Source organism: Lethenteron reissneri, chromosome 26 (genome assembly GCF_015708825.2).
Source record: "Lethenteron reissneri isolate LAM-NWPU_2019-01 chromosome 26, ASM1570882v1, whole genome shotgun sequence".
In the NCBI taxonomy this organism is placed as follows: Eukaryota; Metazoa; Chordata; class Hyperoartia; order Petromyzontiformes; family Petromyzontidae; genus Lethenteron; species Lethenteron reissneri.
In genome coordinates, this window is record NC_083804.1 from 315,127 (window position 1) to 387,215 (window position 72,089).

Sequence of the window (72,089 nt, forward strand, 5' to 3'; positions counted from 1 at the left end):
TTAAGGCATTACCTGGTTGATAACATCCTTCCAATGATTGTTCTATTTGTATCCATTTTCTCGGTTTAAGTTTTGTCTATGTTTATATATCTGGATGGCTTCATTAACAAACCTTTGATAGTAGCCCAAAGGTTTGCAGAGTACTTTGGTCTCGAAAACAACAATATCATGCGAGCCCACAACGTTATAACAATGGTCAGCTACGGCAGAGGTATTGGTTCTGCCATGTTTCAGATCTGCCTTGTGTTCGCGAACACGGTCCGAGGCATGTCGTTTCGTTTCCTCAATGTAACTGCTACCGCACGTACAACTCAGTTTGTGGACTCCAGGGTATTGCATGTCAGGAATTACCTTCTTCACAGATGGGATTAGATCACGGATTTTATGTACTGTATTGAATCGGACCTGGATCTTGTGTTTAAGATTTTGGAAATATTTTTGGTAACACCTGCTATGTATGGTAAAGTGATGGTTTTGATTGGATTCTCAGGAGATTGTTTCTCCATGGTTGGAGAAACAACTTTCCGAATAATGCGGTCCGAGTAACCATTCATCTTAAGGGCCTGGTGTACGTGTTCCAGTTCACTGGCTAGGTGGTGTTGGTCGGAGATGAAGTGGGCCCTATGGTGTAGTGTTTTGATGAGGGAATTCTTCTGTGCCGGATGGTGGTGGGAAGCAGGTTTCAGATAGGAATCTGTGTGGGTGGCTTTCCTGTAGACAGTGTCCCAATGAGCCGTCAGGTCTCTTCTCAAACAGAACATCCAGGAATGGTAGCTTACCATCCTTCTCCACTTCCATGGTTAATTTGATGGATGGGTGTATTGAATTGATGTTTGAGAAATTGGTTCAATGCTGACAGGCCATGTGGCCAAATGACGAAAGTATCATCTACGCATCTCTTCCACAAGGACGTAGGGTGGACTGTCTGGATGGCATGTTTCAACTTTCTCCATTAAAATATTCGCTATCACTGGTGATAAGGGGGAACCCATGGGGGTACCTTCATTATTGCTAAGGTGTCAGGTACAGGAACCTTGGTGAACAGAGAGACTACATCAAAGCTGTCAAGCAAATCATCTGGAGACAGTGAGGTGGCCTTGATTAGAGAGACCAAGTCAGCTGAGTTACGTACTGCTGAGGTATAGTCTTGCCCGTGAATGGAAGCAACATTATTAAAATGTTTCCAAAAAGTCAAGGTGCATACTTCATATATCTCACAAGGTTTAAAAACTGAGATTGATAACTGCAATGTCCACTGGGATGTTGACAGAAAGATAAGTTATTCAAATTTGTGGTGAAAGAAACACAATTGAAACAAATGCCATTTTTTTCTGTTGTCTTCAGGGAAATTACTTTTATGGGCACTTGAGATTGACAAACACTGTCTCGTCAGCAGCTGCAAAGGTTCACGTGCAAATAAAGACTGGTTGTATTTGAAGTCCCCACCTTGTGTATACTTTAATGATTCAGTCACTGTCCCAGATAATTCTTATGAGCATTTATTGTGATTTTTAAGTAACATAAGAATCAGTGTAAGGCATAGGAGATGCACTGCGCCAGGTGGTGTTGCAATGCCCTGACTGCAGGACCACGCGATTATAAATGACACGACCCTCTCTGTTACAGCTATCGTCATTGGGCTTTGGCGGAAGCTGCGGTACTTGCAGTGAGTCACGGTAAAGCTACGACCTCTGATTTATCCCTTAACAAAATGTCTTGCATTGTGTTTCACCAGCTCAACAAGATGTGCTCTGGCCTAATGAATGCAATAAATATCAAATGTTGCGTGGCCTTCAGAAGTATTCCGACATCAATGACCATGAGACATACAGCAATCTGTAGTTTTTGCTATCTGGTAAAATTGACTGCTGAACTTTGATAAAGAAATTAACACTGCATGAATTAACACAGCAACTTTACTGTATTACAAAAAGCCTGAGTGGCATTACATTTTGTATTGTAGCAGAAAGTTAAATATTATTTTTTCCCCTTGGATTTTCCTTTTGGGTTTTTGCTTTGCGATGCCTCTGTGGTCTTTTTGTTTCTATTCTTATTCTTCACATTGTGCGTTTCGTAATATCGCACTCCCACTTTCTTGGACTTCTGGGATCGATCCAGTTTCCGTCTCTATGGAAAAATAAATACGAATTCACACATTGTTACTGTTTGCACATCTAATACACATATACAATTGTCTGAGTGATGGATGTAATTTCAAATGATGATATCTATAAGCTAGAAAACAGATGTTTGTCAATTTTATTTGAGTCTCCTTCAATTGGGAAAACATCTAAAATTAAAACAAAATTTTGGGCCTTCCATAATTTTGGCAAACATTCGTTATTTATAATGTAGGCTTATGAAATTAACTGACATAAGTGAAAATAAAACTGTGACATGAAATTTAATTTTAACACTATGTATAAAAGTATCTCAAAACTTACAAAAAAACCACACTGAAATTAACACTCATCTCAAGAAGACACTTAATAAGTATGGAATACTAAATTTACCTTATAACAATTCTGCTTTCTTTGATCTCTTTATAAAACTAGACATATGCTTTTCAAGCACAGAGGCTGAGTACACAGTTTGTATCGGCCACTTGTTAGAAATAAACTCATTTTCAAACTATTGCACCTCCTACCAAAACTCACAACTTGAAGCTAAACAACCAGAATACGTGGGCTTTTTGCCCCATTTTTTTGCCAATATGGGGGGGGGGGTTATTTGCCAAAAATTGGATGAAAATGAACATTCACCGACTCACAAATCAGGCCCAAAGTGCCTCCAGTCAAATGATTTCTGGGTTATGTGCTTCGACATCAGCAATCGTATATAATGGCAGATGCCAGAAGCCAGTCCCATCCAAAAGATAACCAGAGGCCAATTCTCACAAAGTGGAACTCATTTCACAGCTCTGGAATTATGGACTACATCAATGTCCTATTGGGATTTGAACTGACAGCCTATCTTGTAAACATTTACCATTGTAAATGTTGTGGGTTTACTCTCCAACACACTGGTGCTGTACCAGTAATGAATTGGCATGTTTTATTTACATGACAAACCTTACTAAATGATTGTGTTGGGTGGTGGCAGGTTTGACTATACATTTATATTTACGCGATCTAACCCAAAAATCTCTATTATGGAAAAATGTGGCTATTTGTGGCCAGTGTGAGATTTGTTTTCCCTTGTTCTGTTGAAATGCAATTGCTTTCACTGAGGAATAAAAACCAGAGGCTCCTGACCTTCACATGTGAGCAATTGCAATGGCTTAAGTGCCACAGGCAATGAGCCTGATCAATATTGACACAACCCTAACTGAATATTAGGTCGCTTTAAAAACACCGAAGGCCACGTCTCGCCACCGAAATTTAGATGTGATGGGCCAAACCTGTTTGGAGGTCATCTTGTCCTGCCCCTCATCACTCCACCACTTCTCTGCATCATCATCTCCACCAGGCTTCCCTCTCCGCTTCTTCTTGGCGCTTCTCTCATCCTCCTCGTTGCCTTGAAAGTGAGAAATAAATGCTCAAGATGAACTCAGACTACAACCATAATCTCGACTTCGTTACTCATTAAACGGTGCCTTAGTATTCTTGGGTCTTTCGGTAAAGTCACGCAGATAGGTTCAAAGAAAATAACAATTGCAACCTATCTTCGTGACTTTACCGAAAGACCCAAGAATATGAATTCCTGCAGTCACGTAAGCTTTAAGTCAAGGTGCCTTAGTAGTATAAGCAAAAGCCAAAAAATATAAACACCCTTTATTCAAGAAAGATTAATTGGATTTTAAGATATTTTCAGGATACATTTGACAAATTCGTTTATCAACATGTGTGGAATGAAATTGGGAGTTCCTGGAGAAAACATGCATTAGCAAGCTAGTTTTTGGTTTCTTTGGCACGAGTAATATAAATGCATCCCAAAACACATTACTATTATGATATAACTACCACATACCATCGATCATACATGCAATGTTTAATCCATAAAATATTCATATTTATTTAATAACACATTTCATGATTGTGAAAATGCATTTAATTTATCACTGTGCTATAGAAATGTAGCACCAAGACAAAGCTGCAGACTAACGCCCATTACTTCTGATTCATGAGAGGTCAGCGGACTTAAGTTCATCTCCGTTGGCTGGGCACTCACCTTCGTTTGAAGGTCGCTTCAACTTTTGCTTTGGATCCTCCGTGTGCATGACCATCTTGGCACTGAGAGCCTTTGGTATCCTTCATTTTGGGTACACAGTGAAACATGTACCACCCTTGCAACACTTGCAACATTTAGAACCTGCTTGCAAATTATGGCAAGAACGGTCAACATACTTAAATCATACGAAGCTGTGATGTTCAACATACATTTATTGCATTAAAAAACTACACATCCTGAGGAAGTTACCAAGAGATACATGGGAAAAAAGGCCATCCTGTATTTATAATTTTCGGTTTTAATTTAAAACAGCTCAAGTAGGCAAATCACAATCACTGATCGCCTTTGTGTATGTCAAATGGAAGTTTTTTTTATGGAATGCCTCTTTATAATAAGTCTAAACTCAATTAAATTATTGTTTTACCCTATTCCTCTCTGGAATTCAGCAGACGAAGGAAGCTTAACACATTTAATGGTTTTGAAGTCATCAGAATATTTTAGCAACCGATATATGCACAAAACCTTCCCCCAACTACCTAGTCCACTCAGACCATAATGAGTTGTGATCAACACAGCACTTAGCTGATATATGAACACAGGACACCCACAATCTATTCCAGATATTATAAGGCCATCCAAGCAATATTCCGTCGGTATAAGCATATTTTGAAATATTTAAAGTTAAAATACATTGTGACATGTAACAATCATAATGTTCCAAAATACTAAATAATTTAAAACACTACTCAAACAGCAACAAGGGTGTGCTTATTGTTCTGGAAATGTATACTCGGAATTGGCCGTTGAATGTTGTGTTTTAAAATAATTGTTTTCTAATACAACCTTGCATTTTTGTTTCATTCATTTTGCCATGAATTGATTCTCACATTTTATTACAGCAACACTTAATGGACTGCTGTAATGAATCCATCTGTTTTTGGCCCTCACATGAAAGATGTATGCTTATCCACAGGCATGTTAAAGTTAAGTGTACTGTCACAAACCTGGTTCTGGGGTGTGACCTGCTCAGTGTGGACTGGGGAACACAAGCTGAAGCAATTACTCCAAGCGATAATTTGAGAGACTCAAATTTATAAACGTGGTAATTCCTACCAATTATTTTATTGTAAATGCTTACCATTATCTGTATGTCAGGTACTTACTGTTTCATACAATTCTTTCTAAACCTGCATATTACTTCCTTACTTGTGTAGTGGGTTCCACAGAGGCGTACACTCGAACTTGGAGGCAACACGTTTATTTCTTAACACAACGGGGTAACTATATTACCACTCGACGGATAATGATTTAGGGTGGTAACCACCACGAGTAACTACATAACCACTCGATAACTATACAATCGGACCAGGTCGGCTAACACGCTGCCTGGTCTACGATGTCGCGCGCGAAGCCCGAAGACTGAGGACTGAAGACAAAAGAGACGTAGCACGGCAGGTTGATTCCAGAAGACATCCGCGATTGCTCTCGGGCCATCCCTCTTGTGATGCCGAGCGTGGCCTTGCCCCGCCTCCGGCCACGCCCCTTCTGAAGGATCTGGAGCCAGCACCACGTGTCCCTCAAGCCCCCTTTTGGGCCCCTTTGCTACCCCGTGCCGGTCACGTGTCCTCTCGGGTTCACCCAGACGGTCAAGTCCTCACCCGACCTCGAAACCACTGTCACCCGAACTATGCCATCTAGGGGCCCTTCTGTTCCATACTCATTTCAGTGCTAGAGAGAAGCTCCACACCTCCAGTACCCCTCTTCTCTCGCTACTGGCGCTACACCACAGTGACTCTATACACGCCACTACTTGTATCATAATAAACATTCCCAGGGCTCAGTTGTAAAATTAATATTCTCCTGGCTTGCATAAGAGTGCTTGTTTTCCAACAAGTGCAACATTTTAATTTGAGAAGTAAAAAAAATGGTGCATTAACTCCTTGACAAGTGCAAATAAAATGGAAAAAATTACACTTCCATAATATACCTTGCAATTAAAAGTTTGGCTCAATTGAAGTAAACACTTTCAGCAAGCATGAAAACACACAAATAAAAGCACTTGCCAACACACACACAAGTGTGCACACTCAAACTGCCATGCCTAATACTGCTACTGCTGTAATCAAGGGAGACTGCTTACAGCAGTGGGCCTTTGATCCCTTTGATCTAATGGTTCAATTGTTGGCCACACGAGTATGCCAATTGGTGCCTCCAATTATTGCACACTGGGAGATGGTAGTACTGCAAACACCACCAGAAATTATAAGCTCATAAAACCACTTAATAGCTTTCAACACTAGTTGGGCACAAAACGTTAACTTGAATCCAGTTAAATACAATATAAATATGTTGTTATGCATGTACTGCACAAGAAAATGTTCAATTTTGTTAAGTTATAAATGTGTACGTTTACTACAAAACGTGTAGGCTAACCACAGAGTGGGTTGCTGAGGGTTTACTATACAGAACTCAGTAACATTTCACCAATTAAAATTCAAGCATCCCATGAAAGTATTAATTTCTGTTGGGTACCCTATACTAGCACCAACTCAGAGATAAAGGCAGCTTTGGCTTTAACATTTATAATGCGAACAATCACACACGGTCAGAATACAAATCTAAAGCTTATCCATTCAGAACAAGAATCCTGAGAAGGAATTGTACATACCTGATGGCAGAAAACCTCTTGGCCTGGGCTTGAGCCAGGAACTTTTTATATTTGTCAATCTTGGCATCAAGGTCTCTGATTACACTTTTAGTGGACTTGGCTTCCGGCTTCTCTCTGGCACAGGAGGCACTGTCTTCAGTTGCACCCTCCACGTCCTCCGGAAGTCCCACATTAGGAGGCCCGGCACCTTCATGCCGGTCAGAGTTCTGCTCATTGTCTGAAAGGCTGTCATCTGGTAAAGAGATTCATATGTTCAGCAGAACCAAACCCACCACATCTCACAAAAAGTTACTATCGGATTCGATCATTTGTTTTCAGAAATTCCATCGGCCCTTCCAAGTTGCAAGGCTTCCAGTTATTTTCTATGGAATATACAAGTTTAATAATTTAGTTGTACAGTAGTTTAAAGTTATAAACATATGCTCATGCATTAAAGTGCTCCTTAAATTAAAATACAGTAAGTTTTATTCAATGTTCCTTCATTATTGATAACATAATGGATATATATTGCAACATGAATGACTCAATGTGAAGTCAATGCTTGTGATGTGAAAACAGGATCAGCTCACCTCACAATCAATGGCTCATCACCAGTTAATTCGATGCATACCAATCAATCAACTCAAATGTTTTAAATTAAACAAAGTTTTTGTGATACTGCATTGGTCGAGATGCAAATGCATAAATACAAACTCAGCCCATGTGTTAATAACACTGTGGCCCTAAAAGGAAAAAGATAAATAGGAGACATTTTGGGAAATAGCCTTCTTCATAGAAAATATGCACTCCAAAGTCGTGGCACAAAACCATGACAATTGGACATGGTGAGTAAACCCAGGGGCATCAGTGTTTTTTTCAAATGAATGTTTTTCAATGTCAATACTTCATAGCAATGCATTGTGTGTATACCATGGCAAGACAAATACCTGAATGTTTCTATACTTGCCAACATTTAAACAACCTCGTTAGTCTGAAATGCAAAAAATAATTGCTTGGAATGTACAGTCATATGTTAATGGCAATATGTATTTGGAAGGCAGACAATACTATGAAGATTACATCAACTGGCGTGAGCCCCAAAGCAAGGTTTGCCAAGTACCAAATAAACCCGTCACCAATTCAAGTGCACTAGACGTAGGGGTAGATCAGCGTGTTGTAGAAGTGTGCTCTGCCAGTTGAACAGGTCCACATGGAGTCAAGGCGAAGCCTCACCCACCCACAGCTCATATAGCAGCCACCTTTGTCATCTTCATTCTCATCCTCGGATGGCAGCTCGATGGGTTCAAGAGGGAGTAGATCGTCTCCAGAAAACTCCAGTCCCACACTGATGACGCTGAAGTCCTGGTGGACGCTGGGGTGGACCACGCTGGCTGAGGCGTTGACCCCCTCTTCCTGTTCCTCCTCCTCCTCCTCAACCGCGACAGCATCTCCTTGCCCTGACACTTCCTGGCTAACAACGGGATTGCTCGCAACTTCTGTATCCTGCGTTTTTGTGTCTGCTCCAACCTCTGCTTCATTTTGGGCTTCCGTGTTGACTCCCTGTACACATTGCATGATCAAGATGTATTATCAATGTTGAGTATTTTTAAAATAACGTTGTTTCCATGTATAGGAAGCCTCAAATTGACATTTGCTTGACCTCACAAATTTAAACTCTTTTTCATAATTGTGTCTGTTATCGGAAATGTCTTAACGGAAGAATTTTTTTGACTAAGAAATTAGCTAATTAAAATCAAATCCGGTCAATTACCAGAAATTGCATATTTACCCTTATGTCATAAAAAACAAGTTATGGCAGTACGAATGCCTTTTCCTTGCTAACAGCTTCGGTTGTAGACCGGTAGTCTTCGGTTGCATAATGGAGGGGCCTATAAGGACCCTTCTCACTTAATGAACAGCACATCATATTTGTTTGACAAAAAAAAGTTAATCATTTATTTAGGGACATCATATTCCTGTTTTGATTTCAACTGAGTAACATTTTTATGAATGAGCCTGTGGTAATCATACTATCCACAAATGTTTACATTTTCAATGTTTGTGTTTCTTAATGAACAGAAAATAAACATCCCAAACGGTGCAACAAAACATCGTTTAGTCACCATGGCCAGATAAACCCTACCCTGTCCTCTGAGCCTTGTCAGAGCCGGGTTATACTTTGGGTCATGTAGCAGTGTAAACATCTATTTGGCATTTTGTTTGTATATTTATTAAGACTGCCCGTAATTTATTTCACACAGCACATATGGTCAGGCTTCCTAAATGCACTTCATGCAGGATATGGCACAATAATTTCTGAACAGCAAGCTTTGCTGCACACAAGTGTGAAGACGGTAATGTATTATGGAGATGGCTTTGTGGTTGAATGTTCTACAGAAAACTCCCCTTCACTCTCAAATATTTTTTGACTTGGCGCCTAATGATGTGATGGAAGATATTTTTTTTCACGTAATGTTTGTTCTCTTGCAAGATTTAAAGAAACTTGGACAAGATTTTACCAATGTGCATAGTTTTCACTATTGAACATTCACACACAATATTATTAACCTCAAGGGAAATAACAATCTAAGTGATCCTGTGATTAAGGCACTATTGGAAGGCTGTAAATTCAATGGATCCCACGATAAGCAGCAGGCTAAGCAGGTGGTAGGGTTTGCTGCTGCTGCTGTGGAGCCACTTACCTTCACACCCCCTGGGGCTGCTGGCGGCTTCACAAAGAATGGGATCCTACCCCTCTGGAAATCATTGAGCACCATCTTGGCCACGGTCTGGCAGTCTGGCTCCCCACCCTGACCAACACAATAAGGGGGGGGGGGGGGGGGGGGGGGGAGTGATGGGCACACGTTCAAGCAGCCGGCAGCGGCAACACCTTCCACCCATAAACTCCAAAACTTGCAGGGCACTAGAAGCAGAGGGTGGCCGTTAGATAGCCAGCCTGAAGACTTGATTGTTTGCAGAATTATACTTTTTATGTTTTTGGAAATTCATTTCTAAACACAAACATGGGTTACATAATGGTCAAGTCAAATGTAATTCAAGATTAATGAGCATGAAAACAGTAATTAACTCTCATTCACAACTATGAGCCAAGTGGCAACTCCACATTCCTATGACAAGATACTCATTTTATCAACCCCAGAGGGATGATGAGTCAATCCCCAACCATGATTAGAACTCGCAACCGTCCCATTGAGAGCAGCTCTCTCCTGCTGAGCCACATGACCAAATGTGTAACCTCATGGTGGCCTCAAATGAGAAATGTATTGATTATATTTGCTGGAAAAAAATTAGCCGAAAGCTATTTTGCAATAAAAAAGAAATTGAAATAAATTATGCAAAAACCGGAGCAATTTGAATATTTTTCTAGCACGACTAAGAGCATTTGTAAGTTTCTTTTTTTATGAAGTTGAGTTGTCCAAAAGCACTCCAACCTCTCGTCCACCTCATTATTTCAACAGTTTTATCCCAGTCCACCTTAAATAACTGACCTAGGTACACAATAATGTGTTGTCCAGTTGTGTCCCTACAACAAATATCTTAAATTTAGTTAACAGTACTTAATTGTTGTATTGCTCATGTGTCGTGAGCCAAACTTTTCAGCTTTCTTAATTTAGTTTATTATTTTATTAACTTCTTAAATTATTCAGTAATTCTGAATTCTTGAATAATGAATTTTGACAAACGAAATTTCTAACGTAAAAAGTGCTTCGATTAGCATATATCTACTACTAAATATTGGTCAGAAACAGAAATTTACAAAAAAAGTCGAAAAACTGAAAAATGCAGCAAGAAGCACGGAGGTGCATGCTTGAAATGGCAAGGAAAACCAGAAAGAGGAATGCACGGGTTACAGAACCTACGCAAGTTAGAGGCATCATATTGACTTAAGGAATAGGACCTTGGGCAGGGAAAGTTGCGAGAAGGGATGATGGCTGGTGGCCTAGACTAACAACAGAACGGTAGCCAAAGAAGGGAACATTCTCAAAAGGGACATCCCACTGCAGAGATCGCAGCGAGGAGATCTGCTCGTTTTCAGGATAGAGATGAATTGTTGCATTATAAGACCAAATACCATGCACAGATTGATTATATACAACTATATTTAAATGCATTATGAAAGAAACAAAACCAAAATATTAAACCCAGGTTTCCTTTACAAAGTCCACCATGTGGCTGAGTAAGCTGTCCCTCTCTCCAAGCACGTTCTCCATCGGCAGTTGCAACATTTTTTTTGCTTGACCCATAAACGGAATCACACGACTCGCTCACTGTGGGCCGAGAGGTTCACGTGAAAACGTCGCAAACGCAACTTCACCTAAGGGAAAAGAACGTCATGTTTGCGAATGATGCCATATTCACGAATGAAAGGAATAGTCGCCTGTTCGCAGTGCACAGCCCACTTAGCCAATAGCTCACGTAAATCAGTGCTCGCAGAGTCACAACAACTCCGTGGGCTCAAAATGGCCCATGGGCTGACGGTTGCACACTCCTGTTCTAAATGAAACAAAGATGCTCTGCGTAACCATGAATACATGCACGTTGTATTATATTAATGAGATTACTATAATAGTAAGCCCAATGACGACATGGAGGTACACACAATTATTGGCAGTATGAGAACCCATTATCGTTCCAGGTTTCCTCAATAAACTATAACCAGGACAGTTTGCTTGTGTTTAAAGGCAGAGTGCAGCCTTGCTGTTCTCCCAAGGCTGTAAATGCTGGAATCTACATAATGGGCCCAAAAAGCTTCCAACTGCAGATGCTGAAATAATGTGACCGCACGTATCAGAACGATAACATTCAACTGTGTGATAGCAGAAAGGTCATGAAATACCATAGGCCTTGCGGATTACCTTTGTACCGAAGACTTAGTTATTCCGTGAAAGCAAGAGCCATGCAGCCATTTTGTCACTACAATAATGTTACATTATTATTCCTTGCGTATATATTAGAAATGTTATGCAATAATAATACAAATCACACAAGTTACTAAAAGCTCATAACACATAATTCACAATATTACATTTGTACACACGTGTGATTCGTTGATAAAGCTGTGAATAAGTTACGGCTTAAATTTTTACTTAAAACTTTCGTGACTGCAGCAAATCATAATCTTGGTTCTTTCGGTAAAGTCACGTAAATAGAAAAAAAACATTTGAATCATGAAAATAAAATAAAAAATGTATCTAAAATAATAAAAGCAAAACACCCACAATCAAAAATAAAATATAGTAAAATAAATTGGAAATAATAAAAGAAAAAAACCCTCGACGTTTCAATCGCAACACAAGCGGTCTTCATCAGGCGGTGTGTTACTATCGAAACGTCGTGGATTTTTTGCTTTTATTATTTTCTATTTATTTCACTATTTTTTATAGTGGGTTTTTTGCTTTTATTATTTGAAAATTTTATTATTATTTATTAAAGTTGTTTTTATTATTCAACATGCAAAATTATTTCATTATTTATTTTTAATTTATTTTTTCTATTTACGTGACTTTACCGAAAGAACCAAGAATAAGTGAGAGCTTGTATACACTTCCATACGTGCGAATAGAACATCACAGCATTATGAAGTAGCCATACAAAACACAGAGATATATAAATACACACATCCTATTGAACAAACTGAAATGGTTCTAATTAACGGTCCACTTCACGTATGTAAGCGCTAGAACTCAGCACAATAAAAGCACAGCTCCTCCAAGCAGCAAAAGTGGCTGAGCATCAGCAACTTGAGATCTTGGTGTTGTTATTAAACAAGATTGCAGTCTTGATTTTGGCTGCACTTTCTAATGAAACATTCAACTGCTACTCACGTTTCACTTTATACTTGGCAATTGCTTTTGCAATTTAAAAAAAAAAAAGTATTAAATCAAATATTCCACTATATTTCTAATTATGCAAAAAAACATTTTTTGCTGACCATCAGACTTTTATTTTATTTGCTATATAACAATAATTTTAATAGCAGAACTGTAGGGATAAGTATACATCTCAGTCGAGTGAATGATAATCATCGACCAACTTGACAGCATATAAATTACATTGATGGGGTGTTTTAACCTTTAATGTACACTGTGGCCAAACTGGTACAAGGCAATGTGGGTGCTCATGAAAAAGTGAAATTATCCTTTGCGACGTAAGACTATTCCAAAAGCTGGGTTAAAGAAACAAAGGCAAAGCGACAAATGGAGAAGACATTATCCATCTCAGATTTGCTGATGATATAGTTATTATAACATTTGTTGAAAACGAATGACCAAACAAGAATGCTGCATAGCTGGGTTCAAGTTAGACAGAGCAATACAAAAGCAAAGTACAAGTTTGCCAAAGAAAATAAAATGTGCTGGAGGTACACTACTGAAGAAAAACAGAGTATACATGCCTAGGTCAATTATTAAAGGTGGATTTGGAATAATGCATTAAGAAAATTAATTTGATAATGAAATGCAACAGAGCAATGTGCTTAAAGGAGAATATTTTCAATCAGTGAATATTACCTTCTATGAAAAATAGATCATAAACATTATTACTCACAATACAATGAAAGAAAAGCAAAACACAAATGATAGAATATACCAAAAACTAGCCTTTTCCCGTCCAAGGACGGGTGTATTTCAGTAAATCTGAAACTTGCAAGCGAAAGCAGACCGCAACGTGATATTAATTGCATCAATTCGTGTGCAATTTGTAAGGCCGCGCTGACACAGACTTATTTCATGTAAAGGTTATAATCCCTTCTTCATCATGACGTCCTTTTAACTTCTATGTCTCAACAGCGTGACGGAAATCACGTGACGTCAGGGTTATAAGTTGTCGATGAGGAGGCGCCTCTCGCCTCCCCTGTGGAGTGACGTCACCCGCTAACTATTAATGGAGGGGGGGTGTCCATTTGGAGGACGTCACCTGTTCATTGATTATTGAGGGGGCTGTTCGATGGAGTGACGTCACCTGCTCATGATTATTAATGAGGGGGGGGGGGCAGGTCCATGTGGAGCACGTAACCGGTTCATGATTATAAATGGAGGCTGGTCGACGTGGAGTGACGTCACGCGCGGGACACACAGACATCTTTGGCTCATTATAGGAGTAATTAGTGACATTATATTGACTTAAAAAGACTAAGTGGACTTTGATAGGACCCGTCACGAGTACAGACGATGGCAGACGGGTGAGGCTGGCGAGGTGGATGGTTGCATCGCGAGACCTTTAGGGATGGCAATGGATGTTGGGAGGCCTTCATCCAGCAGTGAACAGATCATGGCTGATGACAATGGTGCCAACATGTTTAGGAACAAGCTTCAGTGAAGCTCAAAAACAATTCTAGATCACATAAGAAAACTAACAGAAATGCGTGTTGATGATGTATAAAATACCTTCAGTAGCTTGCCCATGCGGAAAGCCATCTTCTCCAGAAAGTCTTCTGGGCTTGACCAAGACTCGATTTTGTATGTCTTCTGGATGTAGTCTGGCTTAACACGGTTCAGAACCTCTGGTATGTGATCTTCAGGCGTTTTAATTTTCTCTATTTGGACCTAAGGCGCACACAGGCCAGGGAGTGATTTAAGAGCAGTTTTCAGAAAATAGACTCAATTGAGCCCAGCAATTGGCCATATTTTTGGATAACCTTGAAGCATGTTTATAGTTATTAAATACATACACTTCCTTAAACTATATGTATGGTGCACAGTGGCTGAATATATTCTTACATAATTTATTTTAATGCGTTCTAGATTAAGTTTTTATAAATATTCCTGTAAGCTTTCGACAAGTACTGATTACAAACCTAGCTATTCAATAGCCACAATAAAATTTGTATAACTGATTACTGTGCTTTATATTCAACATTTCAAGTAAAACATGTCTTACGTTGAATGTAATTTAAAAAAATCGAGATTACATTTTTTGGCTACGCTACTTATAACGAATTTCCATATGCAGTTTCAAACATATAACTTATATAAGATCACACGCGACATAAAACTTTATTTACCACTCCTTTGAGAACAATCTCTGTCTCCGTGTCGCCAGAAGGGTAGACAACACCAGGGCAATCGATGAGGAAAATGCGCTTCATCAGTGTTATGTACTGCCAGACCTTTCTCATGCAACAGTCACAAAACACAATACCAAATTTATGACACATCTGCTTCTATTCTACAGGAGAGACGCAACATGTTCCATTCCCAAGAATGTCTCTTTTGCATATCTGTTTAAAATGATTGAACAGATATCTAAAGGTTGACAATTTTGGTGCAACACCTGCACATACGCATATTCGTAGGCTCGCTGAAGCCAGGTCAATATTCGGTGTGTAAATCTTACAGGGGTCAGCTGTACAACACGTAATTGTTCACACCGTATTTTCCATCTGATGGCGTGTTTATAAGAACAGCGCTCCCCATCATAATGGGGAGCGGTGGCACAGCAGTTAGCGCGCTGCACTAGGAACCTGAATTGGTCGTAAACATTTATTTAATTTGCACATGAAACGAGAAATTAAATGCCATTCATTTACTGAGGATAACCACAACTTTCTCTGTCTTAAGACTTTTTCAGCAAAAACCTACTCTTAATACTCATTGACTATGAGCGATTAGAGCCCTACTCTTATTACTTATGATTCAACGTGTCTCTCTGCTGATGTGTGGGGTAGTGGACATCTCCATTGTGGTCCTGGATGAGCAGAAACACTACAACCCAAAGTCTAGAGCAAAAATGTGACCTAATTTACTGACTCCAAAAACTCAATAACCCTGGCAGGAATATGAAATCACAACTTCTGATTGAGAGCTGATCTCTGCTACAGCACCGCTCATCTTGAAACGTGACACTCAAATGGCAACATAGATGTTCTTGCACAGGACATTGTCTCACCTTGGTTTCTCCTGCAATCGGAGCCACCTTGCACACTTTCTTTGACCTCAACGTGTTGATGATGGAGCTCTTGCCCACATTGGGGTAGCCGATGAAGCCAACACTAATGTGTTTCTTGTCTATGTGTAGCTGCAGAACAATATTGCAATAAGGCCGCCATCAAAACGCACCACACATTTATAAACATATGCACTCCATTCATCTTTAATAAAATGTAAAAAAAAAACCCTGGCTTACCTTTCCAAACTGTCTAAGGAGTTGGATCAGGGCTCCCTTGCCAAAGGACTTGGTAATGCTGGCATGGAAGGCTAGCGTTGGATACTCACTGGACAGAATGGCGACCCAGCGTTGCTGTGAAAGAAATAAGCCAGTAGAAAGTGAAACCATCTACAATTTAAATTAACTTACAATTTACACGGCATTTTTGCACCAAAGTCAAACAAAACAAGAGTTGGTTATTGGAGGTCCTTCTCGGTCGAGTGGAAAATTTAACACATGAGGAAATGGCGCAGCGAGCATTGGGCCTTGGCTGCCTGGTGCCTGTGCTGGTGCTTAATGGCCCTTTCATGTGGTTGGCTGCTGGTTGGCTGCTGGCCGGCTTGAAAGGAAATTTCTTCAGTGATTAATAGATACCGAGCATTGCTATAATTTTAATAGCAGCTGTACTTGGAACAATATGTAGTTTGTGCTATTCACTTTGTTTATAAATGTTGGTGAAGCAAACACACGAGGAGCCAAATGGCAACATCACTGTTGCTCTTTTAATTAAACTTCACTTTGCATTTTAAAATTGTATTATCACAAGGCCAAAATGAGCCCAGGTTCCACTAGACGCCTATCAAAGGGTCGTCTTACATCCAAAGTTGGCCTCTTAGATCACAGGATGCATACTTGCTTAGTATTAGAACAGGGAAGAGATATTCAAACATATTTATGATTTAGAATTCACTCTTGTAAATTATCTTGTACTACTTGCTTTTACTGAATTTATGTATGCAAATTTATTACGAATTTTCTACTTCTTAGTACAAATTCTCTGATGCATTTAGCTACAATATTTTATAGTTTTTTTGCAAAACCCCTTTGAGGCAAATACTCTGGGGAAAGGTCCGATGCAAAAATAAAGATTGATTGAACTATGCATTGTACTTAAAAAATACTTAAGACCAAATCATAAAAATCTATTTTTCTAAGGTTCTTTCTTCGTGAATAAACAAAGCAGCATCTCTTTATAGTCAAACTTGTGCATATAACACTTAACAGGGTGCTAAAATATTCACATACTAATAATAATATTTGAATTGCATCTCAAAAAACCTTACATCACATCTCATATCAAACATTGGAAGGGGATCACCGTTGGCATCTGTTTTGGAATGGCACAAGGCGACTTGGCACCAACCTGCAAGTGGAAATGAGTCTGCGAGTCATGGGCAATGGTTTGCTATGTGTAATATCACAGAAGTAATTTGTGAATATTTCAAATGTGTCAATTTGGACCATGACGCCAGCAAGGAATGGCCTGCTCTTTTTGAATCCCACCACATGATCTTCCATTTTGAAGCATCTACTGTTAAGTAGGCGGCGTGTAGTTTTTATGTGAATAGACAGTATTATACAGGGTGGTCTATCGGATCCGAACCACGAACCTCTACACCATCCATCGAACGCGTGACCGCTTGGCCATGTCACTGCATATATACTTATTAGGATGCATGTGAAAAAAGTACATACCGTCACCCACGTTGGGACAAGGTCACACTTATTGAACACAAAGATCAGATGTTTCCAAGGCTTCTCTTTACGCAGGTACTTCTCGATGTGCTTCGAGCGGGTGCCCATTGGGTCACGAGCATCAAGAACTTGGATAACGACATCTGATGAGTCGATCACCTAGTGGGATGTTGGCGGGGGTGGAGTATTATAATCTACATGAGCAACTGCAACTATACACACAATTAATATTTTTGTGAATGCATAAGTATTTGCTGAACATTTTGATCATTAAATTACAATTGCATTCATTGCAAAATCGACTTCTTTTGATAATGCATTCATTATATTCATTGTGAAATTACTATGTCAGTTGTAAATAATATATGTGCAGCAGACCAATAGTCTTAGCAAATTCTGTATTAGAAAAATAAATATTGAACAAGCAGTTCCTATTCAGTCAACATGACAGATAAAAATAAACAAAACTGCAAATCATTGAGATTTGCTATTTATTCAATCAGCTTCCATATAACATGTACACGAACTCACATTTGTCAGTAACACTGCCTTAAAAGAAAAAATATATAATCGACCAAGTTACGGGAAATGGTCTTTCTTCACGGCACACAAGAGCGTGCCCTTGGTGTTGAGTGCAGTCTCAAACCCCGATTAACTCTGGCCTCTGTTTGTGATGAAAATAACACACAAGATGCCTCTGCAGTGGGCCTTACCTGGTATAATAAAATAAAAAAATAGGCTGGCCAGGTGTGAAAAGTTGCTTTACAATTTTTAAGATAGGGGACAAAATATGATAATAGGGTTTTCCCCTTCTGTCTGGCAACAAAACAGGCGTTAAGATGTAAAAACACCAAACTGAAACCTTTCACAAGGAATCATGTCTGCATTAGCCACAATGCTTGTGGTCAGAATGCAAAGGGGAAACCCCTATTATCATATTTTGGTACTGGCAAAGGAGATCCCATGGTATAGGGGCCAAACACAAGGCCATCTGTCCTCCCATCATGAGACCCTCTGAATACACGGCTAGAAGATGGTGCTTATTTGTGTTCTTTTCAGCCATGAAACCAATACGTACATGTAACTGCACCTTCATTCACCAGCAAAAACATTTGCATTTATGAATCGCTCAATAATTACCTTGTACAACTCCCCCCAGATTCTCTTGGACTGTCCTTTTTTGAAGATCTCTTCTCTTGCCTCATCCCTAAAAATTCAGAGGAAAAATATTTCACTTCACCTTAAAGTAAATCAAAGTTATACCATTACCAGAGTACATTTTATTGCATGTATAATAACAAGCATATTTAGGTATCAAGGGGTGAATAATGTGGCCTACTTCTTACCAATATTTAATAAAATAAAAATCTAAACTGCTGCTAGTTTTGCCAAAGTCGCATTTGTTGGTAAAGCTTTTAATCCCAACACATTAAACATACGTGGTGATGACATGGCCCAGCGGGAGTGCATTCACAACTTGCTGCAGATGTTTGCAGTTAAAATCTTAAAGGCTGCCCTGCGCTTAATACCCGGGTGTGTATTAACTATGAAATATTTCACCCCTTCTGCTTCACAGGGGATGTTAAAGATTTTGTGCTGGCGTCATGGTCTGAAATATAAAAACAACCTGCAAATTACTTATTGGGAAGTCACTAGTTGCTTCACTTCGGCCCGTTTTTATAACATTGTTTCGCTACAACGTCACCGATGAATCACTACCCATTTATGCATTTAACGTCGTGTGTTATCGCTCTAACGTCGCTGCCAGCAGGCAACTACTTTCCATGGCGGAAAGTGAGGCGGCTGTATGCTCTATGCGGCCAGACTGTACGGCAGGTCCTCGCTTTCTTGTGCTGCGCTAGTCAGCGGGGTGATACAGTACACGGCAGCATATCTTCATGTCGGTTCATTGTGGTGACGTCACCGTCAATTAGTAGCGAACAGCGGTTGTTATTGTTGTGAGAGTGAGTGGTGGTGCAGTGGTTTGTGCACTCCGCTGCCAACTCGGCAGAGACCAGAGTTTGATTCCTGCTCACAGCCACCACAAACAACACCAGTGATAGCGATTATCTGAACTGGGACTCCCCTAGGTGGACTCAGTCCAAAATGAATACTTAGAGACAAAGACGGCCATGCGTGTGTGGTGCCTGCCACCCACATTCTCGTGTGCTGTGCCGGCATTCATAGGTGCTACTCGCTAACAGCACTTGCACCGAGCCTGCTAAAGGCTACAAGGGGGATCTTTGTCTTTGGTGCAGTGGTTAGCGCATTGCGCTGCAGACCCAGCCAACCTGCGATGACTTGTAAAAAAATATATAACTTAAAACATCTGTCAATGATATACACACTGTGTGGCCTGGCAATTGCCCTTCTTCATGGTCTTAACCTAAACCAAGCTTTTCTCTACTTATAGCTACAGTTAATCATCAGTGTTATTATTCGTTTTTCAATTAAATATGTACATTAAGAAAGCTTTTTTACATTCTTAATCTTGATAGGAAGTTTCCAGGAACAATAACCCCCCCATTTACATTGTTTCTTATGGGAAAACAGGTTTCGCTTAATGCTGCTTCACTTAAAGTCACATTTTCCAGGAAAGTAACCCCGAAGTTAGGCGAGGAGTGACTGTACAAGTATCAAGCAATGCCCCCATACTGAGTCACAGCTAGCACTTGGAGTACCCTTCGAATGATTGAAGCACGTAGCCACCATATACATATTATTATTCCTTTGACTTTTCACAAATTACTACTGAACTCTGACCATTCTGTAAATCTAAAACCACCAAGCACTTGCTACACATTGGTCAAGTGACTTTCGCTTGCCCTCGGTGCTCACCGTATGCCAGAATCCTCCACCACGAGGTCGCGGTCTTTCTCGAGGTCGTAGGTGTCGGCCGAGGTCTGGGCGCTCTCCAGCAGGGCCTGTAGGTCGGCCGCTGGCAGGCTCGGCCGCTTGCGCTGCGCTTTCTTCCCGAATGTTGTCTCGAAACTCTCCGTGTCGAGGATGTGCACCCGGGCGTTCTGAGAACCATGAGGCATGGCAGGAGTGCCTTGGTTACAGCAATTGTTACCTCCGATTAGCACGGTTGGCTACATTCAGTGCGAAAGAAGTTCAACATACTTACGTGATATGGGAATTAAATAATACATTAGATGTGAGGTGGTTGAGTGGTTCAGGGGTCATAACAGGGAGTGGGGACAGCTAATACCCAAAGTTAAAATCTGGATTTTAGCTACCTGTGATTAAATTAGGTTCCCTAAGTGTAGCAAGTTTATCACCTCACTCCTGTCAATACTGACTGCATTAAAAAGCATCAAATTACATTTGTTTTTCATTTAATTTGGCAAAGTTCTAGCTCTAAAATTGAAAAATATTGGTTTAACTGCCGACAGCAAATATTTCTCTGTGCAGGGTCAGTGGGAAAGTGATCCCAAAGAAGTTACTTGAAGGGGTCTCAGAAGTTGTTCTTTGGTCTATCCTTCCACAGGCTGTTTTCTGACACAGCGTGATGCATTGCTATACAAGTTCGAAAATAACATTGTTTCATGACCACGCAGACAGCACAAATTGGGAAGAAAATAAAGAGTATAGTTTTATTAACGTTGATAAAAATGTACAAATATTTATTGAATTAGAAAGTTAAATGTCTTAAGTTCTATTGATTCCAAAGCCAATGATCAAAATTCTATATTCCTATGACAACCCACCAGTCTCTCCATAGGAAACGCCATCGTTGAATTCGCACAAGGTGGTACTAATTTTTCAATGCCAGACAGATGGGTCGAGTCGCTCCTTAACCAGGAACTTAACTCAAACATTTTGATTATGAGCTTGTGCAGTTTTTACTTTCAGGATGTTAATTATCAGGAAATACGTATTACAGTTTATTCATGTCATCCTAGACAATATGTTGGAAACAATACCCACCCATCAATAAGCCACAAAGTACACTTACATGGGGCTTGCTGGTCTCATTCAGAAGAGAGATTGGAAGTTTACTGGTTTTCAAGATAACTTTGTACGGGTCCTTTATAACTTTTCCCATTTCTTCCTGAAACTTCTGCAAGGCAGCCTGCTTGATGACGCGGGTATTTCCTGTTACACGCAAAAACAGCAATATGTTTCTTGGAAAACATTTAAAAGTCATGGTCCTCTTACATGCCAGTTTACAAGCAGCCTATTTGTTTCCTTTGTTGGTGTTATTACTCAATAACTGTAGGCACTTGGAAGTCCATGTACAGAAATGCTGGCTTCCACACACCAGCAGTAGGCAGGAAAGCCACCCTTTAGCGTGGCGTAAACTTCACTGAGAAACAAATGCAGAGAAGTGTTAATTCTTGAGAATCAAGTTTGAGTTAGGAGAGTACTGCCACCACATTTGGTCAAGAATAGAATAAAAACATAGAAAAGCTTGGTTGCTTTAAACGTAATTGTATTGTGACACAAGTGTAATAAAGGACTCTCTCTCAGATGTCGATCTCCGTTGTCCTTTATTGGGTTCGTAGAATCTCGATACCACGGCGTCTCGCTCAGGCCCACGTCCCGCTCGACGACCTCTCCACAGCCTCGGCTGCTCCGTTGTGCAGTCTCCATGCTGCTCCAATATGCAGTCTCCCTGCTGCTCCAATATGCAGTCTCCCTGCTGCTCCCGTTATGCAGCCTCCCTGCTGCTCCAATATGCAGTCTCCCTGCTGCTCCAATATGCAGTCTCCCTGCTGCTCCCGTTATGCAGCCTCCCTGCTGCTCCAATATGCAGCCTCCCTGCTGCTCCAATATGCAGTCTCCCTGCTGCTCCAATATGCAGTCTCCCTGCTGCTTCAATATGCAGTCTCACTGCTGCTCCAATATGCAGTCTCCCTGCTGCCCCGTCAGGCGATCCTTGCAGCCACACCGCTGCTCCGCTATCTAGCATCACTGCTGTCCCGTACACAGCTAGCCTCTCCCAGCCCCGTTAGCTCTCTCCGTCTGACACCGATGGCTGACGGTGTCGACGTCTCCCACCGCGTGGCGACCCCGCTACTCTCTCCTTCTTGCCCAGCGTGGCCTCCTCGTGTTTCACTCCGTCTCAACTCCCCCTTCTTCCCCTTCCGGTTCTCTCCCTAAATCCTCTCACACACGTGACTCTAACTCCACCCACTCCCCACGTGACCCAGACTCCGCCCCCCCTCAATCCTTGCTCGCATTACACAAGGCACAACTTTAATCGAGGTTCAGTAAACTAAACCAATACCTATGGGACCCTTTTGCCAGTATGAAAATGGAAAAAAATAAGAACAAACTTTACCCTGCCAGAAAGTGTAAAGCCTATTCTTATATTTTTCAAACTCAACCAAATTTACATTTAATAAACCATGCATAGCAACTGCATAACTTGTACTAATAAAAGACAAAAACACACCACAATTCACTTGGCATGCATTAAGAGACAAAATTCACCCGGTTTTCCTTTCGAAACCTAGGTCACAATATAGCTGGCATTCTATCCATCCTAATAACCTGTTACTATGAATTAGTTGGTGTTGCTAACCTATGTATTGCTTTGGGTATTGCAATATCGAGCATAGCAGAAATTTTAAACATTTACAATGTTTAATATAATCTTTGGTTCTTTCGGTAAAGTCACGTAGAAAAAATAATACGTAGTGTCTATGTTGTGTGTCTCTCTGTGTGTCTCTGTGTTGTCTCTCTCTGCTTGTGTGTCTGTCTGTGTGTCCCCGTGTCTGTGTTTTGTCTCTCTCTCTCAAATTTAGCAATCTTTGGAAGAATGTAATTAACCAGGTAAGGTGCTGACTGTTGTGTTAGCCAACTCTGTGTTGGATTGCATTGTATTTCGAAGTTCACTAGGTTTGTTTTCTACCTGATGACGATTGCTTGTGTTGCAATCGAAACGTCGTATTATATTATTTAATTGATTTTCTTTCTACGTGACTTTACTGAAAGAACCAAAGAGTAATTCCTGCAGTCACGAGAGCTTCAAATAAATGTTTAACATGTTGTTTACTTTGTTGACTTGTGTGATCAACAGTTAGTGTGTTATTTTTACCAAATAGGTGTATGTTCATACGTGGTTGATCACATTGTTGAACTTTTTTTTCACCGTATGTAGCCAACCATGCTCTGGGCAGGTGCACTCAAAGCGCACATTCATACACTACGTGCCCATGGGATAAATCATATTAAAACAATCCAATCCAATTACAGATTTATAAAGAACCACTACAAATAAAATACACGCATTAATGACTTAAAATCCTAAAAACAACTTGGTTGAAAAAAAACTTACCAAACCATTTTCTGTTTGGTTCCACTCTGGCAACAGTTCCAGAAGCCACCTCCGACTGGTAAGGCAACCGCTTTATCACCTTTCCCAAATTGTTCCTTTTAAGTGGAAAACAGATTACAGTACATATCAGTAATAATCCTGCAGGTAAACCATTTGAAACAAAAATAAACATTGCTATTACACCACAAGAGAAAGGTGCTTCTTTACTGAAATGATTGGGGCGGAACTTGTCTATTAGCAGCCCTGAGGTAGAAGTGGGAATTCCACATCGTGGGGCCCTGTTAATGCACAGGGCAACCATCACTGCTACTTATTTGTAGGGCTCTGGTCTAGCAGTGCTTTTTGGATTTGTATACATGTTCTTACAATGGTGGCAAACCATTACCAATCTATGGTTATGTTTATGTTGTGCCCCGTGTGCAGAGACACAAAAGCACTCATTAACTCGTAAAAGGCTAACATGGAATTTTAATTAGAAGACTTGAGGTACATACACGTGTGCTGCACACAGAATTACAGGTGTAGGCAGCCATCGTCTGTCAGATATTCATTTTCTGGGCCCCCCTCTGGCAGGGGCTCTTAAATAGGCATAGAGTACTTGGTCATGTGACCAACTTCCTGAGGCAATGCACATTAGTGCCCAAACACACCAGTGTATTTTCCCAAATGCTTGCTTTCATTGTTTAATAAATGGTCCACTTTAAAATCAAGGAGAGGAAAAACATTTCTCAGAGTATGTGGGACAAAAAAACAGTATGTCTGTACGTTGAACTTCTTTTGCACCGTACGTAGCCAACTGTGCTTATTGGAGGTGCGGGAACATTGTGTATAATTTGTATAAAGTAGAGATTCAGTTATTCTGTAAAACATGTAGCGATCACAAATAAAAAGTGGTTGAATTGCTGCCAGCAATGTTGTCATTTAAAGTATTACAAGCATGTTTCTTTCAATCAACCAGCATGTACAGGATTTTACTGAAAAGTGTTGCACTCTTTGTTGTGTTCACTGCTGTGCACAAAGTTGGTGTAGTTACTGGATGCCATGTATACTCAGTGTGAGCCGTACCTCCTTTCCTTCTGCCTGTACATGTTGAGGCGGCGGACGGTGGCCCGATCCCGCATGTTGTGGTCACCGGCCCCCTTGGGCCGGTCTATGCACAATTTCACAAATTACTTTTCACTCAGCCATTGCATTGACAGGGCACACAATACAATGCAAAATGCTACTTCTTTAACTGAAATCCACATGTAAGAATCGAGTCCCATTATCAATAATGTACGAAAGTAAATTTTACTATTAGTATTTTTTGGGTCTTTCGGCAAAGCCACGTAGCTAGAAAGAGAATAATAAAAAATAAAAATATCACGACGTTTCGATCGCAACACAAGTAATCGTCATCAGGTGAAAAACTATAGCGGGAGCGCTGCTGAGGCAGGATGTTATAGAGGTTTGAGATGGGTGTAGCCCAAGGGTAAGTGGGCGGGGCTAGAGATTAAATTTGCGTGTAAATGTAAGATCGGAGAGCTGAGCTACCTCCACGACTACGAAGCCGTGGAGGTGGCCATTGTATTGTGAGAGATTAGCATGTCAATCTGTTAATGTAAGATTAGCATCTTCTTGGTTCTTTCGGTAATAAAATATTTTATTATGTTTTATTTTTATTATTTTATTACTTCCCTTCTACGTGACTTTACCGAAAGAACCAAGAAGATGAATCCCTGCAGTCACGAAAGCTTTAAATCGAAATTTAAGATTAGCATGTCAATGTAAGAGAACCACCGCAATGGTGGCTGTGTTAATGAGACATTTAGCCTGTTAATGTAAGATTAGCATGTCAATGTAAGAGAACCACCGCAATGGTGGCTGTGTTAGTGAGACATTTAGCCTGTTAATGTAAGATTAGCATGTCAATGTAAGAGAACCACCACAACAGTGGCTGTGTTAGTGAGACATTTAGCCTGTTAATGTAAGATTAGCATGTCAATGTAGGAGAACCACCACAACGGTGGCTGTGTTAGTGAGACATTTAGCCTGTTAATGTAAGATTACCATGTCAATGTAAGAGAACCACCACAATGGTGGCTGTGTTAGTGAGACATTTAGCCTGTTAATGTAAAGACATTTAACCTGATAATGTAACTCTGAGAGTCGGAAATAACTGCTCACATCGACAGGTAAGATGGAAACATCACAGCCAGTTATGACTTAAACTGGTTAATAACGTCCTTCCATTTTGATTTAAAGCTTTCGTGACTGCAGGGATTCATCTTCTTGGTTCTTTCGGTAAAGTCACGTAGAAGGGAAGTAACAAAATAATATTTTTATTATTTTTTATTATTTTGTTACTTCCCTTCTACGTGACTTTACCGAAAGAAGAGGAACGTCCTTCCAATGATTGCTTAGTTTGTACCGATTTTCTCGGTTGATATTGTGTCTGTGTTTATATATCTGAATGACTTCATGAACGAATCTTTGTTGATAGCCTGTGGGTTTGCAGATTACCTTCGTCTTCGAAAAATCTATTTCGTGTGTGATCACAGCGTTAAAACAATGATCAGCCACGGCCGAGGTATTGGTCCTACCGTGTTTCAGATCTGCCTTATGTTCACGAACACGGTCCGAGACATGTTGCTTAGTTTCCCCAATGTAACTGCTGCCGCAGACACAGCTTAGTTTGTAGACGCCGGGGTATTGCATGTCAGGGATCACATCCTTCACAGATGGAATCAGATCACGAATTTTATGTACTGTGTTGAATCGAACCTGGATCTTGTGTTTGCTCATGATTTTGACAAGGTGATGGTTTTGATTGGGTCCTCAGATGTTTTGTCTCTCTCTCAAATTTAGCAATCTTTGGAAGAACGTAATCAACCAGGTAAGGTGCTGACTGTTGTGTTAGCCGACTCTGTGTTGGATTGCATTGTATTTCGAAGTTCACTAGGTTTGTTTTCTACCTGATGACGATTGCTTGTTTTGCAATCGAAACGTCGTATTATATTATTTAATTGATTTGGCCATCATGCGAGCAAAGAGCGTGAACCTTACAGTCATCATGGACCTCGTGCTATCGTTCTCCTACATGTCAGCTCTGCATGAATTCATACTTCTAAGCAATGTTCCTCACATCACTCACTGTGTTCCATCTGCTGCCGAGACTCATCCATGCATTTACTGCCTGTCGCCTTGAACATGACAAACTCCGTCCTCGACTGTCGTCCCAAATACCTCACACCTCCATATCCTCAAATGATTCATGCCTCATCCATGAACGAGACCGCATCACCCCAGTCCTAAGCTCACTCCACTAGGCTCAAAAGTCCAGTCGCGAGTCTATTGCAAGATCAACAGCGTTTTTTTACATGCTTTTATTTAACTCACTCTGTCTGTTGTTGTCGTTGTTGTCGTATCCTCAAATCTTGTAACTCAATTTTAACCCACTTCCCAATGTGGTATCGACTGCAAACTTCGTATACTTATGTCTTACTGATGCCAATACTATATTCTATCATAAGAAATAATACATCTATTTTTAAACAATATTTTTACACGCTTTCTATTAACTCACTCTGTTGTTGTGATATCCTCAAATCTTGTAACTCAATTTTAACCCACTTCACAATGTGGTATCGACTGCAAACTTCGTATACTATATTCTATCATAACAAAAAAAATAAACCATCTTTTTATATGTTATGTTTCGCCTTGTGTCTAAATGTCCACGCTAAACTGACGTTGGATGTAAATCACCACTGTCCTTTACGTTATGGCAAGCCTCGGGGCCACTTCCTGGAGTCGTGGAGTTCTGCCATTATTCGTCCGGTACATTTTATTAAAGCGTGTTTTGGAAATTAAGTATTTTTTAAATATTACTTAAGATTCTTCATGGACTTGTCCCAGCCCCTCTCATTTCACTGTCATTCACGCTCTCTCTCTCTTGATAAGCCCTTCTGGACAAAAAAAACCCTTAGCATATACTCAATGGGGGGGGGGGGGGGGTCAATCTTTCTATGCTGTTGCACGCAACGGCTGGAATCTCCCAGACCCCAACCATCCACGCGACCAACCCCTTGGCCTTCAGGCTCAAGATCTACCTTTTCCTCTCCTCATGAATTTTCAATTAAACCTTACTCTAAAATTATATCCAACACTCTTTCATCTACGTGATGCTCATGTTCAGCTTTTTGTAGGCCTCCGGATGCAGTTGAATTTCCACGCGATATACTGTACACCGACTGTGTACTTCCCACAAAGGTGCACCAACTTTATCGACCCTTGGAGCAGCTGACCAGGATGGACTGACTTGGTCGTGACCTCAAGTGTGAACTTCACCTCTTGACTACCCGAGATGATTATCACACGAGCGATTATACTATTAAGGGATTAAAGGATTAGACGATTCCCATCCACTCCATATTAGGTGCACGTGTATTTCGGCGAAGTGTACAGTGTGTACATCAACGCCGCCAGAGCAGCGTCGAGTTACATCGCGCGCCTCCATTCACACAGAAACCTCAAAGTACCATCGGTAACTTTGGATCGTCGTAAAAATTGCACATATTTGGTGCGAAAACCTTCGTGTTAAACTTAATATGCACACGCGTAAAGTATGCGGGTACGCGGACTGTCGCATTTGCTAGCGTGTGCTTGGGGCCTCCTGGTCGCCGCTGTCTCCCCGCTCTCGGGAAGCTTCCACGACAGCTGTTGCCACGGGACTCGGGGCTGCGCGATGAGAGCGTCACCTGGGTTGGAGCTTGCATTGGACGGGTTGATGGTGTTCCTCCCCTTGAACTGCGGCTTCACCATGGTGAGCTGCACGTGGAAGCACTGTACGCAACACGCGCACTACTGTACGCAACGCGCGAGTGACGTCACGCCCAGCCCCTACGAGGCGCGAGAGGGGGCTGAATAAAGGCCCCGTGACGCGATTTTAAAATGAACGGAGGCGCGTCAAGGAATCGCAAAGCAATTGCTCGCTCATTGCTGACTGGCAGAGCGGTCAGGGCGGGATGTGTGATGTCAGTAATTGGGAAATTATGGTTGTGTGAATGTTAATCATGTTCTAGATGGTAACTAGCCTGTTTGAACAATCTAGAACGTTAATACAGTAACATAAAAAACCTTGACGTGCATTGTTGCATATTTGAAATAATATTCACGTCAGGTTGTGTTTTGCTCCAAAGTTGGGTGAGGTATCTAACTATTTAAATACTTTTTCAAATGTGTCTGCTTGGGATCACTGTGAAGTTTATATTTGTAAACAAATCACCCGGAACGCCCCCGAACTCCTCGGATCGTGAGAGCTAAGCAGGCGCGGGCCTGTATATCGCCACAGGTGCTACAGGCTGCGGAGCCAGGGCTGTGGGCAGCAGGGGGCAGTGCAGCTACATCCATTGCACAGGACTGTACTTCTATGCTCCCCGCTCCCCCCAACTCGCACTGACCAGCGTGGCCAGTGTGTGGTCAAATACCTCCCTGACCCTAATCCAGCAGTGAGTGTGTCGACTGAACGCCGGTCACCTGCACCGTGTGCGCCACGTCGCTCGCGGCCGGGGGTCGGCGCTGGGAACCTGCCGATCACGGCTCGCTTCGTTGCCTCGACCCCGTCCCCCCCCCGCTCCCCGGCCCACAGGTGCACGGCCCTGACACGGGCGGAGCCTGCGGCGCTCCAGCGACACGGGGCTGGCAGATTGCTGGTGACAACTGCTCGTGTAGCTCTGTCACTTCTTACCGTTGCGCATGTCAACACGCGTGCGATTTCTTAAAACAACTGCTGCAGCATCTCACAACACACAGCCCTCGACATTACACTCACCAGTGCAGTGCTCGTATTTACAGTCTTATTAATGTATACATTGTTGTATATATTGTCAGCATTCGTGTGGATTTAAAACATTTACTGTAATTCTAGATTAGAAGTTTTCGTGACTGCAAGGGTCCATACTCTTTGTTTTTTTCGGTAAAGTCACGTAGAAAATAAATAAGTATATATTTATTTACAATATAAATAAATATATATAAATATATTTACTGTAATTGCCATGTTCAATGTGTATGACTATGCCAAAATTAGCTTTATATATTTAAAGATTTGCATGCATTATTTAATTGTTTCATTTAAAGTGTCAACATTGCCAGGAACATGGCTTTCAATCTGGGATCCTCACATCTCCACCCGAGGATTAGGCAGCAAACTGCCAAGAGTGCCACTCCAGGGCAAACGAAGAGTGATGCGTCAGCAAGGCTTTCACAAGAAGATCCCATCAAAACACTGCGACTTTTTCGTGCTTGGGTCACGCAGAAGCCAGTCAGCGAGCTCAGTGACAAGCGCCTCTGTCCTGGGGCAAGCCCACCCTGGGCAGGAGCAATGGGCGATGATTGTCCGTGGGATCACGCAGGCCTGCAGGCGTGAGCACCGTTAATAGGGCTTGCGGCATTTGTCGGGACTAAGATCCATCAGCCAATTCACGATTTAAGGGACTAAGATCCACCAGCCAATTCACGATTTAAGGGACTAAGATCCATCAGCCAATTCACGATTTAAGGGACTAAGATCCATCAGCCAATTCACGATTTAAGGGACTAAGATCCACCAGCCAATTCACAATTTAAGGGACTAAGCCCCAGTGAAAAGAGGTTTTTGCTTAAATTACAATCTGTGACCATGAGAGCTGATGCCGGACGTAAGTCACATGCTGCTGTTTTATTTACACGAGAATTAGCAAATTATCTAAATGTCAATAATTTAATACACAATAACGAAGCTTTATTAGATTCCGTGGCTTAGGGTAGACTGAGGTAACATTACAGTTTAAAACAAGACTGATGCCTTGGTTTGACTGTACAGTATATATTGTTTGCGCGTGAATGACAAATTAAATGCATTTGTACTGTATTCATTACACGAAAAAGTATTCTAGTAAGAGTTTTTACTTTGAAACTCACAGTTAAAATGCAATTACTATAAATTATTACAACAAATACTTCTTTACAAAAATTTAGTTAAAATTTGCGCTATCGTCAAACATTTAACTGCTGTTGATGTAATCACATTTTTAAAGTAAGGCATTTATAAAAAGCCATGAAAGTAGTTTTTATGGTAGGAGACAAAATAACCAAGTTTGAAAGGGATTTTTTGTTCATGAAAAACTGGTCACAGAACTGATATCGCAATACAGGAAAGGCATACCACAGCAAAGCTGGAGATTAGCTTAATGCATGCCCCAGGGAAGTGGTCAGCTGTTTAAGAAGAGAAATATTTGCAGAATTATCCCATTTCGACAGTTGAATCCCAAGTGACCCCACGTGAAGAGAACATAGTTGAGCCAGACACAATTTACAAGTCGCCCAAGGTAATTTCGAGTTATTTAATTTTCTATTATACCATAATTTTATCATCATTTAATACTGCTAACTCTTTATCTCTAACAGCTGAATAATTATAACAGCGATTTAGAATGTATTCCCTGAAATATGTTAGTGTAAATTTCGATCTAAAGCTTTCGTGACTGCAGGGATTCATCTTCTTGGTTCTTTCGGTAAAGTCACGTAGAAGGGAAATAGTAAAATAATTAAAATAAAACAAAATTCTCACGACGTTTCGGCCACAACGCAAGCAGCCGTCCTCAGGTGAAGAACAGGTCTGTCGGAAAGACAGCGTCTGAACACTATGTTAGTGTACTTTACTAAATATGGAGGTTTCATAGCCAATACAAAAATACGCATCATTTTTTGGGTTGAATCACATTGTGTTTTTCTGCCAAAATTATTGTCATTAACCACCACCCAGCAAGATTGTCATTATACGTGTCTGGGTATTGATAAAATTATGACCAATAAAGATCTCTAGTTCAAGTTCATGTATTAGGCATAGCCCTGTGAGCCATTCGGCTCTTGAATCGGGTGCAACCGCAACAAACAAAAAACAAAAACATGAACAAAAAACATCTTAAAGTGAATATGTGACTGAGTGCAAACAGAAAATACAAGAAAAGACAGTAAAATGTTGCAGAAAAAGCACCGTACACAAAAATGTGCAAAAATCCCAGTGGGATGCAAATCAAACAACAACAACCACAATACAACTTAGATTAAGGCCATCAGTCTAACTCTGTACTACAACAAACAAACATGGCCAAACCAAAAAACTTATCGAAAATCACCAAAATAAAGCCATAAAAGCAATGAAACAGTCGTTATAGGCACTGTGACCGAATTTTCACAATGAACGACGTAAACAACATGTACTACCAAACTATGCAGCCGTAGCTGGCTGCATGAGTCACTCCACAACATTAGGAGCATCAGTCGGAGTATCAACATTTTTCAATGCACCTTTAAGATCAGCACACTAAATCAAAACACAGATCATACTTTGCAGCGATCATCCGGAGCGAAACATTGTATTTTAGGCCACTGAATAGCACTGGCAGCTAGGGGTGTACAACTCCTCTCGAGCAGTTTTGAGTGAAGATCTCATAGGTAGTGATTCAAGTTACAGTTTATTGGCAATAGCATTCCAGACCCTGGGGGCATCAATAGCAAAGACCCTTCCTCCAGTATTTGTATGGCAATCGGGAATGCGAAGCTGGTAAATGAGCGAAGACCTTAGGTCAAATTTGTTCTTTGAAACAGAGAGGAGATCCAGCAGGTAATCTGCGGATTTTTTTGTAAGTACATCATGAATAAATAAGATCTGATGCACAAGCCGTCGAACATTGAGAGATGTTAAGTTTGACCCAATGTAGAGATCACAGTGGTGAGTCCTATATGGGCAGTTCAATGCAAATCTTTAGGCCGAGTGATACATTGAGTCAAGCTTCTTCAGTACAGTACTTGGGGCTGATTTATACACGATGTCACAGTAATCAAGTAGAGGCAGTATGGTAGCTTTTATCAATTCCAAACGGAACATAGGGGGGAAGCAGTGCTTGTGTCGATACAGAAAACCAATTTTTTTGTCTCGTTACCAATATAATCAATGTGATCTTCAAATTTCAGTTTTGAATCAAGAATGACCCCAAGATACTTATAGATCTTGACTTGCTCTATTTGATAATTATTTATTGAATGTAATTGGGGAAAAATAACTTCCTGCTTTATTCCTGGTGAGAAGCATAGCACCTCGGTTTTGGAGGTATTCAGGACTAGTTTAAGAGCAACTAGCTGATGTTGTAGTTTGTTGAAATCACCCTGGAGCTTAGCAATCACGTCATCCGGAGAGCGGCCAGCAGTAATCAGTATCGTGTCATCTGCAAAAAGATTTACCCTGGAATGATCCAGGTCAGTGCCCAATTCATTGACATAAAGAGAGAACAAGAGGGGGCCGAGGATTGAACCCTGTGGAACCCCTTTTGTTATCTTAACACTGTTTGACCTCCAACCATCTATGAATACAGTTTGGGTGCGAGAAGAGAGGTGATCTTTTAACCATTCCACTGCGTGTTTGGAGAAACGGAGGCAACTTAGTTTACTAAGCAGGGTGTTATGGTCGACTGTATCAAAGGCTTTGGACAAGTCAAGAAAAAGACTGGTGCAGTACTGCTTATTATCAAGGCTACTGTAAATGTGATTCAGAGAGTCTAATGCAGCAGATGTGGTGCTGTACTTTTTTCGGAACCCAGATTGTTTTCGATGTAATAGATTGTTGTCGGACAGGAAACTGCTAATTTGGTAGTTCAATAATTTTTCAAAAAATGTCATCACCGGGGACAAAATTGAGATAGGTCGGTAGTTATTTGGATCATCTTTAGGGCCCCCTTTGTGAAGTGGACGAACATATGAATGTTTCCATTCTAGAGGTATTGATGCTTCTTTGATGGACAGGTTGAAAATATGGGCTATAGGTTTATATATTAGGTGACCAACAGTTAGCAGAGCAAAGACGGGAATACTATCTGCTCCGGTAGAGGAGGACCCTTTGAGGTAGGACAGTTGTTTCAGAACATTACTTTCGTGGATTTGCTGGAAACTAAATTCGTTTAATGTTTGGACAGGGTGTAGGAATTTGTATGCGCAGGGGTGACTCCCAATACATTATCAAAAAGGTCACCAGCTTCAGAAAAATGAAGGTTAAAATTGTCAACTATTTTTTGGGGCTCTGAAAAATATTCCCCATTTCGGTTAAGATCTACGGGCAGATTATCTGTGTTAGATGCCTTTTCGATACTTTTGATTGTTTTACAGAAGATCCTGGCATTTTCATGTGATTCCAGGAGAGTGGAGGAAAAGTATGCATTTTTTGCATGCCGTATTTTTTTGACGCATCTATTCCTTAAAATACTGTATTCTAGCCAGTCATGGACCAAATTACTTTTCTGAGCACATGCTCAAGCCTTGTCCCTAGTTTTCATGAGCTTAGTAATCAAGGGATCAAACCATGGTGGACGGTTGCCTTTAGTTTTATATCTAACCAACGGAGCATGTTTGTTAAGAATTTGGAGAAACGTGTACCTGAAAGTCAGGTTTGGGATATCACAGACCTTGTCAATATCCGAGTGAAGCACATCATTAGTAAATGCCTGAATGCTGAAGTGTCTCATGGAGTGCTTCTCAACCAATTTAGGGGGGGCTTTGGGTCTGGCTGATGATCTCACCCCAAATATGAAGGAGTGATCACTAAGGTTATTACCCAGAACACCAGTCAGCGCGAAATTGTGAGGGGCATTTGTTAATAGGACGTCAAGCAGAGATGACTGTCCCGGGTTTTTTAGGTTGGGTCTTGTGGGGACATTTATTAATTGAAACAGGTTAAATTCATCTGCAAAATTGTGGCCACGGCCGGCGGGTTTAGCCAATTCCAATTGAGATCACCCATTAAAATGATTTCACCTTTAGGAAGGCCCCCAAGAAGCTCCCTCAGTGCGTTCCCAGCTTCAACATCCTTACCACTAGGAGTGCTGGTGAAGTAATAGGACAGAGATAGGGTTTAAAAGGATACAATGATGGAGTGTAGAAGTGGCTATAAGCTGTTTCACTAGCAGGTGTAGTGGCAAATGGAGCATCAACTATGGACGAGAAATAACGAGGGCTGCCAGTGGTGGAGTTGTGTTTGGCACTAGATATGGCCGGGAGGGACAGCAGTAGAATACACAGCAGAATTGTCATCTTTAAAATAACAAAGAACCACAACAGTTAAACACACACGTGTAAACGTGCAGGTAGGCCGAGCGTGAGTAATGTCTTGCCGCACTCGTCGCACATGTACGGCTTCTCGCCCGTTTGACGAGCGCCCTCCACGTAGGCCTCGACGTAGACCCCGAAGTAAGCCTCGAAGTAGGCTGAAGGCTTCCATGACTGAATTCAATATCAACAAATGACGTTTCAATCAATCTGTTTTAGCTTCATGCAGTTATCGACTAGGAATTCAGTGATTCGACTGAAATACAACACAGACAACATCCAGGGCGCACAATCTTCAAGATTTTCATTCAACACAGCTGACACACTTTGACTATAGATATTACCGCCACCATGACTGCTCCGGTTCGCAATCACTCCCCCACCCCTGCTTTCACATTCCTTGTCCGACTCGTTCCTGCGCCCATTTGCACCCTTGTGTCCCCACGCTTTCTACTTCAGCCCGAGTGTGGATCGGACGGACTACTTTGCTAGATCCCAGCTGCTCTGGGAGACGTCGCAGTCTTCAGTCCTGTGCGCACGGCCTCATCTTGCCTCGACACGCGCGCACATCGCCCTCGATCTACGCATTTGCATGTCCAGGGGCCCGGGCGTCTCTGCTCCCGCCACTCACTGACTCCTGGATCATTGATTTTCTAGGAGCCCCCTCTTTGCCGATTGGACAGCATTTGGATCCGAGGCATTTAACAAAACGGGTTGCTCCTGCGTGCCTCAGCATTCTGCTGGGAACCGCAGTCACCATTCACCCTCAACATAATTGGATGCAGGTCACCCTGACTCTTGACCTGCACAACACACCGACCTGCTCGTTGACAGCCGCATATCATTCCCTTTAGAGTGTCCATCTGCCTTCATGGCCACATGTTCATTTTCACACCATTTTCATTAACCTCATTACATCCCATGCACTTCCATGGTAGAATTCAGTCACAACACGACCACGGTATCTGTACAGTAATACCCTAGTTGCTTGAATACATGATTAATCACATAGAGAAATACAGCACAGTAAAACAGTCAAACTATATCTTGACTTAAAGCTTTCATGAATGCAGGAATTCATATTATGTGGGTCTTTCGGTAAAGTCACGTAGAACAAAAAAACATTTTTACAAAAAACTACGACGTTTCGAATGCAACACAAGCAATCGTCATCAGGAGAAAAAATTAACCCGTAAAAACAAAGTTTTTCACTATAACTCCTTTATATGCGTGGCATCGGTTTTATTTTATTATTCATTTCTGTTTTTCTTGAGTAAGAGTTTCATTTTTATCACATTGGTGTTTTAAATTAAATATGAAAAAAAAATTCCTAAAAAGTGGAAAATTTAGGAAATTTTTTTCACGAAAATAAATTGTCACGCACAATGAGTCTGTGTGCAAAATGTCAGCTCGATTGGATCACGGGAAGTGGGTTAAAAAACGACCGAAATATTTGCACGGTCGTAAGCACGCAAGCAAGCAAGCGAGTGAACTTAATATAAAGGATTTAAAAAGAGGGGGAAAGCTGCTGAGGCAGTCTGTTTTAAAAGTTTGAAATTGGTGTAGCCCAAGGGTCATGAACGAAGTGGGCAGAGCTAGTGATGTTAAAGTGAGAAATTTGCATGTCAATGTAAGATCGGGGAGCTACCTCCACGACGAGGCGCGGAGGTGGCCATTGTATTGTGAGAGATTAGCATGTCAATGCAAGATCCAGATACTGTATATAGACACAGACACAATTTCAACCGAGAAGATGGATACAAACCGAGCAATCATTGGAAGGACGTTATTAACCAGTTGAAGTCATAACTGGCTGTGATGTTTCCATCCTACCTTCTGATGTTAGTAGTTATTTTCGACTCTGATTTTACATTAACAGGTTAAATGTCTCACACACAGCCATCGTCGCTCTTGTCCTCTGCGATCTTACCGAAAGACCCAAAGAATAGTCAAACTTTATCTCCACTCTAGCAATGGGCTGTGCTCATCTAAGTTGATGGACCCGAGTCAGTACTGGAGTGGGAATTCGGCGGTGTTATTACAGGGAACAATCTTCATAAGTGGTCAATTTTGACTTCTTACAAAATGGCACTATTTAAAAAAATGTTTAATTGGTTTTCCTTATAACATGTAACATATAGACAGACTCACACTTAACTAAGTACAAAGATGAAATTCGCATGTCGTGAACAAATACACAAGATACATTTTAAGTAAATAAATATAGAAAAACAACAGAAACGTGGTTTATGTCATTAACTTACATATGGAACCAGTGGAAGTATGACATTTAAAACACAGTATTTATTGTCAACATATAGGATTAAAACAATGAACATACCAAATTATGCACTGAATAATGAGACTGCAAAAGCAATCTGTATATGCAAACACAATTAATTGAGATGTTATGACCAAAGATAGCAAGAGCATAAAAAGAGATTTCTATAATGTATCATATTAGTATAAAATATAATATTGAAGTGACATCGCATGTGTAGTAAGTATATATGGAGGCTTGACGACAGGATCGGAGGCACACTTATTTATTACACCAACACAGTTATTACAGGTCACTTGGCTACAGGGATTTCTCGACAGCTAACCCCTCTAACCTATACCAACTCCTCCACTACGGGACTAGGGGAGGCTATCTGTCCCAGCTTGGTTAAGCTGGGATCCCGGCTCCCTGAGTCACCAGACCAGCTTCGTCTGGGCTCTCGGGGCCACGCCACCGGCTTGCCCTGGTCGGCCCTTAGAAGGACAGCGAGCCAGGGGAGCTCCGGGGCCTATACTAGCAGGTCTTCGTTCTTCTCTGGTTAAAGCTGAGTCCCGACTCCCGAGCCTTTCGGCTCATCACCTTTTATAGGACTTGCCCCCAAGGGGGGGCCCGTGGGGGATACACATGCGGACGTCGGTGCGAGCGCCACCCTTGTGTACGGCCGTAACCCCGCCCCTTGTGTTTGTTGGCCATCCGTGGCCATGCATAATCACACCTCAACATTCGTAGCCATGCGCAATTACACCTCTACATCACCCCCCCCTGTACAGCTCGCAGCCGTCCCCGGCTGCAAAAAAATCAGAATAAAGGTGCATCCCTCACGAAAACCCCGTGTGTGTGCCTCGCGTAATTTTTTTTTTTTTACAAGAACAAGAAAACCTCAATAAGAACAACAAGAGGAAGAGAGAGAGAGAGAGAGAAAAAAAATAACCCGACGCACCCTCCCCGGATAAATACCCCAAAACCAACATATATATACACTCCGGACGCCACCTTTCCCATTGTCCGCAAGGCCCCCCAACGGCCGACCTCACAACACCCCTTCCCTTTTGTCCGCAAGGCCCCCCAACGGCCGACCTCACAAAAGTCTGCGCGTTTTGGCGCGCGTTCTCGCGGCGGGCCCGTCACAAGGGCCCGTCCCGGCACGCTCAGTGACGGTTGTAGACGGTCCGGGTGCAAGAGGGTCAGGCGTCGCTGCCGAGTGACCCCCGACCCCTCCGGGAGGGGTTGATGGGCGTGGGCCCGTCACTCCTGTTTCACCTGGGGACGGAACAGTTGGCGTCAGGTTAGGCGAGTGCAGCGACGACGGGGAGTCGGCGACACCCTCACACATTTGGCCATGCGTGTGTGTGTGTGAACCACGGGGCGGCGTGACGAATGGTTTTAACCTTGAGGGGTGCACATACCACCGGCGCCTCCCCCATTTGACGCGAACACATTGCGGCCGCAAAACCTGCACGACCTCCACTGGCCCCCGCCACGGCCGTACCAATTTCGACGAGGTTGCCAGCGGCACCTGAGGACAGTGCAACCACGCCCTGTCCCCTGGTTTCCATTTGACCACCTGCACCCGCCCCAACCGAAGCCTCTCGTTCGCCTTCTGGCGGAGTTCGGAATTTTGCACGGCCGCTTCCCGCGCCTCAGACAATTTAGCGATGTTAAATTTAACGTGTTCGGACAAGTTAGACTTCGCCTGGGGCGCCGAGAGCTTCAGCTGGGTCGCCACAGGGGGGTGAACTTCGCGCCCATACATTAAAAAGAAAGGGGAAAATCCGGTGGCCGCATGGGGAGCCATTCTGTAGGCCTGCAACACACCGGCTATACGGAGGTCCCAATCCGTCTGGGATATCGACACCTGCTGGGACAGCATGGACGTGATGGTCCGATGCAGCCGTTCCACCATCCCGTCAGTTTGTGGGTGATACGGAGAGGTCCGAACCTTCTCCGTACCCAAGAGGTCGCACACCTCACGTAGGAGTTTACCAGAAAAATTCCTACCCTGGTCAGTAAGCAGCCGTTCCGGAGCACCTTTGTCGAGGACATAGCCCTGGACAAAGGCCTCCGCGATGGCTGCTGCCGACTGGTTCGCCAGGGGCCAGGCCATAGGCCATCTCGTGAAGTATTCAACCCCCGTTAGTAAATACCTATTGCCCCTGGGCGTAGCGGGAAATGGACCAAGTATGTCCAGAGCGACGAGCTCGTTAACCCGGGAAACTTTTATGGACTGCAGCGGAGGGTTGGACCCCCTCGCAGGCGGCTTCCTCTGCGCGCATTGCGTGCATGACCCCAAGAGATCCCCCACGTCCTTTTCCATGCCCGGCCAGAAGAAATCCAGCTGGAGCGTGGCAAAGGTCTTGTGAACCCCCAAGTGCAGAAGCCGCTCATGAACAGCCCATACCACCTTACCCCTTAAAGAAGCAGGCACCACAAGCCGCTGGCGCCGGGTTTTTCCATCCCAGTGCATCAAAAGACCCTGGAACAACCCCCACGAGTCAACGTTTTCCACCCCCTGACCAGCCCCCCCGACGCGACGGCGCAAAGCGAGGAGGGAGGTGTCCTCCATTTGGAGGCGTCCCCATTCCGCGACCGGCAACCCCAGCAACGAATCCCTCCCTTCTTGCTCGATAGGACCCGAAGCCGAAGGTGCATCGGCAGCGGCCACGAGGACCGAATCGGTGGTGACGTTCGGGGGCCTACAACGCCCCGAACCCAACAGGCACGCGCACTCCGAAGTGGGTGGCAATCGTGACAGGGCGTCAGCGTTCGTGTGGCGGACACCCTTACGATATGTGGTGACAAAGTCATAGTCTTGGAGGATCTCCAACCATCGAGACAACTGGCCCGATGGTTGTTGAACCCGCAGGGCGTACTGTAGGGCCGCATGATCTGTACGGACGGTGAACCGCCGACCGTACAGATACGGGCGGTACTGCTGAATGAAATAAACAATCGCCAATAATTCCCGACGGGTAACGCAGTACCGCTGTTCGGCTGGAGACAGTACCCGACTACCGTAAGCCACCACATGCTCTACGCCCCCAATGAGCTGGGACAGCACGCCCCCGATGCCCGTGTTACTTGCGTCAGTATCGAGCAAGAAGGGTTGTGAAAAATCGGGGTAATTCAACGGCGGAGCCCCCACCAAAGCATTCCGGAGGGCGCGAAAAGCAGTCTCCTCCTCCGGCCCCCAATGAAACCTGACTCCCTTGGACGTCAAGGCATGCAATGGTTTCGCAATCGTAGCGAAGTCAGCCACAAATCGTCGATAATACGACGCGAACCCAATGAAACTCCTGACCTCTCCCACCGAGGTGGGAGTCGGCCAGGAGCTGACGCATTCCGTTTTGGCGGGATCAGTGGATATCCCCGAGCGCCCAACAATGTGACCCAAATATCGCACCGATTCGCGGAGTAAATGGCACTTCTGCGGTTTAAATTTCAAATTGGCAGCCCGCATTTTGAGAAAAACAGCACGCAACCTCTGGAGGTGTTCCTCGAAGGATTTGCTAAAGATGATGACATCGTCTAAGTAAATCAAACACGAATCCCATTGCAAACCTGCCAAGACCAATTCCATTAACCGCTGAAAAGTTGCCGGCGCAGAATGTAAACCCATCGGCAAGCGGTTAAATTGGAAGAGACCTTGCGGTGTCCGAAAAGCAGTCTTAGGTTTTGATTCGTCATCCAGAGGAAGCTGCCAGAATCCAGATAGCAAATCGAGGGTGGAAAAGAATCGCGCCCCCGCCAAGGCATCGAGCGACTCATCTATTCGAGGAAGCGGGTACGCATCTGCCACAGAGATTTTGTTCAGACGCCGAAAGTCGACACAAAACCGCAGTGAGCCGTCGTGTTTTTTCACCAAAACGATCGGCGCGCCCCACGGGCTGTTGGAAGGGGAAATGATATCGGCGTCTAGCATGTCATCAACAGCCGATTTGACATGATCCTTTTCGGCGGGACTCAACCGAAAGGGATTTTGGCGGATTGGCGCGCTGTCACCCGTGTCAATATGGTGTCGCAGCAATTTAGTACAACCAATATCAAATTTGTGTTGACTAAAAACGTCAGCAAATTCGCTCAGGAGAACTCGCAGCTGCGCGCGCTGCGAGTCGGACAGGTCCACTGAACCCGCGCAAAGCGCATCCAGCCATCCGTCATCACAGTCCGAATGCGGTCGCGACGGAGGATCGGTGGATACCTGACCCACGAGTGGTTCCTCATAGGGTACCGGCGTTGCGTGTGCAAGCACGGTCCCTTGAGGAACCACGGCCGTTCGCGATCCCACATTAAGGACTGCAATGAAGGGGTCCCCATCCCCTCTCACCATGGTCTGAGCCGCGAGCAAATCGGGTCCATTTACCCCGGCCCGAGATGGCCCCAACAAGACCCCCCGATCCGCAACCCCTTCATTAAACGGCCGACGCAACCTAAGAGGGACGAGCATCTGAGCCCCCGGAGGCACGCGCACAGTTTTTGTGACGAGCGCCTGCACGGTGGCAAACGCCCGACGCTCCGTGGTGGGGGAAGACAGAAATGTAACGCGTCGGCCCGATGGGAGCTCAATGCACCCTTGGTCAATAAGGATGCGGATGGGCATTTTGGCCAGAAAATCCGTCCCCAACAGGCACGGAACCGCGAGTGAGGAGGAAACCAAAACAGGCCCGGATAATTTAATGTCCCCAATGCAGATAGTGGCGCGGATTTGGCCAATAATGCCCAGAGAGCCCCCGTTAGCGGCATAGCACGGCACGTCAACAGGGAGCAAGGGACGACTTTGAACGGGAAGGATGTTATAAATTAAATCAGATATAATGGTCGCCGATGCCCCTGTGTCAATTAAAATCCGCACCTCTACCCCATCAATGTGACCGACCACGACCGATGATCCCGCCGACGCAGCAACGACACGATGGGCGAGCTCCGACCACTGACCCGGTTGGAGCGCCCGTCGCATTACCGAACAATCGCGCGCGACGGATGGGGAATTTGGAGCCCTGTTTAGTTGAGCGCGTGAGTGTGTGTCGGATGTGTGCGTGGGCCAAACATGTGAGGTGCCGCGACTCGCCGTATTTCTCTGCTGGAGCTTGGGAGGAGACGGCGTGGCATCCTGACGAGGTGTCGCCCCGCGCTGACGGGGAGCCCGGCATCCTGACGCAACGTGGCCTTGCAGGCCACAGTTGTAGCAGCGTGTGAGCGCCCCCGATGTCCTGGGCTGCTCCTGGCGGCTCGGTCCATTCCGAGCCTGTGGTGCCGCCGCTCTCCATTCCCCTCGCCGCTCCACCCCGCAGACCTCCTCCGATGGGAGGGCGGTAGCCGCCATGGCATGGCTGGCCGCCCCCTTTGCCGCCTTTCGACGAAGGGACCGCAAGCCCCCATGGATGTGGCGCGCGACCAGCAGGGACGACATCTCTGCGTCGTCTTGAGCCAGGACGTTGACGTCCAGCTCATCAGCGAGTAGCAGCAGCTTCTCAGCCACCATGGCATCCACTCCTTCCTCGTCCATCCTTGGGAAAGCAGCCTTCGCTAGAGCCAGGAGAGCAGTCCGGAAGGCCAGGGGTGATTCGTTGGTGCCCCGACGCCGATCGTGGAAAAGCTGCCTGCAGTCCGAAGGCGGCCCATAGACGGCTGACAGCAGCTGCAACGCCAGGTGTAGAGTGGCGCGCTTTTCCCTCGGCGCCGAGGTGAGGGTAGCCAGGGCGTCGTTGTCCAGCATCGCTGGCAGCGCGCGTAGAGCCTCGGCGTCCGACCAGTTCGCCATCTCTTGATGAGCGATGAACCGCCTCTTGAAGCCGCCCCAGTCTCCGTCAGCGCCGACAAATTCTTTAAGAGGCGGCAGACGCTGCTGTAAGGCGGCGTCCGTGGCTGCAGAACGCTCTCCGTCGCTCCCCGCCGATGATACAGTGTGGGCGGGCCGTGAGCATGGCATCGCCGGTCGCTCTGATGTTGACGCGCCGGCCGGCGTTGATGACGTCACGGCTTGTGCTTGGCGCTCAGCAGACACGTGACGCGGGCCGGCCCCCCCCACCGCTTGTACTGTAGAGATGGCGGGAAATTTGACCGCGAGCCGCGTCGGGGTGGCGGGAAACGCCGGCCCGCGCCGGCTGCCGACGTCGACCCGCGCTGCTCCTCCAGCCCCCAGCCGCGTGATCTCTTCCAACGCGGCGGCCGCGGCGTAGAGCAGGTCCGCCAGGCGGGAGTGGGCCAGCCGGAGTCCCTCGGCCAACGCATCCCCCTCCTCCTGTCGTAGCGGCGCGGGCGTACTCGGCCCCGGCTGCTCCGATTCGACCCCGGCCATCTCTGGTGGTGATTCGGCCGCGGTGTCTTCCATCTCCGACTCCCTGGTACGTGTCGTCCCTCGTGTGTCCATCGTTGGACGTTTTACTTCTGACACCAGATGTAGTAAGTATATATGGAGGCTTGACGACAGGATCGGAGGCACACTTATTTATTACACCAACACAGTTATTACAGGTCACTTGGCTACAGGGATTTCTCGACAGCTAACCCCTCTAACCTATACCAACTCCTCCACTACGGGACTAGGGGAGGCTATCTGTCCCAGCTTGGTTAAGCTGGGATCCCGGCTCCCTGAGTCACCAGACCAGCTTCGTCTGGGCTCTCGGGGCCACGCCACCGGCTTGCCCTGGTCGGCCCTTAGAAGGACAGCGAGCCAGGGGAGCTCCGGGGCCTATACTAGCAGGTCTTCGTTCTTCTCTGGTTAAAGCTGAGTCCCGACTCCCGAGCCTTTCGGCTCATCACCTTTTATAGGACTTGCCCCCAAGGGGGGGCCCGTGGGGGATACACATGCGGACGTCGGTGCGAGCGCCACCCTTGTGTACGGCCGTAACCCCGCCCCTTGTGTTTGTTGGCCATCCGTGGCCATGCATAATCACACCTCAACATTCGTAGCCATGCGCAATTACACCTCTACACATGCATGATATAAAGATGGTATTCACGTGACATCATTGTCATAGATTTATTTTCCCGCATGCAGAATTTTACCACTGTATTGGACTTAAACAATAAGGTTCCCGACATTGTGTCAGAAAAAAGGCATATGTAAAAAAAACATTGTATCAACTGTTTTGTGTAGTCTGACATGCCCAGGTCTGATACGTATCGTACTACACATTAATGTTGAAATGTCCATAGCAAGTCCTATGTGTGCTCCATGGCTATCAATTATGGAGTCCATATTCAGAGGTGGTCTCATTCTTCAGTAAAGCATGCAAATCTCTAGAGTCTCATGGTTAAGTGGGCCTCTTATACTGTACACACATGATTTAATACGGTTCATATGGCAGATGCTGATAAGTCAAAACACCAACTATACTAGGGCCATTGGAAAACATATTAAACCTACCAAAACACAGCATATGTGCATGAGTTATGCCATGTGAACTCAACTCACAGAAATTTGTGAGTTCAAATCTCATCTGCAATGAAACTCAGCCACATATCACTCTGAGGTCAATAGATTAAGTAGCATTTTGTGGGAAGTTGTATTTTTGAATACAGTGTTCCCCATCATAAGAATGCTGAATTTCCACCACTGGCTTTGGGCCGCCTGGACATACCCGCACGTACGCATTGTTTGTTGGCTGGAATTTCATCAGCGACTCCACTTCAACACTGTTGTTCTTTGTAGCATGAAAACCATTGTGATAACACAATTATTTGAATTGATATTTGACTGTCAGCAGCTCGTTGGTGTTAACAGTTAATGTGAACATTCTCAGCAAAGCGTCTAAGCAACCTGGAAAAGGAGAACCAGATGATTTTATCTCACAATTTACATCCACTCATGACTTTCATTGTCAATGCTATAATCCAGCTTTGGCTGAAGAAGGCTCATTGCGCAGAGGTAACCAGATCTGGACAAGTGATTTCACACGCGATAGATAAACAGCATAAATGTTATGAGAAATATCCTTGCATACCAGCAGCATTTTGAGCCTATTTCAGAAAGTGTGAACTAATTTATCTTGTGTGTACATCAGGTGACTTGTATTTTGGTTGACTGGGAAGTTACAATGGTATTTGACTTATTGCAGTGTTTTTAACAGCAAGTTTATTCACATATATCACAAAGACTTGTACAATGTAATTACCCATATTCATAGCTAGCAGCCCACATTTTGTGTTTAAACGAAAGGCTATATTATTAAAACTACCATGACAACCAAAGGCAGTCTTTGCAGAACTGCGACAGCCACCATGCCACTCCTGTGTATGAGGTTTATTTGAGGTTTAATGAGATGGGAATGTGTTACAACAGTCATTATCATTACAGGAATTATTATTGCTATGCTCCTGTGAATTGTTGATGGCATCCCTGATCACTGTTATCAAGTTTTAGTCAAGCAAAATTCCTTGTTATTATTCGTTTTATGTGTAGTAAGACATATTGTGTGAATGTACATAGATAGTTTACACTTGCAATGCAAGTAATCATGTTATGAATAATTATTAATCGAGGAGAATGGAATACATTTTTGCATGTCCTAACAGCTACATGTCCTCATATGAGCAGAGGAACTTTTGAACATTCTGTGTAACTTCACTTGGAGTTGTATTCAACATAAGCTATATCCTTGTCTATTTAAATACTGGTGTAATATTATCTTAAATACATTTTTATTGTTTTTGGTTCTTTCGGTATTTTTTTCTATCGACGTTAACCATAGCAGATGAATTCCTGCAGTCACGAAAGTTTTAAGTAACATTTTTTATGTTTTTGTAACCGAATTTAAAGACAGTTTTTAAAAGTAAGTTGTCGAAGCAAATGTTTTGTGCAATATTTATTTGATTTTATATTGACTGCATGTGCACTATTCTTGGTTCTTTCGGTAAAGTCACGTAGAAGGGAAACAATAAAATAATAAAAACAGAAAACAATAAAATTCTCACGACGTTTCGACTGCAACACAAACAATCATCATCAGGTGTGAAATCCACAGCAAGAAAATTTGAAAAAAGTGGCGGGTTTTTTTTTTGTGCACTGTTTTTGATTTATTCTGTCCCACAATTGTTCTTGCTCTCATATCTAGTTGGTTTTGCTATGATTTACATTTGCTTTATTGTTTTACTCTGTATTCATGTAATTTATTTTTGAATTTTGGTGACCCAGTTCACTCTGAAAAATGTGAATATCCTGGTCTCTTGAGTTCTCACTTGGCTAAACAATGATGACTTCAAATTTAAGTGACATGACCACTGATAGGTTTCAATTGAAACATATTTCCACGCACCAATGAAAGAAACACACATGACCACATTCCTGATGAGTATCATGATAATACAATTCAGTTGGACTTGTTCACATTGCACAGCTCAATTGCACCCCATGCAAGGTGCGTTTTGTGCAGGAGCAGGGAATATTCTCACACTGGTGTGGATGTGTTTCCAGGGCAGTGACAAAAGCTTTCACCACCCGCTGCCTCATAGGCCTCAGGCAGGTCACATTGAACACAATCTTCACGTACGTTTTGTCTATGCCATTTTCACTGCAAGACAAAAGCATTGAAATATCTGCAGAAAGTTGTGTATATTTCTTCACTTCACATTCATTCCTGTAGATTTAATTGGTATTTATATTATTAAGCTTGTTTACCAAAGACTTTTGTTAGGAGGGTCCTGCCAAGTTTTTCGCAGTAGGAGGCGATGTTGCTTTGTGTGATTTCGATTGAGGGATTTCAGAAAACAATTCAGCATAGGCGTATTTGGTTACCTTTTTATATTGTATTTAAAAAAAATATTTTTTTATCAATGGGAGGAAACAGGAGAACTCATTGGAATCCCATGCAGAACAGGGGGGGAGACATACTAACCACACACAGCCTAGAAACAGAGCCTATTTGGGGATCGAATTCAGCCCCTTCTTGCTCTGAGTATTGGCAGTGTACCACCCTGCTGCTATTTTACTCACTGCCATTGAGTGTTAAGGAAATGATGGCAGTTATTTGGCACTCTCCTTTCATTGAATGGCAGTTATATGAAGCCGTGTTGTGATATAGTGTGAGCAGCTTGGGTCTTTTTATGTTAAAAAGCCTTCCCACACTACCAATCAAGAGTAATTTCTACATCGATTCTGAATACATTTCTTAAAGTAAAAATAAATTGCGTGCTATTAAAACGTATGTAAAGAAAGAACATTTATTCCATCAATTCTTACTATTTGAAAAAAGTAATTCAGGAAGATTAATGGATTAACCAAGAGCCCAATTCCGGAAAGAGCCTAATGCACAATCACTTTAACCTGAGCAAACAGGATAAACACATTTGAGTGACTGTTAAAAGCAACATCAGTTGAAACTACTTTTCCATCAATATTACCACTGCCTTTTAGACTGGTCGCTCAGCATTCTCTGGGGTTGATAAAGTCAGTAACCACTCTATCGAAAGTCAACAGTGGTTGTTCTATGGAGAAACTGGTCCCCAGCATTGCAATGTGGAATTTACATCACTGACTAAGGGCACATAATTGCTTGAGAAGGGAGCCTAATGCACAATCACTTTAAGGGATATGCTTTTTAGACTTTTCATTAAATCGTGTATGATTAGATAATTTAATTATTTTATCTCATCATACATTTTCTAGCGCTTTAACCAAGGCGCTGTATAGTGAACTAACTATGGTACAAGATGGTTGGCGAGATGAAACGATATGAGTGCATCGGATATATGCAACATGAGGTGATGGTGGCGATGCGTGGAATGAACAAAGATAGAAATGAACTCAGTGGATTGATGATGGGTGACCATGGGGAGTTGGGGAGAGGGAAGGAGGCGATAGTACGAGTGGGGAGGACAACAAGGGGAGAAGGAAGGGTGGGCAAGAGAGAATAATGAGTGGGTTTTAGGAGAAGGGCGGAAGTTAGTGAGAGCGGGTGATTGACGTGTACGGGCAGTTGATTCCAGTCAAGAGGGGCGAGGAGAGTATTTCATGCTATATATATATCAGTATGGATGGCAATTTTTGCGTATGGCAGTAGGGATAAACTATTACTATAAGTCTACATATTCTTCATATATATTTTTCAACACTATATTACCACCCATCGTATGTATTATGTTCAATAATGTACCGAATGAAAAATAAGATTTTTGTTTCTACTATTTTTTTAATATTTTACAACTCTAAGTAAACGCTAAATATTTTCTTTAGCATGCCGTGTTTGAGATATGGGACAGTGTTGGCATTTCGAGAAAAATGTCCAAGAGGAGCAAACTAATTGTGTTGAGTGAAGCGTCATGGAATGCACACCAGATATGTGTCTGCAGGCACGAATTGCTACGTAAGTTCAACCCAAACCTGTAGAAATCCCCAAAAGGCATCAAATGCAATGCCTGCTTTACATATATTTAAATATACTGTCATAGGAGATAATTTAGAAAATCATTAAATTTACATTGCAGTAAATGTTTTAATTGGTACCAATGTGCAATAACTTCAAATGTAAATGTTTGAGGACAACAGAATCAAGTTTAGACTCTTATGTCTGGCGTGCTGCTAACAGGACGTGTGTGACATTTCAGTATAAGGTCAGAAGCTACATTCCTTGTGCAGCAAGCACACTTTTATGGGTTTTACTGAATTTACAATTGCACAAAACAATTCAGATAAATTTACAATCGGTTGGTAAGAATATGGTAAGATGTTCTATATGGTTAAAATGTTGGTTAAATTTGGTAAAACTAGTATGAAAAATGCAAAGGAAACCTATTCTAATGTGGAAGACTTTTGGACTGCATTAGGCAGTGCTACTCATTTTGTAATATGCAGTTCATTTTCAAGCTTACCAAATGGGTTTCGAAGGCAGTGGGTTAGCTGTAGATATATTTAACCCATACTATTGTAAGTTTGTTTTATCTAATGCAGATACAACATGTTTAAATAGTTGTAAGGCAGGGTAATGTAATTGTGTGGCCAAACTTTTGTATTGAGAAGACACAAAATACAATGCAAGTTGTAAGCCTTCCTGTTGTCTTTTCCTCCGTTTCTGTTTTCTAATCGCTTTCCTGCTTTCTTTAAATTACCTCTCATTCTTACATTGCTTAATTGTACACATTGCTATCAGAACCATTGTGTCAATACATGTGTAAAATAAAAACTTACAATTTGGATGTTAACTGTAGTAATATGGATAATTTGGAGCTTTCGTGACTGCAGGAATTACTCTTTGGTTTTTTCGGTAAAGTCACGTATAAAGAGAAATTTTAAAAAAGTATTTAATTTATTATTTTCTCTTTATACGTGACTTTACCAAAAGAACCAAAGAGTAATATGGATATTTAGCAAGGATGATGACATTATTTTGAAGTCAGCCTGTGTGGAGCTGCAGTTGAGCACTCGACTTCCAATTGGAAGGTTGTGAGCTCCACCCAGCCCATCGTGCCTCTGTGAGGTTACCCAGCCCATCGTGTCTCTGTGAGGTCCACCCAGCCCACCGTGTTTCTGTGAGGTCCACCCAGCCCATCGTGCCTCTGTGAGGTTACCCAGCCCATCGTGTCTCTGTGAGGTCCACCCAGCCCACCGTGTCTCTGTGAGGTCCACCCAGCCCATCGTGTCTCTGTGAGGTCCACCCAGCCCATCGTGTCTCTGTGAGCTCCACCCAGCCCATCGTGTCTCTGTGAGGTCCACCCAGCCCACCGTGTCTCTGTGAGGTTCACCCAACCCATCGTGTCTCTGTAAGGTCCACCCAGCCCATCGTGTCTCTGTGAGGTCCACCCAGCCCATCGTGTCTCTGTGAGGTCCACCCAGCCCATCGTGTCTCTGTGAGGTCCACCCAGCCCACCGTGTCTCTGTGAGGTCCACCCAGCCCATCGTGCCTCTGTGAGGTCCACCCAGCCCATTGTGCCGCTGGGATTACTATAATAACCACCCCTTTTTGGGAATCTCAAGTCATCTTCCTATGGAGAGGCAAATTCCTGCCATGGAAATGTGGAATTTCAACCATTTATTCAGGTTCACCGATGTAGATGAGTGTCATTCCATTGTTGAGTTTGGTTTGGAAACACTTAGATTTTTGTGAGAAGTAAATTTCTTATAATTTATTTTTTGTGTTTGTCAAACCTGCACATTTTTGTAATAGTTGTATTTGTCCTTGTTTTGTCGTTTGGCATAATGTTCACCGATCCATCTTCTTGTTTTGGTTGGGGTCCAGCAAAAACAAAACAATTCATTATTTTTTGTAACCGATATGTGTTATTTCCTCTGCGCTCCAGACACCAAAGTGTGCTGATATTTTCCATATGAGAATGTATGTGTGCACGTTGAACTCCTTTCGCACCATACGTAGCCAACCGTGCTAATCGGAGGTGCGGGGGAAGGACAAAAAACTGAACGCAAAAAGCAGTTCTAGAGAGAAGCTGCTCTTAGGCATAGAGACAGTCTAATATTTTATTGTGTCATTCAGATATATTACAACGATTCACGAATACAATATATCCATATTTTAATATTATGACTTCTCAAATCATGCTGCTGTATACAGCAAAGAAGTAAATTGAAAACGTTGCCTCAGTACAAAATGTGCTCGCCACGTGTTGACTCATCAACATTTAAATTGTAAAGCCATATCTTGACTTAAAGTTTTCGTGACTGCAGGAATTCATATTCTTTGGGTCTTTCGGTAAAGCCACGTAGATAGAACAAGTAATAAAATAATAAAAATAATAACAATATCACGACGTTTCGATCGCAACACAAGCAGCCGTGGCTGATAATTGTTTTAACGCTGTGCGCACACGCAACATTGATTTTGCCAAGACGACGGTACTCTGCAAGCCCACTGGCTATCAGCAAAGATTCCTTCATGAAGCCATCCAGATATATAAACACAGACACAATTTCAACCGAGAAGATGGGTACAAACTGAGCAATCATTGGAAGGACGTTATTAACCAGTTTAGGTCATAACTGGCTGTGATGTTCCCTCCCTACCTACTTATGTTAGCAGTTATTTTAGACTCTGAGTTACATTGACTAACACAGCCACCGTTAGCTGTATGAGTAAATGGATTTTCCCAGCTCTCTCCGAGCTTACATTTACAAGCAAATGTTTTACATTGACATGCTAATCTCTCACAATACAATGGCCACCCCCACAACTTCGTTTGTCAAGATTTATCTGATCTTACATTTACATGCAAATTTCATCTCTAGCCCCGCCCACTGACCCTTGGGCTACACCCATCTCAAACCTTGATAACTTCCGGCCTTAGCAGCGCTCCCACATTATATTCTCAGCAGCTCTCCCGCTATATTTTTCACCTGATGACGATTGGTTGTGTTGCGGTCAATGGTATAGTGTATAGCAGATTGTATAATAATAAATAGTATAAAATTGTAATGTTTAATACAATGTATAAGGCAATATATAGTATCGTAATTGTATAGTGAATATACAGCAGTGTGATATACAGTAGGGTGGATAGAATAATACATAGTGTAATATTACACTATGTATTATTCTAAGGTATAGGGTGGTGTATAGTAATACAGTATATAATTTAATTTTGGGTTTGTCTATGGCAGCATATAGTACGGGGTAGACCCTTGTGATGTAAGGGAAAAAAGTTAGCTGGAATCATATTCTATTTTTTGCGACATAGAATTGTAATGTATTACTTACTGTTAGTAGCTCAGCTTATTGGAGAGTATATTTAGTATACTGATGATACTATGTAGTTTATACTTTAGTTTTTTTACGTGGTGGTTTAGTTACTGCAGCTACATACTATTAACATTCTTTCGCTTTATTAATGCTACCCATATCCCCTCCCTTTGATGCTGATAATCCTGGATAATGCACGGGCATAATATGACTTTGACACCCCCTGCACACCTCCTACGCATTTCACAAGTAGTACTAATCACATACCTGCATTTCCCATAAATATGCTAAATTCCTCTTGATATGCAAATTCTTTTGTCAAGGCGCCCTTCCCCCCTTCCAACCCAACTTAAATACACGCTCCAAGCGTGGTGGTGTTTCATTTTGCTTCCTCTTAGTATCTTTCACTCGACGGTCAATGGTATAGTGTATAGCAGATTGTATAATAATAAATAGTATAACATTTTAATGTTTAATACAATGTATAAGGCAATATATTGTATCGTAATTGTATAGTGAACATACAGCAGTGTGATATACAGTAGGGTGGATAGAATAATACATAGTGTAATATTACATTATGTATTATTCTAAGGTATAGGGTGGTGTATAGTAATACAGTATATAATTTAATGTTGGGTTTGTCTATGGCAGCATATAGTATGGGGTAGACCCTTGTGATGTAAGGGAAAAAAGTTAGCTGGAATCATACTATATTTTTTGCGACATAGAATTGTAATGTATTACTTACTGTTAGTAGCTCAGCTTATTGGAGAGTATATTTAGTATACTGATGATACTATGTAGTTTATACTTTAGTTTTTTACGTGGTTGTTTAGTTACTGTAGCTACATACTATTAACATTCCTTCCCTTTATTAATGCTACCCCTATCCCCTCTCTTTGATGCTGCTAATCCTGCATAATGCACGGGCATAATATGACTTTGAAACCCCCCGCACACCTCCTACGCATTTCACAAGTAGTACTAATCACATACCTGCATTTCCCATAAATATGCTAAATTCCTCTTGATATGCAAATTATTTTGTCAAGGGGCCCTTCCCCCCTTCTAACCCAGATTAAATATACGATCCAAGCGTGGTGGTGTTTCATTCAGACGCTGTCTCCCCGACAGACCTGGTCTTCACCTGAGGACGGCTGCTTGCGTTGTGGCCGAAACGTCGTGAAAATTATTTTATTATGTTTTATCTTTATTATTTTATTACTTCCCTTCTACGTGACTTTACCGAAAGAACCAAGAAGATGAATCCCTGCAGTCACGAAAGCTTTAAATCGAAAAAAAATGTGGTAAAGATGAATGGGTCATTGCGATCAATGATCATTAAAATAACAATTTGAGCGCTTTAATGATGGTATCCTCACTACTGACGACAGCTTACAGATTAGTAGATTACGTGGCTGCATCTTACCCTACTGTATTTGTACCTACAGTAGAATAATGAACCATTTACCCTTTTTCGTCAGCTGTTAATGTTGAAGTTTTTAAAAGATGCATTTTTAAAAAAATGAGCTACCAAAAAGGTTAGGTCATTGTTGAATACATCACATTTAAGTCATAAAAGAGAGCCGATGCATGATTTATTACCAAGGTCACTCATGCTAAGTAGACGCCTTATTTGTGCTGGCTTTGCATCCATGTGTAGTGACAGAACGGTCACTACTGTGTTGGCCCGTACGAGGGCTGGGGGCCCCAAGGGGGTGCCTGGGGGGTCACGTGCTGGAGGGATCCGGACCTTCCCAGAGGTGGGGGAAGTGAGGCGTGGCCTGGGAAGTGAGGCGTGGCCTGGGAAGGGAGGCGTGGCCTGGGCGGAGCCGGCCACGCCAGAGAGACGAGATATAAGGGTGGTGTGAAGGCAGAGCAGGGCTGTTCCTGAGAAGAATGAAGACACCTCGTAAAGATGCCAGAAGAGAAGACCTACAGTGAGCGGACTGCCAGCAGCCACCTGGCTGGGTCACGCTGGAGAGAGACTAAAATACAATTGTGTGTTAGCTAGTGTAGGTCGGTGGTCACCACCCTATGTGTAGAGTAAGAGTAACTGTTGAGTAAACGTTGTGTTAATTAATAAATGAGTGTTGCCTCCCAAGAAGTGTGTGCGCCTAAATTGAACCCATTACATTTGGTGTCAGAAGTGGGGTAAAATAAATATTGCTAGGTGTTATCCTAGGGAAGTAAAATGGGCACACGAAAAACAAATACAAAACTCATCTGGACGTCTTCGTACGACGGGGATGGTGTGACGACCGTCCTTCGGACAGCCCCGGGGATGGCAGCCCCGGTGACAGAGAGAGAGAGATGGCGCTGCACGCGGAGCAGTGGGACTTGCATCGCACTGCTGCTTCGCCGCCATCGGGAACGGAGCGATGGAGCCGCGGCGAGAGGACACCATCGTCGCTGCGGGGGGCTGGCGGGGGAGGCCCGGGCATGCGGGCCACGCGGTGGGCCCGCCATTTCGGCGGCTGGTCGGGGCGCTGTTCCCGCCAAAACACCGTTCCCGCCATTTCGGCGGCTGGTCGGGGCGCTGTTCCCGCCAAAACACCGTTCCCGCCATTTCGGCGGCTGGTCGGGGCGCTGTTCCCGCCAAAACGCCGTTCCCGCCATTTCGGCGGCAGGTCGGTGCGCTATTCCCACCAAAACGCCGCTCCTGCTGCCGAAATGCCGCTCCCGCCGACATCAACGCCTGCAGAGGGGGAGTTCGTTCGCAAGAGCAGGCCGTGTTCACCATGGAAGATTCTTCGGGCCATCCCAATGCTCCACCTTGCCGCCCTCTGCTATGCACAGTTTTCAAGGCGAGTCATGACATGACAAGCACCCGGCCCCAAGAAAAATAATAATAATTTTCACCCATCTTGCGTGTGCCGGGTTGCGATCGTGTGTTTTTTTTACTCGCTGGGTTGCGGAGCGTGTTCGTCCGGTTGTGTGCGTGAGAAATTGACGCGGCGACCAGTGTTTGTTGTTAATTACGGCGTCGAGATCGGTATCTTCTGCGTGTAGTTAATGATTAATTCGTTGTTGGTGTCCCGAGTTCCGTGGATATCCTGTATGTTGCCGTGTTAATGACTCGTGTTGTTACATCGTTGTGTTGCGAAATCACCATTGTTATTGTGTATACTGTATGGAGTTTCGCTCGTGATTGTCACTTGCAACTGTCAGAAACTTTGATCGTCATTGTTAACAGTGTATGGAATGTTGGGTACTTGCTTGTGATTATTTACTATGTACGGATTGTCTGGAGTATTGATTGTGTGTGTTGCCATGTGGGGACTGGATGGTGCATTGTGCCAAATGATTGACTGTACGAACTTCGTATACTGCATATACTGTATTAATCAATTCGGCGATTCTTGGGGTTTGTGTACAGTTTTTTTCTCTCAAAATTCGAATGCCCTGAGTCCCATGGTTAATGTTGAAGGGGATTTTGAAGTGACAGGTTCGGTTTGTTTCAAACTCACTGGTTGGTTCCTGTCCGTTGTTGCACAGATGATGTCTTTTGTGCGGGAATGCTCCTTGTGTTCTACATGGATCGGGGGTGCGTTTCCGTTAATTGCCGTCAAATTGCATTGCTCTCTCCACTCGGTTGGTACAGCTGCATTGCTGCAATGCGAGTCTCGGAGATGATGTGTACGGATACGGGATGTGAGGTGTATTGTTGTGACCATTGAATATTCGGGATCGTCAAAAAAAAAAAAATTGTGCGTACCTGTTCGGCATTGGATTAGTTCTGTGGGGGATCATAATTCAAATTGTATGTGTTGTGATGGTGTTAAATTGCGATGGTGACATGCTGCCAGGGATTTGGAATTGTGGTGCTGGCTGTCACTTATCTTGGGGCGCAGATCCTGACCAGGATGGCCCAGTGAGTGTTGCGTGTCTAACATGAACGTTGTGGTCCCGTCATGCAATGGCTGACGGCTTGACCTGACAGCCTGGAGATTGAAACACTCCGTGGTATGTCTAGCCTAGTGGGCTGTGTGCTCACATGGCTCGGAGAGTGTGGTCCCGTCATGCAATGGCTGACGGCTTGACCTGACAGCCCGGAGATTGAAACACTCCGTGGTATGTCTAGCCTAGTGGGCTGTGTGCTCACATGGCTCGGAGAGTGTGGTCCCGTCATGCAATGCCTGACGGCTTGACCTGACAGCCCGGAGATTGAAACACTCCGTGGCATGTCTAGCCTAGTGGGCTGTGCGCTCACATGGCTCGGAGAGTGTGGTCCCGTCGTGCAATGGCTGACGGCTTGACCTGACAGCCCGGAGAGCGAAACACTCCGTGGTATGTCTAGCCTAGTGGGCTGTGTGCTCACATGGCTCGGAGTGTGTGGTCCCGTCATGCAATGGCTGACGGCTTGACCTGACAGCCCGGAGAGCGAGACACTCTGTGGCTTGTCTAGCCTTGTGGGCTGTGCGCTCACTTGGCTCAGGGAGGGTGGTCCCGTCATGCTATGGCTGACAGCTTGACCTGACGGCTCGGAGGTTGAGACCCTCTGAGGCGCGTTGAAACAGTGGGCTGGAGATTCGTAAGGTTCGGGTGGAGTTGGCCTGTTACGTTGAGACTGTTTCCCTCAGTTGTTAGGGTGCATGTTGTGCAGTGAGTGAACGATGGGTCGTCTCAGCTCGGTCGGTACAGCTATATGCTGCGATGCGAGTCTGGGAGAGAGACTGGGTCATCTCAGCTCGGTCGGTACAGCTATATGCTGCGATGCGAGTCTTGGAGAGAGACTGGGTTAAAATCCCACCGATATGGCCGACGTGTGCTACTGGTTGTGACGCCGCGTCGGAAAGGCGGTGGGGGGGTAACATGGAAATCCCCCCCCTCGATATGGCCGACGCGTGCTACTGGTTGTGACGCCACGTCGGAAAGGCGGTGGGGTGGTAACATGGAAATTCCCCCCCCGATATGGCCGACGCGTGCTACTGGTTGTGACGCCACGTCGGAAAGGCGGGGGGGTGCTAACGGGTGACTGTCATTGCATGCGTGATTCTAACGGTGGGGGGGCTGTGCTGTAGCGTAAGTGGGTTAGCCAGTTTTCATGTATATTTGTTGTTAATTCCCCGTTTTCTATGCGGTTCCCTTTTACCCTCGTCGATTCTGTATATATTACGTGATTGTATTTCTTATCGGTCGCCGGTCATTTATTGATGTTGCTGGTTCGGAGGCACACCTTTTCGATGTTCACAGTTGTGTTACAGCCGGGGACGGCTGTGTGTTTATACACGACCTACACTAGCTAACACGTGACGTAAGGCCGAGAACCTTCTAGTAGGATCTAGAAGGGGCGTGGCCTAGGGCGGGGCCAGGCCACGCTCAGGGGCATAAAAGGGAAGTTCCGAGCATCGATCCGGGCTGTCTTCTGGAATCAATCCGCCGTGCTACGTCTCCGCGAGCTTAGGTCTTCGGTCTTCGGTCGTCACGTTCGGCATCCTGGGTCAGGCAGTACGTTACTGACTTTACCCAGTTATGTAGTTGCCCGTTGTGGTTTAGTCGGTAGTGGAAGTTAGCTACCACCTATGTCGTTATCCCGTAAGTTTATGTAGTTACCCTGTCGGGGTGTTGTAATAAGCGTGTTGCCTCCAAGTTCTCGTGTGTGTCTCCATGGGTGCCACTATACAAGTGGTGACATTATGGTGGCTGTTGTCATTCTGTGCATGTGTAATGACGATTTGACACACTTCTCTTGAGATGGCACTTTATTGAAGACACGTTCACTTTACATCAGGTAAAGACCCTACCGCAACAGCCCCGAGTCTCCCGCACATCTCCCTTATATACTAACCAAGGCCACGCCTTCCTTCTCGATCATTCTCACTGACTCTGGACGCTCGCTTCACCGGCAGACTCTACCCTCCTCTTCCGTCACCTGACCACGCTCCTTTCCCGAACATTCTCTTAGCCACCAGTCCCTTCGCACTCACAACTGATACCCCTATCATTACCTCCCGTGGCCACTAGTGCATTCGCAACGCATGCAGGCTCTATTGTTATTACACATGTGTGCTTTTTATGTGTGTAAGACAGCTGTGGGGAGTGTCGTGGTTAGTGCACTGTGCTTAAAAACACGACGACCCAAGTTCAATTCCCACTTAAGGCTAATGTGATGTATACGTTGGCACTGTGGAGGCAAGCCCCATACTGGCTTTCATTGGTGCTAATAGCACTGTTTGTACTAACCACACTAACAGTACTTTCCGCAGTAATCTATTATAGGCTGTATGGTGGATCGTTGTCTGTTTGTGTCAGACCCATAAACATAGGAAATAAGTGGAAACTGTTGCTTCAAAATATCTCAGGAGGAGTTTCTCATCCCCACCCACGAACCTGCTCAGTGTGGTTTTGCCATGGGAATATGATTTGCTCATGGATGCCAACACAGAAAGTGGATCGGACTCTATGTCTCGTAAATTGGGAGTCACGTTGCTTGTAGACACCTCTAGACGTATGAAACTATGTAAAGCAGCGGTATTTTTTTATAATTGGCGGTACATATATTAATAATCAGTTGATATCTACAGCAATAAGTAGTCAATCAACCATTGAGCCTTGTGGACCAAAGTTTTGCACTACATGTTTAGAAAAGGAAAACCCTGGACGGCCTTTGTGCTTTTGAAGGACCTTGGATCAGAGAGAACATTTATTTTCATTTTGATGATGAACAAATATTTTTCTTGTGTATTTACAGTAGTACCCACAATCTGCCACGCAGTACAAAATGATTGATATTTAAAGTGTGTTTTCCTGTGTCAGGTACATATAAGTAACTCAGTTTTCTGTAGTCGAAGGATAAACAACACATAACTGTTGCAATTTCTGAGACATGTGTTGCAAAGCAATACTCATTCAAGCTATTATATGAGACTGGACAAATTAGGGAGCACGTTATAGGGCTTGGTGCAGTGTTACAGAGGAGAATGAAATGTCAATCAGCTTTAATAGAATGTATCGTACAATTTGTGGATGGGTGGTGCAGTGATTAGCACACCTTACTTTGATACCGGTGACTTGAGCTTTAGGTGACATCAGCGGTGAGTAATATCTGAAGCGGTTCCGGCCAACACGAACCCTGCACTAACCTTCACTGGCTAGAGTGGTGAAGTATGGTCAAACGACCCCAATGACTGAGATGATGTGGGGAGAGCTTAATCCATAAGTGGATTGACAAAGACATAACATTTATTTCAGTATTGTAATTAATTGTATAACTTACCATTATGAACTAAACAATGATGGAAAATCCCCCTCTAATATATGTGTGTTGATCTCTTTACTGGTGCACACCCGACTGCTGTATGAGAACAATGATTATGTTCTTCATGATAACTCACCAGCATTGCACTTTCCTCAGAGAATGAAGCAGGAAATGTGCGTTTCATTACAGAAATATACAGCAGATTAGTTTTAACAACTCAAGGAAATCCTACCAGCACAACATATGCAATCAATTTAGCAAAACAGCAATATGGAAGGAAAATAGAAACAGTTGAAAATATTCACCTTTAATATCCGTGTATAATCAAACTGCTGCCTACATGTGTGCAATAATAATGCTCGTTTTCGAAAACAGCAGCTATAATGTTGCATATTGAAAGGAATTTTTTAAATGGGTATACATTAAAAAAAGTATAATATGGTACTGTACTAGCAACCTTTAGCATGCTAAGCGCACCGCACGGGTGACTGGTGTGTTCCCTCATGAAACTTTGTGTTTTTGCTTTTATTTGTCGTGTATTTACAAAAAAAGTTTATTTCCGTTGGTTGTAAAAGGTGTTGTTTTATCAATTTTGAACAAAGAGCAATGCTAATTATAAATATTATATAAGAAGGGTATTTATGAATGTCTGTGTTCAATACAGACCAAGCAATACTGATTTGTAAATGTATTCACTCACACACAAAACATAATATACATTCGTTCACTGTTTGACTTTGGTGGCACATTTTGCAAACTGCAACATGGGCAAAAAAAATAACGAGTTTTCTCGATTATTTTCCCTTAATTACGAGTAAATGTGTATCGAATGCAAAACTAATATACTGTACCAAACACGTAAGTACAGGAGTAATATATATACTTTACATAGTCATAAAGTGGATGACTGCAAAGCAATACAATGAGATTCCCTCAGTTACATCAACATCAAAGGTGCGGGGAGGTTGAGGAGGAGCATTGTTGAGTTTTAATTTAGTCACTTAAATATTTCACCTTCAGATGGCACATCTCGGTTGCAAAGGCGTCAATTGACACATACGTAGCAAACACAAAATGACGCGTCTACAAACACTGTAAATTTATAACTTATCCAGTATGCATCTATACAAATAATATCACACCCAAACACCTAAATATATATTCTTGGTTCTTTCGGTAAAGTGACGTAGAAGAGAAATAATAATAAAATAAAAATATAAAAAATTTTAAAAAGTTTTTCCCTTCTACGTGACTTTACCGAAAGAACCAAGAATATGAATCCTTACAGTCACGAAAGCTTTAAATCAAAACCTAAATAAATGTACAAATTATTTAATAGTGCACATCTCCGGTTCACATAGAATGCACTCTATCTTTAACAGTGGTAAATTATGTACAAGTGTTTAAATAAATGATTTCAATAAGTTTAGACTGGTGGCCTATTTTAGTGTCTGAGAGATCATTCAAGCTGCTGTGTATGACTGAGTATGTCTATTCAGGGTTTTACTTTAGGGACAGATACGTTGTTATGCTTTTTGGACCGAAGAGAAACGTCATTGTTGCAGTAAAATGATAGATGTTGTGTTACTTTAAGGGGGAGTTTTTAAATGTGCACATTTGTAGATACCATATGGATGCCCAGTGAGTCAGTATTAACCCAGCCCCAGCGGAGCCTCTGTACATGTTGGCTTGGCTGAAACTCAGGAGTTGTAGTTCTAATCCAGAGGGAGCCAGAGGAAAAAAACATTACTGCAGTTTCTAATTCACCCAACACTAACATCCCAGGGGCCCCCAGCTCACAAGGAGGTTGTTTCTCCTAGAACGTGCAGCAGATTCTGCTTTGTCTCCGCAACCCTGTGCTCAGGAAATAAGGCTGCATTCTAATCTCTGAACAGAGGTGATACAATGCTTTGCCTTACTCACGACGAAAACAATGCCAAGGAACAACTTCAAATGACAACTTCCACAACGACTCTAAATCTGCATTAAGACATTGGTGGATAACAGACAACTTAAAAAGGCTTTGAACGCGAAACATTGTGAGAAGTATTCCATTTGAAGAAGTTTATTTAGAGAAAATATGGTAAATTCAAGATATTTTTTGTAAAAGCCCGGCGTTCCGTTTGTCTGTTTGTCCGTCAACTAAATTGAGAGAGCCTTTCAGAGGGCCTGAATCAACAGGCACTAAAAGTGGACCCCCCTCCCCCCCGCAGGTGTGGGGGTAAAAGTTGATCCAACAGGTTTCCAAAATTGTAATTTCACTCCCCACCCCCCGAAAAATAAATGTACTTTGTAAGCATATACAGTATGCCTACACGCGCTACATACAAAAGAGTCAGTAGCATCTGCACACATTGGGGAAGTAGGGGGAGGAAGAGGACATCAGTGGGGGCGACGGACGAGGTGCGCAGCGCTGAGAAGCAGGCGGCCACAGGCTGCCGACACCCTCGTGTTTACAGCTCGTTTAAGTGGTTCTCAAATGTCATTCTGCAATACAAATGTCAAAACATCTCTATGAAACACATTTCAATCAGATAGTCCGAAATACATATCTTATGTAATTATATTCACTGTTTACTGAGGAGTTTGTTCTGTAAAACAAAGTAGCTTCTTTATAACTGGCGGTGGCGAGAAGTTGACTCCTTTGCCTGGTATGCAGGCGGTTGTGGATTCGATGCCATCCCTGACGCCTGTATATTTGGAGTTTGCATGTTCTCCCCTTGGTCGCTTGGATTTTTCTCCGGGTCCTCCGGGGTTTCCCTCCGCATTTAAAAACATTTGTTTCAAGTATTTGGCTACTAAAAAAATCCACATAAGCCACTTCGTTGAGCTATCATTTGTGGCCAGGTTGCTTCTGAAAATGAGTTATATAGCTCAGTGAGCCTTATCTGGTAAAGTAAAAGTAATTATACATTTTTAGTTAGTTTATAAATCTGAACACGTAAGGTGCAGGACCACTACTCAGGGTATAATGGCGGGGTGCTAGCAAGAGGATGTGGCGGCATTGATGTGTTTTACGTTCAGTGTCCGCATGGAATTTGTGATTCAATTTGTGGTTAATGGTTTGTGGCCTTCGTAATCTCAGAACCACTTTCTAGCCGCCTGTTGGGAAGCCCTGAGCTTTTTGTCTATACAGCTCAACTCAGTCGCCCGTTTTGGCCATCCCCCCCTGCGGCACGCTCTGCCACTCTCTTGGCTTGGCAACAAACAACAGCAAACTCGAACATTTTCCTTTTCATTTTGTTTTCAAAGCATAAATCCATGGTGTTAGTCATTTATGTTACTACTCTATTGGCAAGTGCTTTGCACGCCTGGCAATTATTTAACTGTTACATGTGGTTCAGTTCTGGCACCCTTGTCCTGCCTGCCAATGTTTTCGCACATAATTTTGATACCCTATAAAATTTATTTTTGTTTGTTATTATGTATAATTAGTTCATTATTTAGCAACATCTTTAAGATGGCCACTTGAAAAGTAACACTTTCTTTACAAAGTGCATTGTTATAATTACATTACATTATTTGCGAAGCGTTTTTGAGAAAATCAGACTTCTCAGATGTAATAATGTTTGGCAATGACGAACGGCTACTATTATCTAGTAAATATAAATTGCTAGACTTGCTGTGGAATATTAATACAACTGTTGTGTAACCTGCATTGTGTTTTTTTTCACATTTAGGAACATTACACTTTGTTAATTACCAGAACATCTTGACAATGGCTCACCTCCTCCTATTCTCCAAGTAATTTCCCCTAAGAATCTTTTCCTAAATTCAACCGTTTGTGAGGGCAACAGCCAAAATGACATTGGAATGGCCTTGTAAATGGCTTAGACGAGAAACCACGTTTACGATTCCCTGTGAATGTTTGGACAATGCTGCTCATAAAGTGTAGGAACCAAAACATATGAGATCCCTTCCCTTGTAAAACATCGATTAGGACCAATTTAATGACACTGCTTCACTGCAAAGCATTCAAACAATTTAGCTGCCATAGGTTTAAGAACATTGCACCAAGCAGCATTCTTGCGAGAATGGCGCTTGGGTAAATTTTATGCTGTTTCATATCTTCGTTGCCTGAATAACTGCACAATTTTTAAAAATACATATATACATGTATATATATATATACTTTACAATGTCCAGACTCTCCATCTGGATTTGAGTAAAAATCTGAAATGAAGTTAAATGACGCATGTGCGCTGTGAAGTGTTAGTATTTAAAACCATTACCTAGCTAAATGAACAACAGAGATGCAGGAATTCTGGTGACGCATTATCCAGAGAATATTTACAAATCATAAGCCAACCATAATCCATTTTACAATCAATAAATAAGCATTTGTGGTTACATATTTAAATAAAATTAAACAACATAACGATTTGTTATTTTAAATATCAGGAGGATATATCTATACTTTGAACGTTTTTGAAAAACAATTCTAGTATTTTGCAACAAGAAAAAATATTTAAACCTTGTATCCACATTTTTAAGAAAGACACAGCTGAAACATTGTTTATATATGTCAAATGCTTTTCCCCAATATATACAATGAAAGATAATCTGATGAAAGATGCTTCTGCTGAATTTGTATTTTTCACATCAAAAAGTTCCACATAAGTTAGTTCGACGTAAACAGTATGAAGAAATGGATTCTTTGGATGACTGTAGTTAGAGATTAATACTAATACCTTGTCAAACTAGCTTAGAGTGATCTATCAAAATAAGTCTCAAGTAAAGCATACATTTTAACGAATAATGAACATTTTTTACATTTGCTTTTGACTTAAGATCAGATGTTATTTCATTGATATTATTTTATACATTTTCCACCCATTATAGATACTAAATTACAAAACACTTTAATTGTATATGTGGCATTATACATGATACATTTTTCTCTCTTTAGTTTAATATTTTATACAAAACTACCTTAAACCCTTTCTATAATAATGCCACATTTAACCAAATTTTATGGTACTATATTTACTAAATTTGCTTTCTACCGTGCTTGCTTATAGGTCCATTCTCTCCTCTGGCCGCTATGGGCAGTAATTCCACACAACGCTCCGTGCTTGTTCGTTTAGAAGTCTTGTTCGTTTAGAAGTCCAGTGTCCAGCTCATCCGTCCCCCTATGGGCAGGAATTCCACACAAATGTAGCCTGGTTCTTAATCGGAATGAGTGTACTGGCAGTCTATAATGTGGACTGTAGCCTGGTTATTAAGTTTTTGAGTGTACTGGCAGTCTATAGTGTAGACTGTAGCCTAGTTCTTAACCTCGGTGAGCATATTGGCAGTCTATAATGTAGACTGTGCCTGGTTCTTAACATTGGTGAGTGTACTGGCAGTCTATAATGTAGACTGTAGCAATGGTTATTAAAATGAGTGAGCGAACTAGCAGTCTATAATGCAGACTGTAGCCTGGTTCTTAACCTGAGTGAGAGCACTGGCAGTCTATAATGTAGACTTATTCTTGGTTCTTTCAGTAATAAAAATAAAATAGAAATAAAATAAAAACCAGGACGTTTAGATCGCAACGCAAGCGTCATCAGGAAAAGGGGGGTTCGCCTCTAAAGACAAACTGTTTATAACGGTTTAGAGATGGGCGTAGCATGGGCGGTGCAGCTAATGTTAATGTTGGAGAAAACAACGACACCGGCAGTGGGTCTACACCAATCAAAGGGCCACCAGGCAATCATTGCACCTTGCTCCACACACCCACACTGCTGACGGTGGAGGTTGTCAATAAAACACAAATCAAGTCATGACCCAAAGTGGTTGATGACATCTTTCCAATGATTTCTGAGCTTATAACCATCCTCTCGGTTGAAATTGTGTCTGTGTCTGTATGTATGGATGGCTTTATGAACGAATCTTTGTTGATAGCCAGTAGGCTTGCAAAGTACCATCATCTTAGAGAAATCAATTTCATGTGAGCCAGCCACATTAAAATAATGATCAGCCACGGCAGAAGTATTGGTCCTATCATGTTTCAAATCTGCCTTATACTCACGAACACGGTCCGAGACATATCGCTTAGTTTTCCCCATTGTAACTGCTGCCGCAGATACAGCTTCGTTTGTAGACACTGAGATATTAAATGTCAGGAAGCTTGTCCTTTAGATCACGAATTTTATGTACTGTGTTAAATCGGACATGGATCTTGTGTTTGTCAATGATTTTGGAAATATTTCTGGTTACCCCTGCTATGTATGGCAGGGTGATGGTTTTGATTGGATCTTCAGATGGCTCCTTCCTCACGGTTGGGGTGATGGCTTTGTGGAATGTGTAGTCAGAATATCCATTCGCCTTGAGAGCTTGGTGTATGTGTTTGAGTTCACTGGTTAGGTGTTCATGGTCGGAGATACATTGAGCTCTATGGTGTAGCGTTTTGATGAGGGAATTCTTCTGGGATGGATGGTGGTGGGAATCAGGTTTTAGGTAGGCGTCAGTATGGGTTACTTTCCTGTAGACTCATTGAGTCATCAGGTCTCTTTTTGATTAGGACATCCAAGAAAGGTAGCATTCCATCCTTTTCTACCTCTATGGTGAATTTGATGGCTGGGTGTATGGAATTAATGTGGTTGAGAAATTGGTTCAGAGCTAGTCGGCCATGTGGCCAGATGACAAACGTGTCATCCACGTACCTCTTCCACAAGGACGGGCGTAGAGTGGATGCCTGGATGGTGTCCGTCTCAAAATTTTCCATGAAAATATTGGCTACAACCGGAGATAAGAGAGAACCTATTGGGGTGCCTTCAGTTTGCTTGTAGAATGTTCCACCCCAGGTGAAGTATGTATAGGTGCTTCATTTTAACACGCGTTTAAAAGGAATACTTTTGAGTTTTTCACTCTGAGTGTCTTCAGGGCTCCACGAATTTTGGCCAGGCATTATTTTTTGCCCAGGCATTATTTAACATATTTTTTGCGTGGATACCTTGCAGCGAGTTTGTAAGGCTGTAGTGACACAGACTTATTTAATTTCAAACTTATAATCCCTTGTTCATCATGACATCCTTTTTTCTTCTATGTCTCAACAGCGTTACGGAGATCGCATGACGTGAGGGTTCTGCCTTTGTAGTGAAGGTTGTAAGTAGGACGCTGAGGAGGGGGGAGGAGGCGCCTGGCCCCCTCTTGTGGAGTGACGTCACCCGCTAATTATTATTAATAGAGGCGGGGTGTCCATTTGGAGGACGTCACCTGTTTATGATTATTAATGAGGGGGGGGGGTTCTCCATGCGGAATGACGTCACCCGCTCATGATTATTAATGAAGGGCGGGTCCATGTGGAGGACGTAACCTGTTCAAGATAATTAATGAGGGGGGCTGGTTGACGTGGAGTGACGTCACACGCATTACACACTGACATTCATGGGTAAATATTTCAGTAAATGTTACATCAATGAAACATAGGAGTGCTTTACGAAAACAAGTCAACACAGTTAAACCAGTGAAACATTAAAATAGCTGTGCACACTTCAATTACACTCAGGACTCGGGCAGGAGATGCTATCTTCCTCTAAATCACTGAAATCAAAGGAGGCCAAAGAGGCAGCACTCACTGTATGGTGCACATAAAGTAAGCTTCTAATGGGAATGAGTTCACACGGGAGTGTAAAATATGCTGCATTTGTAGATTTTCTTGCCTTCTATATTTGGGCATACATTTGTGGTCGAAACGAATTTAATATTTCAACCTTTAAAAACAATTACACCTGCTATATGTATGCTTCAATCCAATCCTCTCCATAGACAAGTCTCTGCTTTCACAATCACCTTCTTTTAGTGAGTAGATAAAAAAAAATTGATTGTGGGCAATCCATTGACAAGCTCATTTATCTGCTCCAGCAGACCCACCTCTCTCTCTGCCCCCCCTCTCTCTATTTAAAGCCACGACACAGAGGCATTGGGTCTCTGTGTGTCTGTTGTGTCTCTCTCTGCTTGTGTGTCTGTCTGTGTGTCTCCGTGTCTGTGTTTTGTCTCTCTCTCAAGTTTAGTTCTCCCTGATGACGATTGCTTGTATTGGAATCTAAACGTCATATTCTATTATTTGATTTATTTTCTTTCTACGTGGCTTTACCGAAAAAACCAAAGACTTAAGCATAATACTAAATTCAAGTACTTCATCTTTTTTAGTTAAGTATTGAAACTTGCAAAATGTAAAAAAATTGTTCCAGATACAAATGAGGGCATAGTATTACCATTTATCAACAACATCGCTGTTGATTTAGTGATGCTGCTAATCTTGTTTTTAAGTCATTCAGTTGGAAGATGCTTTCCTCTTAATACAATTTAATATTGGGCCAAGCAGCAAAGGCCACTCCATTACAAGAGTTTAGAGAGAGCTTTGAAGACCTTCAGAGCTGTAATTTGTGAAAATTAGGTACTTGTGTTGCCTTTGATCCCGGCAGTTGGCTTGTTTGCTGGTGGCCATGCAGTTACTTTGCAGGTTGAGGTGATCTGCCTTTCATGATCTGCTCGTGATTTATGATGCTTTGCAACAGGGTGCACACACTTCTACCAGGTGTGCTTGGGGTTTTTAAGTCCCTGTACAAAAGTACAAATATGACAGAACAAACAGCTAATTTAGGAGCTGTAGTCGCATTGAAGCCATAACACGGAGAGTAACTCCTGCACGATGCTCGTTGTCTTAACGTGGGACTCCCCCTGGTTGGAAAAGACAGCACAGTGCACATCGCGCCTCGTAGAGTACAATACAAGTGCAACACAAATCTTCATCAAAATCCATTGCGAGTGTAAACTACCAGGTACACCGTATGCACAGCGTGTCACTAAATGAGTGAAAGTCAGAGAGACGTCTTGCTCAAGTGAGTATGCGGCACTGCTCATCCCCTCTTTACAGCTATGAGCCAGTGGTGGAAATTCCACGATCGTATTGACTTCCCCACATAGCGGTACTCATTTTATATACTTGGAGGAAGGGATGATGGGCTGAGTTAACTCCAACCACAATTTTTAACTTGTCAACCTGCCTATTCGAGCCGCTTGCTCTGCCATTGAGCCACCTGTCCGGACATAATGGTAACAACTTAGCACCACGTAGTGTCACAGAGACGCTGCAGCAGTTGTAAAGAATATGGCTGAAGTTAATGTATTCTTGCAAGCAGAAATCTGTGCTCGAACTTCTAGTGAAAGAATGTGTTAAGGTTTCTGAGATTGATGGCAGATTCCAAGTTGTATATAGGGACACAGTGTAAAAACAATGTCAGGAAGAGGGCCAAGCGATTCAATGCCAGGAAGGCATACCTATTTGATAATTTTAGGGATGACAGATGAAGAAATTGAGGTGTCATGGTATTTGCACCGTGCAAATTAGAGATCTACTATAATTTTGTTTTCAATTAGTGTCCTGATGACATAATTGTGTCGATCCGTGTTGTGGATGATGTGGAAAAGTGATCAAATAATCGCCAATACTGTGGTATTAATGGTCCATGTCTTCTCTCAAAGTGATGTGAATTGACTGATAAATAATCTGTGTAAGTCCTTCCTTCATCAAAGTGCCCTCATATCATAATGAGCAGACCCTTCCTTTGCCTCTTATCATAAGTGCATCTTTACAGCAATCCTTCAGTCCACTAATATTTTCATTGTTATTTCCTTTGTTTAAAGTTACATTATCTTTAAAATAGCATCTACTGGGTTTATATTTGAGGTACATCACATCTTTGCAGAGCCTCAACAAGAGCTTTAGGTTAATGACAACTTCTGTTGCAGGGAAACTACAAATTTAGAAACCAATATGTTAATATTGTTACAGTTATATTACCACATGCAGTACAGTCTATAATCATTAATGAAATATTAAACAAAATGCTGAATACAATGAGTTAAAGAAATAAACAAACACTACAAACATATGGTACACATCTGGGTTTTTTTGCTTCACAAATCACACTCCAGATGTATTTAATTATTGTGTTTAAAAAAATAAAAGTGCACGATACATCTAATAATTTTGTGTTGATACATATACCTGACAAAAACAATACTGGTAGAGCTTTATAATACATTTCAAAGGATGTGTTTAAAATTGTATCAGCCACGCTTTGAACTGCTCTATTCCCCTAAAAACCACCCAATGTCTGAGCCACAACACACGTGGAAATGGCCGCATGTTGATGTGGTGATGATGATTAAACGCAGTCTAAATAGTGGAGACTTAAAAAAGTGCATTTTGGGTGCAAGCACATTTCATATACAAACATGGCTACAGATTTTAAACAAAATACCCCTTGGCATATAACTTTTTTCAGCTTGCACAAATATTGTAGTTGGCAATTGATTAAGTAAGCAGTGCTCTTGATGGAGCAGGTGCCACTGATGGCTGCCCTTGAGGCTCAACCCTCTCCATTGCCATAGAGCTGCCCATTCCCCAATAAAGCCCGTTTCAGCATCAGCCAGCGTCATTTTAAATATTTAGATAAGAAGGTCGCTTGAGTCAGAGTGGGCTATTTATTTTAGCAGGTGAGAAACTGCAAAGGCCTGGATGAAGTGGCTTCGCTGGCATTTACGAGCAAATGCACACATTTTTTTGTACGTATGAGCTAAGTTATTTGCCGTCATCATTTCTTCTTGCATGGAATAAATTGCAAAGAAAAAAATAACGCTTCTCGTGTATAGCATGTTTAAATTACTTAATAATGTTTTAATTTAGTTTTTTACATTTCAATGAATGTAGGTGAAAAAATGCTTGTTATCTGTGACCCTGCGGCCCGTGCATATTATTTGGCTGTAACACTCTCTGCTCATGCCCACTGGTGAGAATGACATCATGGAGTCGTGTATGCCTGAGAAAATAATACACCCATGCGCATGAAGGGGAGTGCGTGCAACAATGGATATGAAAGAGGGAGAGAATACGGAATGAGCAAGAGAGATGAGAAGAGGAGGAAAAAGTGCAAGACATGACGAACCAAACAAGTACAAAATGAGGCCGAACTATTAACATGCTTGAATTACCCTTTTGCTGAAAAATTTGACTCAGATGTTTGTTTTTTCTATTTTACTGTATAATATCTGCCTGTATGTTAATTTATAAGCCTCTTAATGGAGGTGATTTTGTAGTTCATTTCCGGATCAGCTGAGGTGTTGCTGTGGTGAATGATGCAACTGACAATCTAGGTGGACGTGCTCATTCAGTCCATCGTCCCTCTGTGATTAATAACACGAGTGACTCTTTCTAGAACATCAGCAATTATTCTCATAAGGAGACTGAAACCACCATAGAAATGTGTGGAATTATATGTTTCAATAGGGTGGTCCTGGCAAGGTGGCTCAATGGTTGTGAATTCAAATCCTACACAAGTTGAGAGTTGACTGAGCTGAACAATCCTCCTGGGTCGATCAAGTTCGTGCCACTTTCTTGGAAATTCAACAGTGATTGTCCAATAGATATGCTCACCCCATCATAGGAGTGTAGAATATTCATCACTGGTGCAGGGCTGTAAACAGGATATGAGTGCTCCCTTAATGCTCATTTAGAAAGGAACTCACTGACTTTTCCAAGTGGGGTCAGTCTCCCTGTATGTGGTGCTTGTCTCTTTTGGAAGTCTATAGCCAGGGGTGAACGCACGACATTTCTATGGTGAGGACTACACCAGGGTTAATAGAGGCATTCGTTTGAGCAGCTTGGAGAGATGGAAGACAGGGACCAATAGCCACAACGACTGCCTCTGCGTGAAAGCACAGCTATCTTACAGCGTTCACAGGCTCATTCATGTTAATTTAGAGTGAGGAATTCTCATGGCTTGACGAACAACTATGCTGCGGTACTTCGCATTGAGTGTCCACATTGAGTTGTATAAAGAGTGGATTAATCGACGCACGTCCATCTGGGATCGAAGGCGAATGGACTCTGGTGGAGGAAACGCTGGTGGCAGTTGGAAGCTTTGATGGAGCCTCGAGGGGCCAGTTGGGAGGCCACTTGGTTTGATGGTTAACAGACTAAGGCAGCGAGTGGACAGGATAACGGATTATACAGAAGTTAGCAAGAATTCTAGAAGCTACAGTGATTAATATGGCCTGAACATGTTAGTGTAGAAGACGATGGAAAATATAGAGAAGAGCCAAGGGGCCCGGATAAAGAGGGCAAGGGGAAATGTCATGAGTTGTTTAAATTGGAGATTCTTATAGCAAATGCTTAACAGCGGATTCTCAAAATGTATGATTTAAACACATTTTCTTTTTGGTATTGTTTCCTACATAAGATCGTAGATCAAAGACTAACTTCAACCATAGTTAAAGTCCAGCCCAATACTCACTTCAGCATGAAAACAACATTTGCGTTTTGATATCCATCATGTTAACCAATGAAAAGTATTCATAAATGTTGAAGCACAAATATTTGCCCATTTTCGCACAAAACCATTTTCCGTAGATAAAAAAAGTTTTTGGGTTAGATTGCGTAAAACTAAATGTGTCATTAACCCACTACCACCCGACACAGCCAATTGGTAAGGTTGTCACGTGAAAAAAGCATGCCAATTAGCTATTACTTCATCACATCGGTGTGATGGTGAGTAAACCCACAATATTTAGAGTACGACGTTTCGCTGGTGATTACAACCAGCTTCACCAGGGGATTTTCCAGAATTGTGAAGAAGTCTTCTTGCTTCCAGTCTTAAATAACGACGCATTTATATTTACGCAATCTAAACAAAACAACTTTATTATAGATATTATTGGTTGCGAAAGTCTACGTTTAAAATATTCTATGACACTACCATATTTTAAGATGGGTTTGTTTATTTTAGGATTGTAACTTGTATTGCTATCAATTACATGGTTGTATCAGCGAAAATACCATAATGTACACAACACATTGTTTGTAGAATTGCACGAATGTATATGATTACACAGGGTTTGTAATTTTGTTTTGCTGCTTAAATATCATGTTAGTGTGTCTTGATTTAAGGCAATGCTTTTTAAGATTCTATGACCTACACCTGTATTATTTTTTGCCGTTCTCTACAGATTTAAAATATAGTTTGAAAATTTTTTAAATTCAGCTTCAAAATCCTAAAGTGTTGAAAAGAGACTAGTTTGGTGAAGCCTGCCGAGTTCAACATTGCGCATCATATCCTCTGAGATCTATGAGT

At 42.7% G+C, this 72,089-nt stretch overlaps 1 protein-coding gene across 1 annotated transcript; it reads right to left on the bottom strand.

Annotated features, from left to right (window-relative positions):
• Positions 1 to 1,483: 1,483 nt before the first annotated feature.
• GNL2 (G protein nucleolar 2) lies at positions 1,484 to 28,642 on the bottom strand. The gene is made up of 17 exons (XM_061559671.1): positions 28,484 to 28,642; positions 24,810 to 24,894; positions 23,745 to 23,839; positions 21,417 to 21,556; positions 20,297 to 20,481; positions 18,599 to 18,665; positions 17,459 to 17,617; positions 15,962 to 16,075; positions 15,725 to 15,853; positions 14,841 to 14,945; positions 14,224 to 14,382; positions 9,520 to 9,627; positions 8,077 to 8,377; positions 6,839 to 7,070; positions 4,171 to 4,250; positions 3,401 to 3,516; positions 1,484 to 2,127 (listed from the first exon to the last, which is right to left on the bottom strand). The coding sequence occupies exons 1-17, from the start codon at positions 28,545 to 28,547 to the stop codon at positions 1,978 to 1,980; spliced, it is 2,289 nt and encodes a 762-aa protein (XP_061415655.1). The 5' UTR covers positions 28,548 to 28,642; the 3' UTR covers positions 1,484 to 1,977.
• Positions 28,643 to 72,089: the final 43,447 nt, after the last annotated feature.

Bases quoted from the DNA above. Each gene is read 5' to 3' on its own strand.
- GNL2 (XM_061559671.1), bottom strand. From the start codon at position 28,547: ATGGTGAAGCCGCAGTTCAAGGGGAGGAACACCATCAACCCGTCCAAT. The intron at 17,618-18,598 runs GTAATTATTGAG...ACATCCCACTAG, and splicing joins TCTGGGGGGAGTTGTACAAG to GTGATCGACTCATCAGATGT. The intron at 7,071-8,076 runs GTGGCTGCTATA...TCTCTTTACCAG, and splicing joins TGAGAATGAAGATGACAAAG to ATGACAGCCTTTCAGACAAT.